Here is a 72,089-nt window from a genome sequence, read left to right on the forward strand (position 1 = left end):
TCTTGAAAGCTACGGATCAATACAATCAGGTGGATGCAGTATTTCTTAACTTTTGCAAACCTTTTGACTCAGTAACACAACAACATTTGTTAACAAAAATACTATCATATGGGGGATGAAATAAAATTTGTGGCTTGCATTAGGATTTCTTGGAAGGGAGAACACTGAGCCCCATCTTGGAAAAAGAGTCACTGACATACGTAGTACTAACTTGAGGGATTTCCCAGAGAAGAGTGTTTAAACACTAGTTGTTTGTGTTTTATATAATGACTTGATAGACAATATTAATAGTAACTTTAACTTTTTGGAGATGATGCAGCTATCTATAATGAAATATATTACAGAAAAATACAAAAATTATCCAGTCAAATCTTGATAAGATTTCAAAGTGGTACAAATATTGGTAACTTGTTTTAAATGTTTATAAATGTAAAATTGTGTACTTCACAAAATGCAGATACTATGATATCAATGAGTCACAATAGAAATTAGTCGCCTAATAAAAATACCTAGGTGCTCCAATTTGTGAGAATACTGGAATGATCACATACGCTCAGTTGTAGGTAAAGTAGGTAGTATTTTGTGGTTCAGTTGTAGGATACTAGGAAAATGCAACTAGTCTACAAAGGAGGTTGCTTAAAAAGCTCTGTGTGACATTATTCAGGCAGGACTAACTAATGCCAAATAGGACTAATGGGAGATATTGAATGTATAGACAGAAAGGCAGCACAAGCGGCCACAGCTTTTTATTCATGGAGAAGTCTCACCAAAATGCAGAAAAACTAGAACTGGTTGTTGCTTCAACATAGATAACAATTATCATGTTGCATTTTCAAGGCAGTACTTCCGTTCACCACAGAATCTTGTACTATTCGCTGTAGAGAAAGATGTGGACCAGGAATATCTGCACTTATAAAGCCTCTAATACGTCTTCCGATTTGTTTCTTACAATTTTGGCTGGCTTGCACTTTGCTACTATTTCGAATCCGTGCCTCGAGTCGGCGAAAACATATCGTTACTGGCGTGAACAATCTTGGTTTCACTATGCATGAATACACTCTGCTCGTATATAATTCTGGCGACATTCCCTGAGTACAATAAGTATATCCAGCATCTCTTAATTGGAATAATCCATTACTGAACGAATAACATAAACAAACTGAAGATTAGCAGAGTAACCTTTACCAATGGATAACCAAAACCACTCTTGTTAGATGCGAGTAATGATCCAAGCAATGAGTAGGCTACATGCAAGTTACTCTTCCTAGCGTCATAAGTTTAGGTTCACTATGACTGAATAGCTTGACGTGGAGTGTTGCCAGGAAGAGATTTTTTAATATCATCGAAGCGACGAAAAATACAATATAAAAAAAAATTTGTTAAAAATGTTCAGTTCTGAAAGCTTTTTTCAACTGCTCTAGCTTTCTACCAATGTACCATTTGGAATTCTGAAGTAAAGATTGTTTTCTCCCCCTCCAGCAGCTTCCAGGTAATATAAATTTCACCATTCTATTCAACCTTATCGGAATGCCTAGGACGCATTTCAACCGAAAAAGACCGGATGTGCCGTTTCCAAGGAAAAGGTTCTTGACGCAGGTCTGAGGCAGCCTACACACAAAAACATGAACAATAAGGGTCCAAACACTCTGTCTTCAGATACACCTCAAGTTACCATACGTCTACATTTGTTCTTGACTCTCCATCCACAAGAACATGTGTCCTCACTGCTAACAAATCCTCAGTCCAGTCACAAATGTCGTTTAATACCTCGTGTGATCATTCGTTGACAAGCGTCGTTGTGGTACTGAATCTAATGGTTTTTGGAAGTCAAGAAACGATACATCCACCTGTGTGCTTTGATCCATGACTATCAGGATGTCGTATGAGAAGAAAGGCTTTCCCATGACTAACGTTTCAATAAGCCAGTCCAGTTAAAATAGAAGAGGTCATTCTGTATGAGATGCCTCATTATGTTTGAGCTTAGCATATGTTCAAAAATCTATAGCAAGTATTGGACGATAGTTTTTGTGGATCACATCCACTGCCAATCTTGAAGATAGGGTGTGAATCTGTGCTTACTTCCAACCACTGAACACATATTTTTGTTTTTGTTTTTGAGTGATTTGTGGTATATTATGGTTAAGAGTTGGGCTAATTTAGTCGCAGAACCTGTACAAAATCTGGTAGGGATTCCATTCAGTCCTGGATCCTTGAAAAATTTTAATGATTTCAACCATTTCTCAATGCTACTGATACCAACATCCTTATCACTCATCACTGCTAGATTTAAACTGAGACAGCAATTCTGGATCTTTCTTTGTAAAGGAATATTTGAAAACGGAGATCATCATTGCTGTTTTTGCTTTGCTACCCTCAATTTCGGTTACTGTGTCATCCACAAGTGTTTGGATACTAACTGTAGTGCCACTGACAGCCTTATGATGTGACAAGAATTTCTTTGGCAGTTGTGAAAGGTTTTTCGATAAGATTCTTCTATGGTAGTCGTCGAAGGCTTCACTCGTTGCTCTCTTGACAGCCAAACACGTTTCATTTAGCAGTGCTCTACCAACTTGCTTTGTTTTGCACCTGTTGTGCAGTAGTCACTCTGTCCTTAGAAGTTTCTTCGCAAAGACTGTGTACCATGTGAACAGTCTCTCCCATCATGAACGCTTCTAGATAAATATATGTCCAGTGCTTGTCACTGATGTTGTAAGGATGTGTGTCAGACAATTTTTGTTCCCACGCTTCGCCTGATATAAAGGCTGTGACAGCTGATTCTTGAACCATCTTCCAGGCACTGTCTTCTGTTTCCCGACGGATTGGAAAATAGATGTGGTTCAGTTCCCAGGACCATTATCTGATGAGGTTCTTTCGCCACCAGATGCGAAGAGGCCCAACGTTGCTCAGTGTGAATAAACGTAAGACAAGAGTGGAAAGTGTTGCACCAGATATAATTCTCAATATATGGCGCAGATGCATGTGAACTACTGGAGTGTGCACGTTATTCAGATATGCAGCAGATCTTTTTCACAGTGCTAAATCAGTTCTTCATACTCTCATTGCATCTACTTCCCATGATGTTCTTATGGCTTTTAAGTTAATTAGCTAATTTCTGAAGATAGCACTGGTAGGTTAAAAATCTGTATACTATAATTTGTGACTTCTCAAACTGAATATTGTCTGTAATTTGCCTTCCTACTATTGGGATAGGACGTAGCAAGGTGGTGCAGTGGTGGACTCATATTCGGGAAAATGAGTTCATATCCCCGTCTAGTCATTCAGATCTAGGTTTTCCGTGAGTTTCGTGGATCACCTAATGCAAATGCTGGGATGGCCTCAGAAAAGGGCATGACCGATTTCCTTCTCCATCTTCTCCAATACGAGCGAGTACTCCATCTCTAATGACCTAATCGTCGAGAGAACTCTACAGTCTAATCTTCCTTTTTTTTATGGAGATGGATTGTAATTATTTCTATCTTTAGTTCACTAGGTTGCATGGTCCATTTTATTTAGTAATTGCCCATCCTCTGGAGATCTTTGCACAGTACATTTCCTGTGTTACTGAAATTTCTTCATAGTATCCTGAAACTGATGTTGACAGCATCAGTAAATTTGCAGAAGGGGATGTCTGGGAGGCCAAGAATGTGCAAGTTGAATGTCATATGAAATACAAATAATGACGAAGATAAAGTAATTCTCAGTCAGTTAGTGCGATATTTGGAATGAAACACATGAGGCGAGACTCTACATGAGTATTTTATTTAATTTTTACGTTAGAACGGTACCGAATACCTACACGTGACTGATATCCCAGACTGTCTATGTATTAGGTTAGCCCACAAGTCCTGGCGTTCGTTTAATGAAAATTTTGCGTGAGAATTAAAATGTTTTGGCAAATCGTTTTATATTATTCTATGGATAGTTATATGCTCTCTATAATAATGTGTTTAGTTTTCTATGCAGATATACTTTCTGTTGTATTCAGGTCATTAATAGGAGTGTCAAGTCGACACAAAAGAGCATTTTGGTCACCTTCTGCAGTTTGCTTTTAATCGGGGTGCCAAAGGCATAGGAGTTGCTTGAGACATTTGTAAACAGTATGGCGAACAAGCGATGCCTCTTATGACAGCTCAAAATTCGTTTACTCAATTCAAAGACGGTAATTCATGCCTCAAAGACATGTAAAACCATCGAATCCAAGCAGTGAATGCGAAACTTTATGTCCACCAAATGCAAAGACTCAACAACGCTGTCCAACAAAAACGAACTCTCCCTTGGCATGGCTTTCTTCTGCAACACAACAGTGCCTTCATATCACCAAGGAAGCCATTCAGACGCTTGGCTGAGACTTGTTGTCACATCCTGCGTAATCTCCCGACTTGGAGCCTTGGGATTTCCAACTGTTCCGATCCCTCTCGAATTCATTACGTGGCGTTTCGCTTAATAATGACGTAGACTGAAGGCTTGGCTGGAGCATTTCTTCGAGTGAAAACCAGGAGATTTCTACCGTCGACGCACTGAACAGCTTGTTGAACGTTGGAACGAAGTTGTAAACAACGACTGAGAATATATTATTGATTATTTACCTGTCCGTTTCCTGTTTATTTTTGTTAAAATCGTTAAAAAAAGCCAATCCTTATGGGCCATTGCAATAGTTGCATACAAAATAGAATAGCATACAAAATCAACAAACAAATTAATTCACATATCTTTTACTACATACTAAAATATTATTGTAGAAATCGTAACAACAATGAACCGATTTGTATATTTGAAAGTAAAAACAGACAAAAAGCTAACCTAAACAACAGGATGAATGAGACAAATTTTATTTTTACCTCGTGAAATTAACGAAATTATTTAGTAATCATTTCGTTCTATTTATACTGAATCAAATAGAAAGAATGGTTATCAGTTTCACTTACAACGCAAACTACGCAAGTGCTGATGACGCCGCCTTTTCTTTTGTTTCTGATAACCGCCACGTAAGGCGCTGGTTGTTTTTCAGAGGTTCCATTGGGGTGTAGGAGTCGACAATTTGTTTGCATCTATGCATGTTTCGACTTTTTGTGCTGCCATTAAGCCATTTTAGAGGCAACTGAGTTCTGCACATTAGACGCGTTACTTTGTGATACCGAAATAATGTCTGACAAGAAAGGTAAGCAAAGAAAACTGAATATTTCAATGAGAATTAGAGATAATTCCGTTATATAACTTTATTGAGGAAATTGCAGATTTCATTATTAGGGAGTGTTACTTCTTACGTCTTACGATTATAATGTTATTAGTTCAGATCAATACTCATTGTAAGCGATTCAGACGGTAATCGATGTATATGCTGTAAGTTTGATTATTGTAATGAAATAAGAATTGCGTGTTTCACTGTATGAGATAATCAATACTTTGGGATAAACAAAATGGCCCCTAGGGTTATCCTGTCAAAAGATTAATTGTGTGTTCACTCCATTAATTATTGAGTCTTTTTATACTTTTCAGTGAGAGTTATCATATGTACTAATTATGTAATTTGTAAAAAGTCTTTCTAAGAGAAATCTTAACTCTTCAAATGAAATTAACAAAGCCTATTTGAAAGTGGCTTTTAGTGTTTCTTTTTCTTAAGCTCAACTTTACCATATTATTTCTGTTAGTGCTGCTTTTTGTTGTCTTTTTATTTCAGAGAGCTACTCTCGTGCACTAGGCGTATAAGTGCAGTTCATCAAATAGCCTACATGGCAAATTTGAACATGATCCCCGTGGGCTATCAACTTGAACAAAGAAAGAGATAATTATGCATTTTAAAAACAAAACTTTGTCCAGGGTAAACATTGTATAATTATTCCTTGCAGCTTTCCTGTTGTGGATGTTTCTTGGCGGGGATAATCTCGTTGGCCTGTTCTAGAAAAGTGGCAGCGTATTTAAACACAAAACGTATTCTTCTTCTACGTGTTATTCCGAACTGGCTGGCTGCTTGTCTTTATCATTCTCCTTCACTAGATCTCCTTAGTGTAGCAAATTGGAGTGCAAACGTCTGTTATATTTATTTTTCTTGTCAATATGTGAGACATTTTTGCATGGGTGGAATGCAGGAATAGACTAATGTCAGCATTTGAAGTCGTAAACTGCAGCAAGACTTTCGTTAATCTATACACTACTTTTCCATGGCTTCCATAATGAAGGTTGTGGTGAACAGTATGGCAACTGCAACTCGTGCTGCAGTATTTTGTGTTGAAGAAATATTTAAATATAAGTAGCAGTGATTTATTGAGCATTGCTGAACCTTGTGCTATTTCTGTTATCAGTGCCTAATATATTAGGTATTGGATAGCAAAGAGCACACAATTCTGGTAAAAGTTCAGAAACGTTTCAAGGCAAAATATTAGTGTAAAATTTTGGTAATCTTTATAGTACTTGATAAAGAACATAACAATGTAGTTGTACTGAACAAAACTATCATCTGTAAGATAAGTTCATCTTAAGTGTTGGTAGTCATTTTACATTCCTGTTGACCTTTTAAGCTTGAACAGAAAAACTCTTATTTTGTTGCAACTTTTTTAGATGCAATTTTACCTCCACAGTAATCCCTGGAGCCAGATAATGTAACTTTTCACAAATAAGTCACATTTCTATGTGAGATAATGTAGATTACAGAGCAATTAATCTAAAAGTTCTTTTTGTTGCCACCAACAGTCTTTATTAATGCTGGTAAGACAGATGGTTGTCCCTTACCAACGAAGCCACGTCTGTAATTTTTCCACCCCCGCTTCCCTTTCTACACTGCCACATCTTCTCATGGGTATGCTGATGTGGTTCATATGATCACAGTACAGTGACAACTATTGTTAGTGCTTTATAAGTAGTAAGATACCCATTTTCCTTTCATAGCTTATTCGTTGTCTTACAGATTTCATATATTTAATTTTGGATTGTGCAGCCACTTGAATTACTGTTTCAATCCTGTTGTTTCAGGCTTACTAAAATTAAGGCACATCTCTCAGCCAACTACACTTTGATTTGGTTAGGAATAATGAAATTATGTACAGGTTTCTCTCAAACTATCTGATGGTTGCTGCTGCCTTAAGTCTTGCATAACCACAGTGGGTATGATCACAACCTTTGCAGACGTGATTCCCATTTGTAAAATGAGTGTGCAATCCTTGTGTGGATTTTGTTACTGTAACAGCATACATGACTTTAAAATATGCCGTGTGTGTTTGTTATGGATTTTATGGTATATACTGGCACAGTGACAACCCATGTGATGATGATTGCTCTTCTTAAATCTTGTACATGGACTAACCTGTAATACATGTATGTGCCTACTATGGTTGTGTGAAACTTGTTATGGATGCCACCATCACATGTGCTTTTCACCACACTTGTCTGGAATAGATCAAGCTGTTTGTATAATTTCTATTATGTAGCTTAATATGCAAGGGGGTTGAATTATCCAATTGCTGGACAAAGATAGTGTTTAAATTCAAGACATCTCTATGGAAAAGACCTACTTTAAGAAATTTACAGTAGCTGTGGATCCATCCATAAAGGCTTTTGAAATTTTTCCACCTTTATCATTGAACTTAATTTCACATTTATTCCTCTGGGTCAAAACATTTACTTTTGCAGGCTGGTTTTTTACAATAGTAAGTCAGATGTAATTTTAAACATAAAATATTAGTTTGAGAGGGTAAATGTAGAAGTTATTGTGGATATAGTAAATGCTGTAGTACTGCCATTCTGCTTGGACCAATTAGGGAATTGGGACTTAGGCTGTGACATCTATTGATGTTCATTTTGATAACCTCTATTTCCTCGTTTTGGTTTGATATTAGGTAATGACAAAATGTCCCTGTCCAAATTTCATGTCATATATATGGGAGCAGCAAACAAAATTTAATAGATTGATGCTTTCTTTTTAGGGAAGATAGTGTGTTCTAGGATGTTGTCAGGTGTAGAAGTAACTTTGTGTGCTGAAGGGAAGAGTGTGAGGACTTACTGTTCATGTTTTACAGGGTGCTTCATATGTATCACATGCATACCTTCATAGTTAAAAAAACTCTAAATTGTTTGGTGTAATCGGCCAAGTAGTTACATAGTGCTGACAGAGTTGCATTGTTAAGTGCGACTCTGGTCAAAGCTGAGTTGCACTGTTCAGTCACTGGTCATCGTGACCATTTATATTCTTTCACTCTCGCTAATGAATTATCTTTAAAATGGGAACCATCACAAATTGATTTTTTAGTGCTAAGTAATGAGAAGTGCAAAAAATGTCTTGCTCTAGTTTCCATTTCCACACAGTGTGTGGCCACAAATTCAATTTTTGTTGGTCCAAGCAGGACTGTCTGCTTTATTACTCTGTGCCCTACTGATTTGGTTGTCAGATTGAGATATGACTGATTAAATAGTTGAAGAATGAGGAGAAACAAAGTTGCCACTGGGTGAGAGTAGAAATTTTAAGCCTGTTGTCAACCTTGGCATAGTTGAGGTAGAACACAAGTTTTAAAAAATTCTTTTAAAGAGGTGTTCACATTATTCTCCCTCTCTCAACATCCTAATTTAGGATTTGACTACTTCAGTGTAGAGATATAATTTTAAAGTTAAAAATTGCTAGAGATAGTATATCTCAGCTTTACTTAGTCAAGAGCTAACTTATTGGGGCAGTTCTGTATAGCTACATAACATGGAAGAAGCCACTTTGAAGAAATACGTAATTTGGCACTTCTGGTTACATCACAAAGAATGTGGAACCTTTTATGTGGTCAAAAAACTGTGCTGTTTGGTTTAGAATAATAGTGGGGAAAATGCTTGAAACATAATTCAGTTTTTACTAGTTCATTTGTAATTTTCAAAATGTGATAAAGCAAGTAGTGTCCACAAATGAGTAGTCTAAAGATTTATATTGCACCTCAGAACATAATTTTTTTTTGTTTTGGAAAGAACCTTTGCTACTTGTTTGTTTACAGATAAGTCTGCTGTTTTGTTCACTTTGAAATCCTGCCACAGTATGGTAACATGACACGAGAAGAGACAAAATAAAATAGTGCAGCCTATTGATAAAGTGGAGTATTGCAACGTAATTTGTGGTGGCAGTGGAACAATCCAGTTAACTCCATCAACAGTCTGGATTGGCCTGACATGGTTGCCAACAACTAATTACTGTTTGATACTCCACTTTCAGTTGGCTGTGCAATTTTTCTTTGGCTCCTCTTGCGGAGTTCTGTAGTACTGTGGTGCAGCAATTTAGATTTGTTCCAGTGTCCTTACAATATTTCTTGTTGCTCATGTAGGAAATAGCATGCCATTGCCATAAATTTTTTTCTGAAAAAATTTAAGACGGTTGTGACCTGAATTTAACAGCTATTGTGATTATATATTCACTTCAAATTGCTAGTCTTTTTGAGATTGTTCTAGAAGATGAGATGTAAATTTAGGCAATTTGATAAGTTGGGTATGCTCAAAAATACTATGTAGGACTTGATTGTCTGCACATCTCCCATCAGTGTTAAAATTATCAGGTTATGAACTATGGGATGCTGTCTGAGAACGATCTAGTTTGGAAATCATGGAAAAATAGTAATATATAACAGTTGGTTAATTTGCAAATGCATAACTATTTCCTTTTAAAAGTCATCGCAGGTTTCATCATTTTGATTTGTACATGAAGTGGCAGAGTATCAATAATGCTATTGTTATTGATACTTCTTAAGAGCATATGCCAAATCTTTGTTCTCAGGTGGTCCATTGTTGGAACAAAAATGGTGCTGTTAATGGATTTTGTTTCATTCAGTCCCTGAAATGAAGACTCAAAATTTTGAAATTTGTGTTCTGCAATGCACACAACTGTTAGCAGTGACTGAACATCCTAAAGTTGTGTACATTTTAGTGAGGATTAATTGGGCAGGAGGGGTGTTTGCTTGCACTATACTAAAGACATTGTCAGTGTTACTTGTATAGATATTGTGGAAAAAAAAATCTTTACAAGATCCATCACATGAGTAATCCTGATAAGCATGGGTAATGTTGATGCTATATTGCTTCTGGGAATTTCAGGATGTGAAAAATTGTAGTTGGGGAAATAAAAAAGGCATGGTATAATGACTCGTCTTATTCCCTGGGTATGGCTGTCTGTGCAGGTGTTGTATAATAAAATATGTGCCATGCATCTTGCTGCAGTTTACTTGACCTCAAAACTGCAATATTTATAAACACTGGATTTTTTGAGTATTGGCTTTTTTGCCATCACTCATCACATTGGTAGTATGTAGGATTTCATTTGTAGCACTGTCATTCCTGCATTCTGCAATGGATTTTGCTGTACAGTAGTTTTATGGGTTAATAAAGGAAGTGTCACAGTGGTGTTCTTTGGCACTTAAATTAAGGGTACATCCATTGGCAGAAACTTCAGAACTGATAAAAATGTTCATGCTATGCTTGCGAAATCCTTGAGAAACAAAATTCCCATATCCTTAACATTTCAAATCTTCCTTCAAGACTACCTATATTCATTGTTTCTCAGATTCCTTTTCAGAGACTCATGAAAACATTTTGCATTTATTTTTTTTAACTTTATTGTTCCTTATTTTTGCAGTTCGGTAAATGGTGGATTATCTGTCATAAGCAGTTGAGGTCATATAAATCTCAGTAGTCCTTGCACCAAGAGGTGACCATCTTTGTTAAGAATATTTGAGCAAATACATGATCTAACAAACCTGCATAGTAGTTGTTAGATTTGGTATGAGTTTCAAGGGAACAACAGTAAAAAAGTTCTGTACGCTACTTACTGTTGAACTGCTGCACTTGTCATGAAAATGTCCCACAGCATACAAGTTTGTGATAAATTATTGCATTCACATTACATGCATGCAGTGCTTGATAACATTGTTTGACTTTTTTAATATGGAACAGAAAATCCAGGGATGCTTGGGCACTTACTGTTGGTGGTAACTAGCTTGTAAATATATTTTACAAAATATCTTAACAGTTGATGGAAATTTCCAGCAATTTTCTGGTGATTATAGTTCTTTAATTTCTTTATTGTGCAGATCTGATGTTTTACATGTGAAAACAACTCTTGGTGATCTGCATGGCAGAAATGAAACATTTTTAAATATAATTTGCATTAGCAGCTAACAGATTTTTGTGTGAAATAATTTCACTGTTGTGCATTAATATTGCTTTAGGTAATTAGTTTGGCAGCTATATGAAATAGGTAGCAAGTTATTTTACCATAACAAACTTACTTGATGGCAGTTACAGCACTCCTTACTGGGGTGAAGTGGCCTGTGTCCTTTAGGCAATCTTTTGTTTTAGCACCGAACTTTTCCTTTGGCAAAGCAGTTATAATATTTTTGATTTCTCATTTTTTGCCAAAGATTCTTCACAGGAACTAAGCCCAATTTTTTGTGGGGAGGATGAGGGTGTTGAAAGAGCTGTAACTACTTAAGTGATGGTTTATTTGTGGATCTGTTCCTGGAAATTACACTATTAAGCCAATTTCTAGCTTGTTCTCTTATGCTTTTTATGAGCATATTGGAAAAATGAAGGCTTTGTTTCAGCTAGTGTAAAACAAATAACCCAACCATGAGGCCTTAATATTAACTCACTTCTGTATGAACAGATATCTGTGATGTTAGTAATGCGCATACTGTTGTGTGGTCAAGTGGTTGCCATCAAAGTGTAATTGTAATTCGCAGTAATGAAAGCATCATACGAATAATTGAAAAACTATCATTTTTGCCGAAATAGATTAAATTAGAACTAATTACAAGAAACTTTCTGCATATTTGAGGACAGGCCCTTTCGGTCAATTTAACATGATGGTACTAGATGTCAGTTTTGATTTGTAGTGATGTAATTTTGTTGATCATATGCATGCTAACAGAGATAAAACACTTTTTTGCCTCTGTATGGCATGACCATGATTACTGGTGATAAAACTGATCTGTAACATAGTCTAATATCTAGGTTAGGTTGAAAGGTGATAATTCAGTTGCTGTTAAAGCTAATGAATGAGACAAAGTATAACTGTAATAGTAGTTGGGCACACTTTATGCCAACTGGATGGCAGTGATTGTGTGTGCAAGTTTGATGTCATGGGCCAAAGAAGCTGGATGGTATTAGCAGATTGTATTTTTCTGCATTTTGTAAGTTTCATTGTTCATATAAACTGCATCCAATTGTATCTGATAGATCAGCTTTGTGATGAGCTGGTGCATGGTTCAACGATCTGAATTGTGATAGGTTGGTGCCACACAGTGGGAAAAGGGGCCCTTATCCCCAAAATACCTGTAGTGAAAAAAATTACTGCATTCTACAAGTGTGCCCAATGTTACTTAAATTTTACATCTATAAAGTGCATAGCCTATAGTTGAGTTAACTCATATTTTATCATCAGTTGAAGCTGAGGTTAGTGTCCAGTTTCATTCCCCTTATGGAAGTGGGTCCCTCTAATTTTTAGCTATGTCATTGTTTTTGTTATGAAGGTCCTGTTTAAATATACTTGGGTGTAAAAAAAAAAAGTAAGACTGAAAGTTACTTTCACATGTCACTGCCAAGTAACATAGTAACTTGGCCCATATGTAGAAAGAACTGCTACAGTGTAGCACAGGAGAGAGGGAATACACCATCAGATAAACAGAAATGACCTTTATTCAGACTAATTACACTGAAGTGGCTAAAATTCATGATGGTCTCTTGAACATTAAAAAAGGTAGAGCATGGTTCTTAATAGGATGTATGATTTGTGATCACCATGAATGGCAGTGTGTGCTCTGCAACTTTCTTCCATGCTGGCCACAAGAGAAGATTAGTAAGGAGTTCTTACAATAGGATGTTCTCAACCAGTGCAGTCAATTGTTGGAAATGCTGCATGTGGAAGTTATGGAATGTCTCCCCAACACATCAAATACATGGTCAAAGTCACTAAATTTTGAACAGGGGTTGAAGACTTCACCCTGGTAAAAGCATTTGCCAAATGTATTCTCATGAAAAGAACTGCTCCACCTGTGCTGTTTGATGTGGCCTTGCATTGTCATTCATAAAAATGAAGTCGGGCTGATTGCATTGCTGAGTGTGTGCATGGGAAAGGAGTACAGTGTCACAGTAACATTGAATGGTGATTGTACTATTGTCTCACATCATAACACGTGGATGATGAAAATGATTGTTTGACAATAATGGATTCTCTCATATGGTGAGAGGTGGGAACATGTAATGCACCTAGGAACCTTGTTGAACGTGTTTGTTTTGGTGGTCCAGGTGTCACTGTGTGGAGGCATAATGTTGCCTGGAAATACCAATGTCCAAATCTTTGAACATGGTACACTCACCTGTCAATGTTATTGTGACACTGTACTCTTTCACAATGTGCATCTTTTTAGGGCATATTTGACCCAGACTTCATTTTTATGGATGAAAATGAACAGTGCAGGTGTAACAGCTCTTGAAGCAAGAACATGGTAAACAAATGGACTGGCCTGTCTGTTCCCCTGAATCAGATCCTGTCAAGCATGTGTGGGATGTGATGGGGAGGTGTACTGCAGCATATCCACATTCGCCAATGGCCAACTGTGTTAGTAGAGAAATGGTACTCTGTTCCACAAAAACTCCTCACCAACCTCATTGCAAGCATGGGAGCACATTGCTGAGCATCCAGTGCCATCTTTTGTGATCATGCAAGCCCTTAAAACAATGTCCCACTTTCTGTAGTGTCTAGGGAACCATCATAAATTGTGGGGACTTCTGTATAATTGCTGTCTTTGAATAAAAGTTACTGCTGTTCATCTCATTGTGTATTCATTGTTTTCTGTACCATATTGCAGTTCTTTATATGTACGGTCCAAGTTCCATAGATTTGTTATGTGACAGTAATGCATTGTGTGAAAGTTACATTAAAGTTTTGCACACCAGTGTATCTCCAGTCCCTCGTAAGTATCTTGTCCTAATATGTAATTGGGTGCCAAGAGTAATAGACAACACAATTACATGAGCAAAAGTGAAAGCTTTTTAGATTTCTCACTTTTTGAAGCTTTAATTTGAACTCACTTATTTTTCTTTGGACATTAGAATTGCATCCTTTTTTACTTAAATATAAATCTGAACAGTTGTACTACCTCACATCTGCAGCTTTGTCATCAAATATGTTGCTCAGTGTTACCTTTACCTATGTGAGATCACAGTTGACTACCTAGGTGAGTGATGGCCGAAGAAGTTTTCCGCTTGGTGTTTTAAGCATATAAATTTCCATTATTCCTGGATTTTTGTGTGGATAGTATTGTGACTTCACTGGTTGTGGTGTGATGTAAATTTGAATAGCTGTTTGGTTGCTGGTGGCATAGTTTCATGGTAGTTAAGTCGTGCACTGTCTGTAACTGCAATATAAATATACTTGCTTATCAAGTTGTTCATAAGAGCATATTCAGAGGCATGCTGCATTTAAACTAATATGTGTATTGGAGAGCAGGGTTAGAAGTCAGGCAGTAATGAATGTGTAATTTAATTCTTAAAAATGGTTTGTCTTGAATGCTATCAGAAGTAAATTCCATACCTTCTATGTGGACATTAATTTGGTTGTGCACAAGCAGTGTTTCACAGCTGATTATTTAGACTTGCCATTTGTATTAAAATTGATTAGATGTCACAAATTTTTACTTCTAGCAAATAGTTATTTGGCCATTAGTGTGTGTGTGTGTGTGTGTGTGTGTGTGTGTGTGGTACATCTAATCAAAACTATACAAATGTTCACTTGAACTGCATAGTGTATTTACTTTGCTAATCCTGGTATACCCCATTCTCAAACTCCTCTTCCTGCCAAGAAATTTTTGATTCTCAGATAAGCTTGTGTTAGGGATATTGTGCCAAATTAAATAGGTTGAATAATCTCTTACATATTCTGTAGCCACACATTTGTTAATTTTGTTGTGGTTTTACTGGCCCAATTCACTAAATGTCAGATCTAATTTTGTTAGTTTCTAATTTCTACGTTATGGTGTAGTGGTAATCTCGTCCATCTTCATTCGGTGAATTGTGAAACTGCATATGTAATCTGTCATTAATGCCGATACAGTTAATTTTCATGAACCTTTGATCCTTTCTGTCCTTTCCAACTATCGCAAGCTGTTGAGATCTTCCAGGAACAATTAATTCCTTAAGCTGTAATTTCAAGATGTCATATCAATTTTCTGTTCTTTCTGCCAATATCACAATAAATGATTTTATTTAATTGCTAGGCAGTTTGCATAATTGCTGTTTCTGTGAACTAATATTGTTTGTCTATTTGGCCAGTTCACGGTACTAATGTCAGAGATGATCTCCAGTTTTTGTGTTATAAGTTAGTTGACGCATGTTGTCTCAGTGTGTTATAGTGCTTTTTTGCACTTGTTTTTAATGCTGTGAAAGATATAGCTAACTTGTAGCAAGAGGAATGAGTCCTGACAGTTTGGAATCTTCGTCTTTGATAAACTATAGCTGCTTATCTCATATAAAAAAGTTAAAAATTTAAGATGTATAGCAGGCTGTTTGAGTGAAGATTCCACATTGCAGCACTGTTCAGCTTAGCAGTTTTATGTAATAACCAGTACCTACACAGATTAAAGATTGAAATTGTCAGTGTATTTCTTGAACAGAATGTTAGTGAAAATGGGGTACCTGATTTTGAACTGAATGTTAGTGAAAACAGGGTAGCTGTGGAAGAAATTTTCTTTAATCTGCTGTGAAGGACTGGTTTGTAATGATGTATTAACTGTAATTTGCATGCTATAATGCTTGTTAAAATATCTCATTTGATTAATAGTTAGTGGTGGACAGTGCATAATATACTTGGATTGGCTTTCATTTTATCAGTATGGAATGTAACTTTTAGTCATGTAAGATTTACATGAAATATTTAAAGTTTTAAATTTATTAGACAAATTTCCAGTTGGTCTCCTCAAGAACTTTTTCTTATAACTTTTTCTTATAACTTTTTCTTGAACAATGTCGTGACTTAAGTCTGTATGGTGCTCACACACAGGAAGCATTGGAAATAATGTATTCCCAAATCACATTTGTGATAAATTCAAAGTGTCACAGGCAGTAAGTTTCTTTGTGCATAAATTGCCTTAAAATGTGAGAATTGTTTATTTTCTTGTTGCTAATGCTACTACATGGAGCCAAATATGATAGGACATATCTGAACATAATATACACATCTTACCTGCTATGGTGATCGCTAGTACCCCATGTTGTGGTACGGATTTCTGTACAGATGCTCAAGCTATTTTTTAGGGCCAAAACTTTTGTAATTCTGTAGGCAGATCATCATTTGAAGAGTCAGTTGAATAGTTAGTATTATATATTGGTCGGTTTCTGAGATGAATTTTGATGCATCTAGCTGCTTTAAATGTTTTTCTTTAGGATGGTATGTGGTCTCATTGCACAGGTAATACTATTTTCCAGCTGTGTAATGTTCATGACAGAATCTTTGAGGGCTATATCGTTTCATAAGAAGAGCAGTTTCCAGGTTTTGAAATGAAATGGGGAAACATTTTCTTTTTAAAACACTCAAAGCCAAAACTTTTTCATTGAGTGGAATTCAACTGGTGGGTATGTATGTTGACATAGACTTTCATCTTGAATCATCATCCCAGGTGTAATTTGTGATGCCAAAAAGAAGGCAGAGGGAGAGAGAAACTGCTCAGTTTGATGTCCCATATGTTATTCCTTTACATCCTGCTTTGGTACTATACACTTGATAGGCACAAAACTTGGACTTGTGCAGTCTTTTTTATTGCAGATTGTGGTCAGTGTTAACTTAACCTGTTGTATCTGAGTAACTTAAATTTGAGTAATAGCTAAAATTGTTCTTCAGTAAGCATGGCATGAGGAGGAAAATAATACATTTCTTTCAAAGAACAGTTTTTATTGAGAAAAGTGTTGTAATTCTCAGACATTGATACCAAGGCATAATTTTTACATATGAAGTATAGCATTTCATGTGTGCTGCTAGATATGAAACCTCTTGAAGCAGTTGTTGGGGTTGTTGAAACAGTTACTCAAATTCTCACACATGGTGTGTGCATAACCTGTACATTAAAGGAATTTGCAACTAATCCACCTTTTAATCCATATTGGCTGATGACCAACTTGGTCCTGGTGTACAGGTTTTTGGTGGCAAACACTGTAAGCATGTTTGTTTCTTTACTTGAACATCCTCTGAATCCCCTTGATTTTCAGCATCCAGGTGGTGTTATGTTTGTATTGCACAATACTTGTGCCAGATAAAGTGGGAATTCTTCTGAATTCGTTGTTTCCTCAGAAAACTTAATCTTCTCCTATGCACATTTGTATAGTAACCAGAAATTTCCTAGTCATGTAAGGGAAGTAGTGGAACATATGTACATGCCATCTTTTGCTCCTAGGAATATCTTCCCATAATACTGTTGATCAGATACGCCCCACCTGTGTCAATTATATTCACCAACAATCTATGGCCTGTCAGTGGAAATATTTTTCGTAGTTTGTCATAGCATTGCACTTGTGATATAGGTGTTTCCTCTGCAAATGTTGATGCTAGACTTTTGCTATCTAACCCTCCAACCAACCATAGAAACATTTACTCCACAGATTGTGGATGTCGGCTGGACACTTAACCAAATATATATGTTCCTTTAAACTATAATTGAGGAAGCTACTATATTTGGTTCTCTCTGAAATTCTCTTTGCCTGTTTAACTTCAAACTTGTAAGCAAACCCAAATGCACTGCTGAGCTTAAAGCTCCTTTTATAACACCACTTAAGTGGTTGTTTGTGTAGCATGTAATGTTTTTTGCTGTCGATTTTGTGAAAAGCATTTGTTCTTGTTAAACAGTCAGATACTTGTCAAGATTCATGTTACCAAATGCTTCATTGAGTTTGCCACAGGCTTAGTCTGAACAATCCCACATCAGTCTGTAGCATGAAGATGTTATTTGCACAGTGGTGCATTTCTAAAACATAGAAATAACTTCACTTATATACATAAAACAGTATCATTTTCCAGATGTATCTATCAGAATGTATAAAATAGGACACTAGTTAAATATAGTGTCAGTTAAGTCTTGCACAACACTTCTTTTAGATATTTTGCATGTAAAAAAACCTGACGCCAGATAACTTGTATCCATGGAAAACAGTTTACGAATACTTGCAGCAGATATATTTGATGTAGTCTCTGAGAATGTTGGAACACTGCAAATTTTATGGTATAAGATGAGAAAAAATTATGTATGGTGATTAAATGGTATGTTGCAGAAATGCATTGTGGTGATACAAAGGGTTAAGTGTCCTGTTTGCTAGGCCCACAGCAGGTTCAGTTCCTACTGTCACTTATGATGTGCTGTGATAAGAATATAACTGTAGACAGAGCGTAAGTGTTGAAGTATGCATAAGGTGCATGGTGGGGTAGTGCACAGTAGCAAATACTAGCCTACCATGTGACAAACCAACCAATATCATTTTACTGTACCTGTCTGGAATGTGCTTCAGGTAGTGGGTTGAACATTAAGCACTGATTTTTTTGTTGGTGTATAAGGTTATAGCTATTTGGCCATTGCAGTGTTTATGACTGACACAAAGGAAAAAGACAAAGTATTGTGCTAGTAACTATATAACAGTGATTTAATTTGAACAAGTTTTTTGAAAGAATGTCTGATTCAGTTACCAGTGAGAACATTTGAAGAGTGTAGTGTGGAAGAGAAAGCAGTACATTGGCACTGCCATCAAATATTGTGCATTTGCTGCCTTGAGTGCACGTTGTCTTAGTGGATCATCTTGCCTTGGTCTTTGAATACTTTCTGTTGGTAAGGTCATCTGTAGCTGTTAAAGTGCTCCAATTTGAGACAATGCTAGAATAGGTGGTGTAGTTAAGGACATCCTAATTGATAAAAGCAGAAACCATTACTACCTAGCTGTAAATAGACTGCAGCATTCTCACTAGATTGTCAGAATCTGTGTGTGTGTGTGTGTGTGTGTGTGTGTGTGTGTGTGTGTGTGGTATTTATAAATGTGAAAAATTTATATTCCTAACAGGTTCCATAAGCCATCACTAATCAGTATTACATTAGCAAATTGAGTGTAATGCAGATAGCTTATTCGGAACTCAAAAAGTATTATCTAATGGAAAAATTTGTTTGTGCAGACCTTCAGTCAGGACAAAATCTCTGAAAGCTTCTTTGATGTACTGCAACAAGTAAACACAATAGAGAAGGCATTAGCTCATCTGTAATTGATTCATACATGGTGGTACACGCAAATCAGTACAGAGAATTTATTGTGTGTGTGTGTGTGTGTGTGTGTGTGTGTGTGTGTGTGTGTGTGTGTGTGTTGGGGGGTGGGGGTTTCTACACTGATAAAAGTATATGGCCACACATCAACCAACCACAGGGTGAGTTTAATTTCCTATTTCTTTAATTACCTGCAGGTGTAAATTATAATTAATGGAAACTATAAAACAGTATCTCAAAAGTTTAAAATTTCAGGTGTTTTATTGGAGCTTTTAGTGATGTAAGGTGTTAGATTTAGGCTAGGTGTCTGTGTGATCTATCATCAAATTATTGTACTAGATTTCCTGTAAAAATGTGCTGTTCTTTTTGAAGTGCTGCACTGTCGATGTAGGTACTAAGTGTTGCATTATTCATCAAATTTGTCATTCATTGCCATGTAGAGAATAAACTTCCAAAGAAGGACAGGACCATATGAACTCTCAGCAGATTCCATTGTTGGTACAAATCAGCTTATTATACTTTATTCACTATACAGTCTTATAAACCTACTCTTCGGCTATACCATGCCAAAATGGTTAAATTTAGGAAAAAGTTCCTGCAGGATCATTACAGATTTTAATGAAATTTTGTGTGAACATTCGCACATGTACCCAATAAACATTGCTAAAGTTCTACTTTTGCCAATTTAATACTTGCAGAGATAGTCATTTGTTTGACCTCATAGCACAGTTATCAGCAGTGCAGCCATGAGTTTTCGGCAAATGTCAGACATCGCTGGCAAGATTTTCTTGAGAGAAATAAAATTAGGCCATCTTATTAAATTTTTTGCACTCTTAAGTGAATAATAAAAAAATTCGTGAGAGATTTGCATATGGATAATTTAAAGCAAAGTATGCTGAAAAGTATGACTGCGAAGTCTTTCTCGACAAGGAGGTTGTACCAAAAAAGTGGAAGCCTCACCGGTCCACGACAGTCAGTTTTACCCCTGACGAAGATGATTGACAGCTCGGGATTTGATCCAAATTTAACACGGCAGGTAAACTGAGAACTATTTCTGCTATGCCGAAAAGAATAGATGATTAGAAAAATGTGAAGTTTTTTATATCTCTGGAAGTAATTGTGGGATACTTTGCATGAGATAGCTCACCGATACAAGATCTTAGAATATAAATTTTCCTATTGCTTTCCAGTAGTGTACAATGTGAGGGCAGGAAAATAAATTTTTGTAAAAAATGCTGAAAAGGGCTTTTGGCCCCCATTTACAAAAAATCTTATGCAAACTTTCTAAAACCATTTTCATCGGAAAGACCATGTTCTAAATCACCTAAGACTATTTGGTTTTGTAATGGAAACATCTAATGCCCAAACCCATAACAAGGTGGAGGTGCATTGAAAATGGGCCTTTATCCCACTGGTACTTGAATTACATCTGACATATTTCATTATAATCTATAATTGTTTAGTACTCTGTGAAAGTATCAAAAAGACCACTTGGCATGGAATGACCCTCTTAAGTCTTAGTGCAGTGTGCAGTCTGACATTAAGCAGAAATTGACACTCGGAAGTGTAGCAGATGGCTTACGGACAGCATCCAGGCCATTAATACAGTAAACACTTGCTGTACAGTCATTGCATTACAAATGGGTGCTAATGTTGCATTATTTGTTGAGAAGGCCTAGAAGATTACTTTTATCAGATTAACTTACTCAGTTTTTGACAGTCTTTTAGTAATCAGTGCACTTAATGTAGTAAGTTGTGGATGTCAACATTTCATTAATTTTCATGTCAATGTGAAATAGGTAATGAGATGTCAGGAATTAAATTTACTGTACATGTTACTCCTGAACGCTTTGACTGTGTGGGAACTCTGCAAGTCGACCCATACTTGTTTTTCAGTTACTGCAGATGCTGTTGGTGTAATATGTGCAGTGTTACACATCATTGTCTACACTGTGTGTTAAGGTTTTCTGTAAGCTGATACTTCTCCTTCCTGCCCCCCCCCCCCCCTCTCTCTCTCTCTCTCTCTCTCTCTCTCTCTCTCTCTCCTCTCTCTCTCTCTCTCTCTCTCTCTCTCTCTGCCTGCTCCCCCCCCCCCCCCTCTCTCTCTCTCTCTCTCTCTCTCTCTCTCTTCTCTCTCTCTCTCTATATCTCTCTCTCTCTCTCTCTCTCTCTCTCTCTCTCTCTCTCTCCTCTCTCTCTCTCTCTCTCTCTCTGCCCCCTCTCCCCGTTGAATTTGTCCTTTGCATTTTGTGTATCACTTGACGCAACCCTTCAAGGTGTTAACTTTGTTGCTTTAAGTTGTGTTGACCTTGGTGTAAGTGGAACAAGATATACTTCATTGGGAAGTTGACGCTGTCTATTTCAGGCAGTGTGTTACATTGCCCTTACATCATTTTTGCTTTCACCATCTTGGCTGGTATTTTGGTTCTGTTACCTCAGTTTTTACATAAATTCTCAGTTTACTGGGACAGCAGTAGTGTAACACTTCATTTTTTCTTATTTTTTCCTTTCTGTGTACTTCAATTATTCTACTTACCTCTAGTTTTCTTTTCACTATGTTTCTCCACTAGAGCATGTGATAGCAAGATGTTCTGCCAAAAGTATTTTTCCTTATGCTACCCTTGTCTTTCTCCTGGCTGCTACACCTGGACTGCTATGTCTCTACCTTCGTGATTTAATTTCTAAGTGATATGTGTAGAATTTTTCTATGCATTCAATGTTCTTGACCAAATAGAAGTTTCTCCATTGCCTTTCTCATAGTTTTGAAGATTTCCACATTATCACTTGCTCATCCAAAAATTTCTTTGTTAGATTACTATCATGTTCATTGTTTTCTTAAATGTCTGTTGTCCATTTCTGCATTAGGTTCCTGAAACCTATAAGGATGACTGTTAACTTCCTGTATTCCAAAGTCCATATTCTCCAGTATTACTGCAATGCTCAAATGAGTTACAGTGTGTTGAAAGAATAATAGAAATATATTGTTGGGCAACATGGGTTAGGTTGTAGATTGCTTTCTTTCATGGTGGTATCTGAAGAGTTTTCAGTGCTATGAAAGCAGGAATAGTTAAAATTACTGCCATTGTGGAAGACAAAAGCAGGTTTTTCAGTGATAACTTTAGACTTGATTGAATTCCCCTGGTATTTTGAAATGGTTCTGGTCTTTCTGAATATTAGGACAAAATGGTTTGCAATTGAACCTGTTTTTGTGAAGAGAAACATGGATGTTTGTCTTAAAATTTAACACTGCTGTAAACTAGTGCAAAACAGTATCTGCTTCAGTAGTCATTGTGGGTTATAGTTAATAAAGTTGAAGCCATACCTGAGTGACAAGTATTGCATGTTTCAATGGTATCTTTGCCATTATATGCGGTGGTTAGTTTCAAGAAACTCTGAGAACAGTGTGAGCAAAAGTTTCTGCAAAGAAAGAAGGCAATTGTTAAAATGGTGCTGTATGAAACTATTCTGGATTAAAAGTATTTTAAATGGTGCATGTTTATTATGAGCTTAACTGCAGGATTTATTTTATATGTAATACATTCCATGTGAATGTGTTGCACTCCTGCAGTTCTGTGTCTGATGTTGGTATTACATTATGTAAAACACCATGTTGAACACATACATATTTACAACATTTGGGTGATTTTTATCAAGTTAGAATGTTTGTCATATGTATAAAAATGTTTTGTGCTCTCTCTCTCTCTCTCTCTCTCTCTCTCTCTCTCTCTCTCTCTCTCTCTCTCTCTTCCCCCCCCCCCTCTCTCTCTCTCTCTCTTCCCCCCCCCCCCTCTCTCTCTCTCTCTCTCTCTTCCCCCCCCTCTCTCTCTCTTCCCCCCCTCTCTCTCTCTTCCCCCCCCTCTCTCTCTCTTCCCCCCCCCCTCTCTCTCTCTCTCTCTCTTCCCCCCCCCCCCCTCTCTCTCTCTCTCTCTCTCTCTTCCCCCCCCTCTCTCTCTCTCTCTCTCTCTCTTCCCCCCCTCTCTCTCTCTCTCCCCCCCCCCCTCTCTCTCTCTCTCTCTCTCTCTCTCTCTCTCTCTCTCTCTCTCTCTCTCTCCCTCCCTCCCTCCCTCCCTCCCTCTCTCTCTCCCTCTCTCTCCCTCTCCCGTCTTCAGTTGCCATTAAGAAGCTAATACTGCTGTGCACTATTGACGAAAGATGATTTCAACTAGTTCACTGTGTCATGTTTACAGACACTAGTTGACTAGTAATTAAAACCCACATTATTAATAAATCTTCAAAATTCTGACTTGTAAAGAGACCTCTGGAATTTTCTAAATCTGTTACTAGACATAATAAATGCACCTTAATATTTCATGTAATGCTTGGAATTTGAAACTTTTCAGACATTTGGTTTGCAATTGTATTATATAATTGGTATATTTGTTTTCTTTGTAAATATTTTATAGTCTATAAGTTAATGCAAGTATGCATGCACTTGCATGTGTAAATGCGCAGGTACAGACACACACACACACACACACACACACACACACACACACACACACAGAGACAGACAGACAGAGCGCGAGCATGTATCCCAGTGTTCATATACAAATATAGATATAACATGCATGTTCAAAACTTGCTTTGCATCAATGTGTTTCTGTGTTGCTATTGGTTAGGTGTACTCTTGCAGTGCATAGCATGTTAGTTTAGTTGCATGACAAGCATTTTATTTTGAATTTTAAGACTTAAAGTTGTGGAAGTTTAAAAAGCATGCTTTTTGGGATGAGCTTTGTTTTTTTTGTGTGGGGTCCATCTAGTTTGTGTACATTTTTAATTTTGGTGTGGGCTGTAGAAATTGACCTTTAATTTTTGAAAGTTGATTAATTTTTGTGTAATTGAACAAAGCAATGTGAGTTGTATTCTGCACCTAGATGTTTCATGTATACTATTTCTGTTTTGAACATGTTTATGTAATATTAAGATTTTATTTTATCTTTGATATCCCCTTTTCATCAGTTTTCAGTGTTAAACATAATTTTCCATATTAGCATTGTAAAGAACAATTTTGAACTCTTGAAATGTCCTGGTAAGATTCTTGAATATTCTGGCAGCAGAATTAAGCTTAATGTTTTAATTTCCTTTTTTTGTCATATAATGTTAGTACAATGCTGGAAAGAACTTTGTGGTAGAATGTTCTATGTAATTTTTCCTGTCAGATTGTAACCAGGAGTCACTAACTGAAAACTTCTTTGGAAAAGAGAAGTAGGCCACTATTTACAGTAGATTGACAAGGCTGACAAATTGGTAATATGATGACTGCCTTTGCAAATTTGGTCAGGTATAGATAAATGTGTAATTTTTGAGAATAGTGAGCTGCTTATTTTTCATGCCACTTTGTTTTGCAAGTTGATGTGAAAACACACGGAGCTACTTCGAAACATATTGACAGCCTTGTTGAAACTGTTTGTCTGGTGAGGGCCTGTTTCTCTTCTCCTGTTACTACTTACTAAGGTGACAATAGGAATACTTTTTAAAGATAAAATACTGCCAGAAATTAGTGTCAGTTAGATTGGTGAGAAATTATCAGCTTTTGTTTAAAATTACCAGGACATTGTTTCCAAAATTTAGGCAAAGCATTACTTGTATAAGACGACTTAGATTTGAAACTTTCAAAATTTTGCAAAGTGATAGTGTTAGGTGTCCATAATTACTTTCCCTCACCATGTCTGACAAAACTGGAAGTAGTTGTGTAACAAAGCGTTATTATTGCTTTGGTCAGCTACTTACATACTATAAATGTGTATTTCAATAAGGACTGGTTTGTGTTGCAGCTTACCCTGTTGCAGGACAGCCACCAGCAGGTTATGTACCAGCACCTCCACCTGGTACTTATGGAGGTAAGAAAAGCTAACATGTGGTGCTTGGGGAAGGGGGGGGGAGGAGGAGGAGGAGGGGGGGATGCATATTACATATTTGGAGATGTCTGGTCTAGTTTATGGAACTTAGGGATTCCATATAGCAGTCCCTTAACCACACACATCAAAATAATTTACCATACTGTATATCTGCTGTGTAAGAGTGCTGATGTTGAAAAACTAAAACAGTAATTGTTGTATGGTAAAACTACTATTCAAACAGTAGAGTGCAGTTACCAAAATAAATTCTCTTGAAGTTGAGTGAAGACCATAGTTAAAACTGAACTCTTATTTGAGGAATGGAATTAAAATACCCACCTGTGTACAATCATTTGATTTTCCCTAAATCACTGAAGGCAAATCCTGTTAGTTCCGAAAGGCTGTAGCTGACTTGCTTCAGCATGTTAGTCTGGACTTATGCTTAGTTGTTTCAGTTGAGATATTAAAAACTGTATCCTTCCTTTATATATTATACTGAACTTCAGCAGCTACCTGTTAAAAATTCAGTGCACGTAATAGAACTGATTATTGGTAGTTACCGGTGTTCTATGGGGGTTGTCGTTACTTCAGACAGTGAGATAACTGTTGAATGATAAGAATTTATTGTAAACATTGGTGAAGTTGTGCAGTACACAGAAAGATGACATCTTTCAGGTTTCTTTATTGCCCATTCATAATATGGAAAATTTGGAATCAAAATTTTAATATTAAGTGATAAACATTCAGATTTATATCAGTGCAACAAATGTCTGGTCAAGCAGACAATAGTCTTATGATACTAGTTTAATTAACCCTTCACTGCTGTGGATGTGTATTTACATCCTGCTGCGCATTTCCCCGGATGCTGTGGACTTCGGTAGGTGTGCTGCTTGTGTTACCCTACAGTTCTATGGATTAAGTCACCAACGTCTTATTGCTCCAGACGAGTTACTTCCGTATTGCGTTGAATGAAGAAGTTGAGAGTATTTATCGTACAACATATGCACCTCACTTTGTATTAAATGTTTGCAAAAAACCTCATTTCAACTCTTGAATAGTTTGAGATGACAATTATGACCACATGATTCATGATGCGCGAGGGCGTGAATAAGTGTCGTGTGTGTCAGTCATATATAAAATGCAGAATGAAATGAGGTTTCATTGTACGCTCAATTTTAAATAAATCTCATGTCAACCATACGCAAAGTTGACTGAATGCATTTTTATCTCTGCAGACTCTTCAAAATTTTGTGCAATGTTTTATTTCGATGCAATTAAGTATGACGTATAACAAGACAGTTCTTTGAGTGAAGATATTGAGCTGTAAGATGAGCAAAAATAAAATTGTTTTTCACCTAATTGTTTCTGAAAAATCGGATTATAAGTATTTGTTATTGGCTGGAATGCTTTCTATTAGCGAGGAATGCTGAGAGCATGTATGTAGCAGTGAAAGTGTTAGTATTATGTTCTGTCTTGAGAGACAACTGTCAGACTGATAGTATGTCATAGAAGTGCACTTGTAAGATGTTTGCTTATTATAAAATTTGGCAATATCGAGGTTTATTGCACGTTAATCTTAACTGTTAACGTTTCATCATTGTCTGTGGAAAATTACATAGTGTATGCAGAAACATAACTTTGTGAGTTCTGCGACCACTGTGAATGACTTGTCTGATTTGCTTTCAAATTTGTGCAGCTAACAACTTTATTGCAAAGTATTTCATTAACTTAAGCAAAGTGATTGTCTACAGAACTGGATTTTATGAAACTTGACAGTTGGTGTCTTATTTTGATCCAGAATTTATTAAGCTAGTTAACCTTACCAGTTAAGTTAGTAAAATAAGTGGTCAGTAAAAACTTGTTGATGACATTGAGAAAATGGAGGGGGCTTTCTTCTATATAATTTGCCAGAAAAGTGACTTAAAATAAAATAACATCAGGGAAGGATGTTTAAATGGTAAACTCTAGTTCTGTAATTTGGAGATCAGGGGTCAACATGTTTGCCTTCATCATGAATCATCTTCACTTAATTATCATTCTTCATGGCATTGTTAATCTAAATGTTGTTTACAGGGTGATTTGATCACTAAATTGGTAGAAAGAACCAAATGACAGTACTAAGTACTTCAGTTACTATCATGTGATTTATCATTTATATTATCTGTAGATCATTGATTGTGGTTGCATCCCATTATAATGATGCTCAGTGAACATAGTCAGAAGGTAGTATTGAAGTCCAATGAAAGTTAATTGTTACCTTGTTATTGAATGAGACTAATTATTTTATTATAATTTCTGTTGAAGTGCCTGGAGCAGCTCCCTATGGTGTTTTTCCATCACAAGCCCATTTGTATGCTGCAGCAGCAGCTGCACAAGGGCCACCACCCACATATGACCAGTCTTTGGCACACCCTGCAGCAGTTAATCAGCAGGTAACATTGCTGTTAATCTCGGTTAATGTTTATGGATTTGTAATAAGCCGTTTGTTAGTGTTTTGTGGGTGCCATGTCGAATTGTAGTTTATAAAGTAGTATATCATAAAGTAACATATTGAAACAACTAATACATTTGCTCTAAATTATTGGTGGGTTTGTAGTGTTTTACGTCAAATTTGCTATATGAACAAAATTTTCTTCAAGAAAGTCTGGACTCGTCTTTCAAAATGACTGATGTGTATCATAGGAAACAGTGTTGTATACTGTGATGGTTGGTAAGGGCTACACAAACTGCTTATTGGACATAGACTGATTCCATAAAAGTCTTGTAACATAAAGTTGCAAGCCTTTATGTAAATGAACTTGCAAAAGTAAATTAAAATCTTTCCTGCACAATTAATGTGATAATTCTGTTGGTCCCATGTTGCCATCACATGAGATGTGTTATTTAATGAAGTGGGTATCGTTTACAGTGTGGTTGGTGGCTGTTCAGAAACGATCACAAGGTACATGCTTGCATATTTAATCTGTGACCGTAGCACTCTCCAGTGTCAGATATTGACTAGTTGTCATACTGACTTCTCTCCAAAATGAAATACTTGCATTTACTTAATGGTAATTTACTATCCTGGAATACAGAACATCATTTACATTAGTTTTGGCTCCATGAAGTTATTTTCCTAACAAAGGCAACTAAGGATAATGTTGAATTCTTGCAAGTTTATATGGATGTCAGATCTTCATGAAGATCATTTTATACAGCATACAAGCTCACTGTAAATATTTTAAGCCCATTTCCTGTTCATTGTTGCTGGAGCACTATTTTATTAATTACAGATGTATGCACAGAGTGCTGCAGCTGCACAGATGTATGCTCAAGGGTATCCTGGCTACTTAGGGTATCCGGCATATAGTCCCATGCAGGCATACTACCCATCTCTTGCTGCATATTCATATCCAGGAATGCAGCCAGCTCAGTTAAGGCCAACAATAATGGTGCCGGTAAGTCTAATAAATGTAAGGTGCATTACAATAAAAATGTTGCAATTTGTGGTCCTGTCTAAGAACAGGTGAGACCAGTTCAGTGTTTGTGGTGATACAGGTGAAAGGGTTTCATAGTGATGTTCCTAAAACTGTGCTTAGTGTTGTGGATACAAACATGAAGTTAATGTGACATACTGATATGTGATTGGCAGTAATTTTACAATTTAAATACACTGTGTGAATGTGTTCATATAAAAGAAAGGACTATAAATGTTTATTACATCAACTGTACTTTATGGCGACATTTGTCAGGTTAATATAACTAAAGCCTCCAACTGTTATTGCTCAATATGTAATATTTTGTAAGAGATAAGGGTACAGTGAATTCATTCTGGAAACAGTTCTCCAGGCTGTGGGAAAGTTATCTTTCTGCAGTACTCTTTCTTCTAAGGATTCTAATCCCACAAGGTATGCAGAACTGCTGCGAAGTTCGAAAGGTAGGAGATGAAGTAGTGATGGATGTAAAGCAGTGGGGGCAGATTGTGAGCTCTGCTCGTATAACTGTCCATAGAATACTTTATCCAGCTAAAGCCAAGGTCCCAGGTTATAGTCCCAGTCTGTCAGAGTTATCTGCCAAGACCTATCAAATCGGTGCACACTCCGCTCCAGAGTTAAAATTCATTCTGGATACAGTCATTTTGCTTTGCATATTTTCCAGATATGCCCATAGTTATTGAAGATACATTCATCCAAATTTTTGTGTATGGCCATAGAACTTTTTTCTGCATTCTACACAGTGCCCTACAAGAAAAAATTGCATGCCACTGCATTAACAATCTGCTGCTCTGTACTGTTTTTTTTTTTTTTTAGTACAGCCTCTGCTGTTGCTGAGGAAGACGAATTGATACTTCAGTTCTCTAACAAAAGTACCAGGAGAGGTGGTGCAGTGGTTAGCCTACTGGACTCGCATTTGTCAGGAAGACAGTTCAAATCCATGTCTGGCCACCTGGATTTAGGTTCTTCGTGACCTCCCTAAAATCGCTCCTGGCAATGCTGGGATGGTTCTCTTGAAAGGACATGGCCAATTTTCCTTCCCTCTATTCTCTGACTTCAATGTCAAGTGGTTGTTAAACCCAGTCTTCCTTACCTCCAACAGAAGTGTGTGAAATTGAATAAACTCAAATTTTTATGTACATTGTTCTTTCGTAATTCAAGGCTATGGTATTGTCTCATTTAGAGATAAAAGAAATCTGTCAAATCAGTTGCTGTTTGCATTTCACAGAAGATATATTTAGCTGTTTGAGCACCGAAACAAGGTCAAATAAATGAGGGGAGAGGTCTTTTACAAAATTCTATGACTGTAAATTTCCAAATATTATTGTTTTGGCGCAGGTTCAAATTCGTGCTGCACTTCAGTTTGAGGTGAACAAACAACTGAAGGCAGCATTCAAGCAGCACCAGAAGCATACATTCTTTGTGCATTATATCCAAAGCTTCTGAATAGGTGCATATTGCTTATTTAGCTTTGTCTGTTTGCTTTTTGTAGTTTAATCTAAAATATTGTGTGTTTGTATAGTATACTTCCCATAAATTGAGATTGTGAATGTTGTGTTAAGATGTGAGGTGAGATGGGAATTCATTAGCACACAGCTCCACATGTGCTGGTTTTGATCACACAGCTGGAGGCTGTAGTCAGTGGACATCATTGGATAGCCAGACTTCGAATCAGAGGGATATCCTGCATGTTCCATGTGACCCCCCCCCCCCTCCCTTGATCTGTTGCTACAGTTGGCCTGATTACTGTCTGTGTTGGAGGCTGACCCCTATCACAGGAGGTTGTTTAGAGGTATGGCAGACAGTGAAATACTTCGTGGGGTTGATCTAAATGCCTCCCTTGGTTGTCTGACTCAGGTTTCATGTTGTCTGTGGCTGAGGTTCTGAGCCAGCTGCAGTTCTTTTTGTTTAAGAGGACCCTTCAAGGGTCCAGACATTCAGACAGTGGAATTATTGGTGGTTGGGAGTTCTAGTGTTTAACTCATGAAGGAGCCCCATAGAAATGTGTTCCATGGAGGGAAGGAAATAAATTGTCTATACTTGTGTGCATATTGGAGTCCAGATGTGGAATGGTTTCTTCTGGGTACCATGTAGAGCTCACTCAGGCTGTAGCCAACTTGTAGGTGATGGCTTATTTAAGTGTGAACAATATGGGTCACTTTGGATCAGAACAGATTCTCTAGTTTCCTGCTGCTATATGTGGTATAAGGACTGCCAGTCTTGCTTGCAAGATAAAGGCAGAGCTCAGCATAGACAGGACTGATAATGGACCTTCAGCATAGAGCTGAATTAACTCAAAACCTCAGTTTTGTGGTTAACGTATCAGGATCTACTTTCAATTGGGGATCCATTGCACACAGTAGGTGGCTATACAGGTAATAAGGATTGTGTGGAGTGTACTGGATGGTTTTCGAAGCTAGATGATCTAAGAAAACTAAAAATCTCTGCCTCTAGAGATGTAGGTCAAGCATAGGGTGAGGGTAGATGTAGGAAACATTGGCATTATAATTCTAAATTCTGATACGTATGTTCAGAAAGAAACGGATCACTAAGTGCTTGTAGAAAACACTGGAACAGGAAGTTACAGGTATTGAATGCTGTCTTAAGCCAAAGTGTGGCTGAAGTTTTTACCAAGGATCTAACAGTGTTGAGAAAGGACAGATTAAATTCAGTTAGACGTGAATTAAAAGAACTGACTGGAATGACAGGAAAACAGAAAAGATGATTGTAAAATCAGTAGAGAACTACTGAAAGTTTCAGGCTAGTACAAAGGAAGGCTCATTTAAGGCAGAAAACAAGGGGATGACAGAACATTGTATTAAAAGTGAAACTTGATATTCTTGTGTGGAGTTGAAGACTGCTGTCAGAAAGGAAGCTGTGATTGTATATTGTGTTCATCACAAGAATAAACATGTAAACATTACACCACATATTCTTGCGGGTTTGCTGGAATCTCATTGAATTATGCTTCACATAAAGCTGAAGCCAAGCTGTGTAAGTACAAGAATAGAGATGTTCTATGCTGTGCATTTTGTGCACATTGACAGTGATATGGGACAGCTTTACAAGCATATTTAATTTGGACAGCACATGCCAGCCAGCTGGTCCAACTAAACTGCAATGATGTGAATAGTTGCAGTTAAGATATAAAAAGAGAGGAGCAGAGAAACAATGACATTTAACATAATTCAGCAAAGCTCTAGCAATACTGCAAGATTCTTAAGGGACCAGGTTTGAAGCATAATATGCTCTCGTTCTTGTCAGTATCGTAATTTAAAAAGACTGATTATAATTCCTGACTTAAATACAGATTAATTTTTCTGCCTTAGCTGTGTGTGATGTAAAAGCATATTTGAGATATTGACATATAGTAAAATATTCAAGCCACTTTTTAACTGCATTCACTCATGTTTTTTTAATAGGGACCAGGAAGCAGCATTGGCCATTTTTCACACTACATACACACATCAAAAACAGTTTTGCATCACCCAGAACTCCTAAAGATAGTCGTTGACTGTGGATATTGTATCACAGACAGTCCCTTTCTCTGTTCAGAGATGACACTAAACCTAACCTATGCAAAGATGTAAACAATGCATGAGCAGCACCTATTAGACATTGGTGGTCAGACAGCCCATCACTTCATTCCAGCAGGAAGGAGGTACACGGCTCGTGTTGTCTGTAGTTCAACCATGCCTAGACGGTCAGTACTGCAGTTTGATAGCATCCGCATTGTTACTTGGTGCGAGGAATGGCTCTCAACAAGGGAAGTGTCCAGGTGTCTCGGAAGGAAGCAAAGTGATGTTGTTTGGACATGGAGGAGATACATAGACAGGAACTGTCGATGACACGCCTTGCTCAGGTTGCCCAAGGGCCACTACTGCTGTGGGTGACTTTTACCTACAGATTATGGCTCGGGAAACCCTGACAGCAATGCCACCATATTGAATAATACTTATCGTGCAGCTACAGGATGTTGTGTTAGGACTCAAACTGTGCGCAGTAGGCTGCATGATGCTCAACTTCACTCCTGACGTCCATGGCGAGGTCTGTCTTTGCAACACCACCATGCAGCATGGTACAAATGGGTCCAACAACGTGCTGTATGGACTGCTCAGGATTAGCATCACATTCTTTCCACCGATGAGTGTAGCATAGGACTTCAACCAGACAATTGTCGGAGACGTGTTTGGAGGCAACCTGGTCAGGTTGAATGCTTTAGACACACTGTCCATTGAGTGCAGCAAGGTGGAGGTTCCATGCTCTTTTTTTTGGTAACATTATGTGGGGCTGACGTAAATCACTGGTGGTCATGGAAGGTGCCGTGACAGCTGTAAGATATGTGAATGCCAGCCTCCTACTGATAGTGCAACCATATTGCCAGCATATTGGCGAGGCATTAGTCTTCATGGATGACAATTTGTGCACATCTTGTGAATGGCTTCCTTCAGAATGACATCGCTCAACTACTGGCCAGCATGTTCTCCAGACATGAACCCTATCGAACATGCCTGGGATAGATTGAAAAGGGCTGTGTATGGACAATGTGACCCACCAACCACTCTGGGGGACCTACACTGAATCGCTGTTGAGGAGTAGGACAATTTGGACCAAAAGTGCTTTGATGAATTTGTAGATAGTATGCCACGACTAATACAGGCATGCATCAGTGCAAGAGGATGTGCTATTGGGTGTTAGAGGTACCGGTGTGTACAGCAATCTGGACCACCACCTCTGAAGGTCTCACTGTACGGTTGTACAACATGCAATGTATGGTTTTCATAAGCAATAAAAGGGTGAAAATTGTGTTCATATTGATCTCTCTTCCAATTTTCTGTCCAGGTTCTGGAACTCTCGGAACTGAGGTGATGCCAAACTTTTTTTTTGATGTGTGTATTAAACAGCATGACAGTAATAGCACTACAGTACAGAAATGAGACTACACAAATTCCGAAATAAACTACAGAGGCAAAGTAAATAAACTACAGAGGCAAAGTAAATAAACTACAGAGGCAAAGTATGATGAAGGAAAAATGACTGTTAAAACATTAGACTATTTTGGTTTCAGCCGGCTGAAGTGACGTAGCGGTTCTAGGCGCTACAGTCTGGAACTCTGCGACCGCTACGGTCGCAGGTTCGAATCCTGCCTGGGCATGGATGTGTGTGATGTCCTTAGGTTAGTTAGGTTTAAGTAGTTCTAGGGGACTGATGACCACAGATGTTAAGTCCCATAGTGCTCAGCCATTTGTGCCATTTTTATTTTGGTTTCATTTCTTGTAACATAGTTACAAGATATCTAATGTGTAAATAGGACCTATGGCCAAGAGCATAACACCAGTGTACATATGCTACAGCTGCTGACCAGTCACCCCATTTGTTTGTTTGCACAGTTTATTCTTATGATCAAAATTTAGACACAACGCTTAGTGTTCTGGATGGAGGATGGGGAAGGGATCATTTCAAATAGGAAGGTGACTCGTACAATTGCAGTTGATGGCCACTTAAATTCACCTTTGATATGTTGGTAAAATACATGTTTAAAGTCAGTGCAAGCATCAAACATCAGCTGAAGCTATACTAAATGCTTTCTCTGAAAATTATTTTGAACAATTAATTTAGGAGCTCGTATGAAGTATAAATGTTTGGGGTAACACTAGATCTCATAGTGACAGTCATGAGCAAATAGGAAGTGTTGACGGATAGAGGGATTAGTGACCACAAGTGTGGTCTAGTGACATTGAATATTGTAAGGTCAGAATCACCAAAATAAATGCCAGATATGTGTTTAAAACAGCAGATTAAAATTCTGATGATCTCAACCAAAGACAATCACCTTTACATCCAGACCACATAAGCAACAACTAGATGTAGCTTCAGTTCAAAGGTTTGTCAATTGTAATTGATATTCATACCAAGTAAATTGAGTACACAAAACAGGTCAGGATTCTGTTGCAGGGGTAGTGAAAGCAGTATGCCAATTCAAAGAACGCATTATCTCAGATTTGCAGTGCTTTACAGAAGCTCAAAACTTATCATGGACTTAGATGCAAAAATGCTTTTAATAGTTTTCACAAAGAAATGCTGTGTGGAAGTCTGTGAGAAAATCAAGATTTTTCTGGTCCTAAATAAAGTACACCAGTGGCAAAACTCAGTAAATACCTTCACTGTATGGTAGAAATAGTAATGTTACCAAAAATAGTTTCACTAAAGCAGAGTTAATAAATCTGGTTTTCCAAATTACTTTCATGAAAGATGTTGCTGTAAATAATAAAGAATTTGAACAGAGAACAGTTGCCATCATGAGTAGTAGATACCCTTGGGGTTGTGAAACAAATAACTTCGAAATGCAAGTATTTGGGGCCATGCTTCATCCTAGTTGGGTGCAACATAGGTTACCTGTGCCATCTGATTAATCTAAGAGCTGAAAAAGTTGCTGAAATATTAACATGTAGAGTGGATGAGATGCTTGTTGATACATTTTATTTCTTTGAGCAGTGTGTCAGAAGAAACCACTACCGTCGGAAACCTCGGAACTTGCACAATAAAGAAACATAAAATTCTGAAGCATGTATGTATTAGGTGCTTATCTTCAGGCAGATGTTTGGCTAGAATTCTTAACCAGTGGGGTCTACTTCTTTCCTTTTTTCAATTAAGTATTATTATATACTCAAAAAAGAATACCTAGAGTTGATCAGAAGGGATCCAGAGTAAGAGAAGAGAATTCTTGATTCGCTACTACACGTTTCCCTAAGAGAGACCATGTGCTTCCAAATGTAACAAACTGACCCTGAAAAGAAAGACTTCTGCTGCATGTGAGGAAAAATTGTTTGTTCCTGTCCTCAAACTTGAACAAGGCCTTTTGCACTTTCCTTCATGTGACTTGCTGTATTTGAAAAATTGAATGTTGCTCTTAAGACTACTTTGCCACAAGTTCACTTTATTTATTTATTGTTCTGTGGGACCAAATTAAGAAGTCTCCATGGTCATGGAACTAGTCAATACATAAAATTATAACATACTAGAAACAGATAAAATTAAATATAAAAAACATATTCAGGTGATAAGTCTTAAGTTTAAATAAAGAAAATCAACAATGTAACACTGGAATTTGCTTAATTTTTTAGCTCTTCCAGGAGCTCCTCGACAGAATAGGAGGAGTGAGCCACTCTTCAGTTTAGACTTAAGAGTTTGAGCTACTGCTAAGATTTTTGAGTTCTTGTGGTAGCTTATTGAAAATGGATGCAGCAGAATACTGCACTCCTTTCTGCACAAGAGTCAAGGAAGTGCATTCCACATGCAGATTTGATTTCTGCCTAGTATTAACTGAGTGAAAGCTGCTAACTCTTGGGAATAGGCTAATATTGCTAACAACAAACGACATGAAACAAAATATATATTGTGAGGGCAATGTCAGAATTCCCAGGCTGTTGAATAGGCGCCAACAAGAGGTTCTCGAACTTACACCACATATAGCTCGAACAGCCTGTTTTTGAGCCAAAAATACCCTTTCTGAATCAGAAGAATTACCCCAAAAAATAATACCATAAGACATAAGTGTATGAAAATATGCAAAGTAGACTACTTTTCGTGTTGAAGTCACTTATTTCAGATACTTTTCTAATGGTAAATAGAGCAGCATTTAGTTTCTGAACAAGATCCTGGACATGGGCTTTCCACAACAGCTTACTATCTATCCGAACGCCTAGGAACTTGAACTGTCGCATCTCACTTATAATATGCCCATTCTGTCTGATCAAAATATCAGTTCTTGTTGAACTGTGAGCTAGAAACTGTAAAAACTGAGTCTTACTGTGATTTAGCATCAAATTATTTTCCACAAGCCACATACTTATTTCATGAACTACATTGTTTCATACTGTTTCAATATTATACACAAGATCCTTCACTACCAAGCTGGTGTCGTCAGCAAACGGAAATATTTTTGATTCACCTGTAATACTGGAAGGCATATCATTTATATAAATAAGAAACAGCAGTGGCCCCAGCACTGACCCTTGGGGAACGCCCCACTTAAGTGACCCATTGGAACTGAACATCACTACCACTCTCAATATTGTGGAGAATTACCTTCTGCTTTCTGTTCTTAAAGTAAGAGGCGAACAAATTGTAAGCTACTCCCCTTACTCCATAATGGTCCAACTTCTGCAGTAATATTTTGTGGTCAACACAGTCAAAAGCCTTCGTTAAATCAAAGAAAACACCTAGCGTTCGCAACCTTTTATTTAATCCGTCCAAAACCTCACAGATAAAATAGAATATAGCATTTTCAGTTGTTAAACCATTTCTAAAACCAAACTGAACATTTGACAGCAAATTATGTGAATTTAAATGCTCCAGTAACCTTGTATATACAACCCTCTCGATAACTTTAGCAAACACCGATGGCATAGAAATAGGTCTAAAATTGTCAACATTATCCCTGTCTCCCTTTTTATAAAGTGGCTTCACTACCGAGTACTTTAATCGGTCAGGAAACCGACCACTCCTAAAGGAAAAGTTACAGATATGGCTAAGTACTGGGCTAACATACATAGAACAATACTTCAGTATTCAGCTAGATACCCCGTCATATCCATGAGAGTTCTTGGTCTTTAGTGATTTAATTATTAACTCAATCTCCCTCTTGTCCGTATCATGGAGGAGCATTTCAGGTAACAGTCTCGGAACACTTTTTTTCTAAGAGTGCTATATGATTCCCTGTTGGGACTAGGTTGCTATTTAGTTCACCTGCTATATTCAGAAAGTGATTATTAAGTACTGTACATATATGCGACTTACCAGTAACACGGACATCCCCCACTACGCACTGATTCTATATTCTCGACCTGTCTCTGCAGACCAGCCACTTCCTTTACGACTGACCATATGGTTTTAATTTTATCCTGAGACTTATTCTATCTGCATACCACATACTTTTTGCCTTCCTAATAACATTTTTAAGCACCTTACAATACTGTTTGTAATGGGCTGCTGCATTTAGATTTTGACTGTTTCTAACGTTTTGGTATAATTGCCTTTTTGTTCTACAAGATATTCTTATCCCTCTAGTCAGCCACCCAGGCTGCCTGTTTGTGCTAGTACCCTGTTTTGAACATTCTAATGGAAAGCGACTTTCAAAGAGCACGAGAAAAGTTTTGAGGAAAGCATTATATTTATCGTCTACTGTATTAGCGCTATAAACATCTTGCCACTCTTGTTCCTTGATAAGGTTTACAAAGGTCTCTACAGCAACTGGATCAGCTTTCCTAAACAGTCAACTATATTTAACATGTGTTGCAGTGCAAAAATCTTTTAGAGTTAAAATTTGTGCATCATGACCTGAAAGGCAATTCACCTTTTTGCTAACAGAATGCCCTTCTAGTAATGAGGAATGAACAAAAATGTTGTGTATGGTTGTTCTACTGTTCCCTTGTACACTCGTTGGAAAGAATACGGTTTGCATAAGATTATATGAATTAAGGTGGTCTACCAGCATCGTCTTCCTTGCACAATCATTTATACAATTAATATTGAAGTTACTTTTTATTGGAACTTCTAATGGATTTGCAAAAACAGTTCTTCGCCAAGTTTAAGCCAAAAATTGTCCAAAGCTCATCATTGCTTGAAGTTGAGTAAAACTTGATTCAAAATCAAAGAAGTGATGATACGTTAGTTATTAGCATTCAGACTTCGAACATAATGGATGATATCCAGGATACAGATAAATTCCTCTTTTCGTCAGTGAGAAACTACTTTTGCACTGTTCGTCAGTACATAATTAAGTTTCCACTCAAGGATGATGTGTTACAGTGTACTCAAATTGCTAGGTTAGACAAAATTGAAGATGCACAGTTTTCTTCCATTAGTTTTTCTGCAAAGTTTCCTATCATGTTATGCAAGGAAGAGAATGAAACAAATGTGGTGGTGGGCTTCAGAGGCAGTTCACAGCTCTTCAGGGTAGAGGACACTTTGGCTGCAAATAAAGATGCTGCAAGTGATTCCAGTTAGGCACAAACATCAAGAATTTTTATATATATATATATATATATATATATATATATATATATATATATATATATATATATATATATATATATATATATATATATATATATATATATAACCTTGTGAAGGAAAATAGAAGTGTGTTCAGATCATCCATGTCCAATGAATCAGTGGTGTCTACTTCGAAGACCATGAGTTCCCCTGTTATGACAAAACTTTCTCAAGACTTTCTGCAGGAAGCTAAAAAGGCCCTAACTTCGACTTCAGTCGAACGAGCATGTGTTTCGCAGTGTGTATTATATTATTTCTTGCCTGTGTTACATTAAACAAGTTTTATTGTGTAAAGCCTTTTTCAATTATCACATATATACTTCATGTATCAAGGAAGTCCTGTTATGTATGCTCCAAACAAATAGTCACCAAACCAGCTGTTCTAACAGACAGAATAGTTAATAATTTTTGTAGAGCTAATGTACGAATGTGGCTCCACATAAACAAAGTAGCGACAATAATCACACACAACCCACAAAAGAACACTTACATGATCAGGGATCTGTAAAATCAAATGTGTTGAATTGGAAAATTTGTGTGGGGGACAGATTGAGCATGCAAGAAAATAGTGAAAACTGTAAATCTTCATTTAATGCACATCTATGAAACAATAAAACCAGCAGCATTGAGAAATCGTTAAACGTACTACACAAGGTAGAGAAAGGCAGATTAATGGATGCTCTAGAAGGGATTCAAATATAAGCACCTTCAAAGAACCACAATTCTTACTCACTGAACAAATGGACCACAGAAACAAAAATTTTCGTGACTGTTTTTGAAATTTTACTCTAATGTATTGGAAGTACACACTTGTAGTTGTGTGTTATATACAATCCACTCAAAATTGCAGTGCATAAAATGGAATATTGACTAGTATTGCTGACTAGTTGCTCTTTGTACAATTGTACATATTACATTCTCTACTTAAGTCAAAATCTTGAAAGTACAATATATGAATCTCAATCTACAAACTGGTTGTGCCAGCTGTTCATCCCTCTGTAAATTGATTTCTTTACGTTTTAATATGTTTTGTAGATGCTTGACAATGGCTTGATGCCAAAACTGCAACTGCAATTGCAAAACAAAATTCTAACAGCTGAAAGTAAGATGGAGTCCTTTCAAAAAAAAAAAATTGTGGAATCTGGGGAACCATACTAAAAGAAAATGTTGTCACACTGCTTGCAATGCTGTATGATGCTCATATATGATGGAAAGGTGTACAGTTCAGAACAAAAGTTTCATGAATGTTAAGTTTTGAATAGGAATAAGCCAGTGTTCAAATTTTATTGGACAGATAACTTACTCATACATTTATTGAATTGAAACACAGATAAATTTCTGCCATCTAACATTTTATGCAGAAATCTTACTGTAAGCACCTGCATTGGTTTTGAAAGTACTTACATACTCCACAAGCCACCGTAAGGCGCTTAATGAACGGTACCTGAGGGTGTCCTGTTCCACTTGCAAAGAGAACAATGGAAAAAGGACTATCTATATGCCTCCACATGAGAACTAATTTCTCATATCCTTGTGGTCCTTATGCAAACCTATGTTGACAATTGAATTGTTTTGCTGTCAGCTTCAGATGCTGCTTATCTAAATTTTCTCAGTGATATTACTCTGAAAGAACATTGCCTTGCCTGCAGGTATTCCCATATGCATTCCTGAAGCATCCTGTATTACTTAGTGTTGTTCGAACCTACTGGTAGCAAATGTAGGAGCCCACTTTCGAATTGCTTCAGTGTCTTCCTTCAGTTCTTCCCAGTGGTCTGTAAAATTCAGTGTAGGTCATCTTGCCATTCTACATCTAAATACATACTCCGCAATCCACCATACAGTGTGTGGCGGAGGGTACCTCGTACCACAACTAGCATCTTCTGTCCCTGTTCCACTCCCAAACACAAGAAGGAAAAAATAACTGCCTGTATGCCTCTGTATGAGCCCTAATCTCTCTTATGTTATCTTTGTGGTCTTTCCGTGAAATATAAGTTGGCGGCAGTAAAGTTGTACTGCAGTCAGCCTCAAATGCTGGTTCTCTAAATTTCCTCAGTAGTGATTCATGAAAAGAACGCCTCCTTTCCTCTAGAGACTCTCACCCGAGTTCCTGAAGCATCTCCGTAACACTCGCGTGATGATCAAACCTACCAGTAACAAATCTAGCAGCCTGCCTCTGAACCGCTTGTATGTCCTCCCTCAATCTGACTTGATAGGGATCCCAAACGCTCAAGCAGTACTCAAGAATAGGTCGTGTTAGTGTTTTATAAGCGATCTCCTTTACAGATGAACCACATCTTCCCAAAATTCTACCAATGAACCGAAGACGACTATCCGCCTTCCCCACAACTGCCATTACATGCTTGTTCCATTTCATATCGCTCTGCAATGTTACACCCAAATATTTAATCAACGTGACTGTGTCAAGCGCTACACTACTAATGGATTATTCAAACATTACAGGAGTCTTTTTCCTATTCATGTGCATTAATTTACATTTATCTATATTTAGAGTTAGCTGCCATTCTTTACACTAATCACAAATCCTGTCTGTATCCTCTTACAGTCACTCAATGACACCTTCCTGTACACCACAGCATCATCAGCAAACAGCTGCACATTGCTATCCACCCTATCCAAAAGATCATTTATGTAGATAGAAAACAGTGGACCTACCACACTTCCCTGGGGCACTCCAGATGATACCCTCACATCCGATGAACACTCACCATCAAGGACAATGTACTGGCCTCTATTACTTAGTCTTAGAGCCACTCACATATTTGGGAACCAATCCCATATGCTCGTACCTTAGTTAGGAGTCTGCAGTGGGGCACAGAGTCACACTTTCCGGAAGTCAAGGAATATGGCATCCGTCTGATACCCTTCATCCATGGTTCGCAAGATATCATGTGAATTAAGGGCGAGTTGCGTTTCGCAGGAGTGATGCTTTCTAAAGCCGTGCTGATGCATGGGCAGCAACTTCCCTGTCTCAAGGAAATTCATTATATTTGAACTGGGAATATGTTCGAGAATCCTGCAACAAAACGATGTTAAGAATATTGGTCTGTAATTTCGAGGATCTGTCCTCCTTATATACAGGCATCACCTGTACTTTTCCAGTCGCTCGGGACTTTACGTTGGGCAAGAGATTCATGATAAATGCAAGCTAAGTAAGGAGCCAATGCAGTAGAGTACTCTCTGTAAAACCGAATTGGAATTCCATCAGGACCTGATGATTTATTTATTTTCAACCCATTCAGCTGCTTCACAACCCCAGGGATGTCTATCACTATGTCCTCCATACGGGAATCTGTACGAGACTCACAGTGTTATGTTTGTACAATCCTCCTGCGTGAAAGATTTCTCAAATGCTAAATTTAAAATTTCAGCTTTCATTTTGCTGTCTTCCATTGCTAGGCCAGACTGATCAGTGAGTGACTGGATGGAAGCCTTCGACCTGCTTACCGATTTTACATAAGACCAGAATTTCCTTGGGTTTTCAGCAGGATCTTTTGCTAAGGTATGACGGTGGTAGTGGTTGAATGGTTCGCGCATCGCCCTTTTTACAGCAGCACGAGTCTATAACTTTTGCCTGTCGTCATTCTCCTGATCTTTCTTGTATCACGAGTGCAACTGTCTTTGCTTCCTGAGCATTCTCCGAATTGCACTGTTCAACCACGGTTGGTGTTTTCCGTCCGTAACCCACTTTTTCGGCACATACTTCTCCAATGCGTGATTTACAATGTGTTTAAACTTTGCCCATAATTTTTCCACGTCCATCGTACCAAAAGTAAATGAAGTCGATTCATTTACTTAGTGGGATGCTAACAACTGCTTATCTGCTCTCCTAGCCTTCTTGACAGACTTTCTAACTTTTGTAACCATAGTCGTAATGTCAACATCGTGATCACTAATCCCTGTCTCAATACTGATGCTGTCGATGAGGTCTGGTCTGTTCGTGGTTACCAGATCTAAAATATTTCCATAATGGGTTGGCTGTCGATTTAGCTACTCAAGACAGTTTTCGGATATTGTGTTCAAAAGTAATTCACACGATGGCTTGTCTGCACCACCTGTAATGAATCCATAGACATCCCAGTCTATACTAGGTAGGTTGAAGTCGCCTCCGACTAATATAGCATGATCTGGGTACTTCTGCGATACAGTGTAGACTCCCTTTGAATGATTCTAGAACTGTTGCAGTGGAACCTGGTGGCCGGTAATAACACCAACAATTAACTTTATTTCTCCTAGCCCTGTTAAATGTGTCCAGATAACTTCACAATCACACTCTACTTCGACTTCAGTAGACACAATATTTTTGTCAACTGCAATGAAGACACCACCTCCTACGGTGTCTAATCTGTCTTTCTGATAAAAGTTCCAACCCTCACTAAATATTTCAGAACTTCCTATCTCAGGGTTCAGCCAGGTCTCAGTTCCGAGAATAATTTGCATGCCACATGCTTCCTGGAGGGCAGTAAATTCAGGAACTTTATTCCGAACACTCTGAAAATTTACTGTTAATATGTTGATAGCTGAAGTGTCTTTACACTGAGTGCGTCCTGATTTCCCTGCCTGCACGTCGACTGGTGAGTGTTCATCAGGACACCTCGAACTACTGCCTAGCCTAAAAAAACCCCATGTGCGCGCCACAAGTACTCTCCTACCAGAGTAGCCGCTTCCTTTGTGTAGTGCATTGACTGTTCAGGGTCTGACACTGAGAGCATGCTCAGTTCTGTTCAGATTCACACTTTTCAGGACCAGCAGAAGTTAATTGAGCATGAAAAACATGCACACCCATTTCTCTGGGTCTGTTAAAATGGTTGAAATTATCAAACTCCATTGACTGTGTGTTTTTGTAAAGACCACACACATTAGAGAAGAAAACTTCAATTTGTAATAGTGGAATGACTCCTTCCTACACTCGTAGACTTCTTATGGTTGTATTTTTTAGCAGCTGTAAATATTATGATTTAGTTGTGATGAGCACTGTGGGTTGATTGAAAATAAGCTTGTGAAGATACAGTTCATCTTGTAGTTTTGATTTCATGTTTCAGTATGGGTTTTACTAGTCAGTTGTCAGTGCTTGTGTAACAGATTAGATTGAATTTCTTCGCTTTATTACTGAGCCTGTGGTTTGGACTAAATTATATTGGATTAGCACTAGTTGGAGAGAGAATCCAACGGAATAAGTTACCCACAGATGAACGCAAAATGGAAAAGTTGTCATTGTTATCTACTGTAAATGAAAACTGTTTTGTATAGTACACTAATTGATACGTGTGTTTTATTAATTGTTCTCTTTCTCAGAATGGATTTGATGCTGGTGCTCGTTTTGATGGCATAGCTCAGCCTGTACTACCTCCCGCACCACCTGGTGTGCCTGCTAATGCTGCTCAACTTGCTGCCATGGCTGGTCACAATGTTGCCCTTTCTCAAAAGAAAGGCTCATTTCTAGCTGGTGGAAGTGAAGGAGGTTATACTTTTTGGTAGGACTAGCAACACAGAGCAGGTAGGCAAAAACAAAAAAAAAGAAATGGAGAGAGGGAATGAAAAAGTAAACATTTCAAAATGTGCAGGTGGAGAACCTTTGTTTCACACCAGCATTAATTAGTAAACATTTTGCTGTCAAAACTTTCATTTCAGTTGCACAGTAGTTTTGCCTGTCAAATGAAGTCTATGATAAATTTTTATTTAAATATTTGCTGACTTCTGATTTCTGTCTGATGATAAAAGTTGCTGAATGAGATATGGGTGACAGTAGTGTGCTTGATTACTGGAAATAATGTAAAAAATGAAAAGGTTTTCCATGTATGTACCTAAGCCAGAGGACAAAAAGAAATTCTGACAAATGGATGATTGAAATTCTTAGATTTAATAATCATTCATACCATTTTTGAAATGTTTTAAGTTCATTTGTAGTTTATGCAGTCTAATTTTTGCAAATTGGAGGTTGGCCTGGCACATACTTGCAAAAAGGAATTTGACAGTGTGGATTGTTAGTTGTGGTGATATGTAAGTTTGTAGGTCATTTCTCTTGGTATAAATCACATTAATAAAGTGAACAAAAAATGTAAGCCCACAGTAGGAACATGAAAAGGTGACTGATAAGGAGTGATGCTGTTCATTAGTGTAAATTTTTTGTGATGTATACTAAGATACATTGAGGCCTACAGTGTGTCAGTTACAAACATTTAGCTAAGTCAACAAATTTCATATTTGGAAGGTGTGTGTGTGTGTGTGTGTGTGTGTGTGTGTGTGTGTGTGTGTGTGTGTGTGTGTGTGTAGGGGGAGAGAGAGAGAGAGAGAGAGAGAGAGAGAGAGAGAGAGAGAGAGAATTTTATTTCTGCAAGTTAACACAGTGTTCAGTTAAGACTGTACAACTTCTTTGCTTAATTAAACAGGTTGTTTATAAATGTGCATTACAGTGCCCAAGACTAAGCCCCAAATTAATGTGCTTTGTATATGTAAAAGAATTGTTGTATTTAGCCAGAATGTTGCTATGCTATTTAGTATATACTACATCTTAATTGTAGTCTATACTAGAATTCAGCACCAAATTTTTATTTTCATTTTTATGCTGTTTGGTTTATATTAGTGTCTTCATTGGATATGGTCACCCAAACAGCATTTGCAACTTTGTCCAAAGTGTTTTAATGTTTGGTGCTAAGTAATCCTTTGTGTGTAAAATTGAATTTGCTGGGAGACATTCATGTGAGGAAGTCACATAAATGAATTTAAGTATTGAAAGTTATCCTTTTAACATTTATGTATCCATTATGTCAAGTATTGTACCTATACAGCTTTAATGATTTTTACAGAAGTTTTTGGACTCCCCCCTCAGGAAAAAAATGAGTGTTGCTGTTAGATGATGCTTCAGCCCATTATTGCAAGTGTTTAACCCCATAGACACTCACAGAATCAGGTTTCTGTGGTAGGTGGTGTGATGAGGATTGCTCTTACATTGTAACCTGATGTTTACAGCAGAAAGTGATGTGCCCAGGACCAGTTTCATTTGTAACTACTATGGGTGGAATTAAAGTGGGCTACTGACAAAACCACTACAATAAATTCTTTTATTGAATGACCACAGTTTTATAGTTCAGTATATCTTGAAGGATAACTTATTTCCCAGTGTTAAGACTTGTGTTCAACACAATTTGATCCTTGTATACAGAACAGTAGTTGCCATCATTCTCATCTTTCCACAAAAGTTAAATGTACCTTAATGTTTCATATGAATTGTAAATTTCTAGTTTCTACAGTTCACTTAGTTCCCCTTTTGTGACCTGATGTGTTAATTACAAAAACATTGAAGCATTGATAAGAGTATAAACAGTAATTTTTAAAATGGCACTGTTAATTGCGGTATATTTGGTGCTGAGTAATTCACATTTTGTAAATTTTTGAAAACGGTTATAATGTTCAAAATTTTGTTGGTTATCATAAAGTATGAATTTTATCCAGAAAAAGTTAAGCACCTGTGACAAACGTAAGAAAATTGCTTTTTGCTTCCAAATTTGTGTAATTCTTCATTTTGTGTTAAAGTTCAAACAGAAATTAATCACATATACTGTGCTCAGAATTTGCATGTGTAACAAACTCAACTGATCCTCATAGGTACTCTCAAATATGGGTTTAGTACTTGAAACTGTGTAAAACATATATTCTGCAATATTTTTAAAAATGTGGAAATTTTACTTCTTAACTTTGTTGTTAAATATCATGTGTTGGGTGATCGTAGTGTGCATAATTGCAGGCTTTGAAGCACTTGTTTATTGTTGAGAACTACCTGAACTGTTCTGATTGTTAAAGTCCTCACTGTGTGCTAAAAATGAGAAACTGTGATATTACAATTTTTGGCTTTAAAAACCTGTTACTGTTAAATAATTGGTCATAATTTGGGGCATAGCAACAGCATGAATGTGCAGTTATGAACATTTGTATCAAACTGATAAAAATTTGCATTGTGGAAAGAGCTAAAGTTTTGTTTTTGAGGCTTTAGTAATATGTTGACTGTTGAAAGTAAGTTTCTTGTGTTTTAAAGGAAAAGTCCAAATTACTGTATGAACTAATTTTTGTTGAAAAGTGTAACTTCTTTCTTTGGAAACATTTGCAGTTTTTGTCAATGATAGAATAATTGTTTAGTGAGTGATTCATACAGTGTAACAATTATTTTGTAGAACAATGCTTGAATATTATGAAGCATTCCATTGTACATGCAGATTTATTAAATCTGGAATATGCAGCAATTAACACAAAGTTAGTACAAGTATTTACTTTTTGTACATTGTTTATGCTTATGACTTTTTATTTAATATGAATTACTGATTCCTGAATATTATCGTGGAAAATACAAATGTGTGTTTGTAATTGCTACTTGCAGCTTCATGGGGTACAAAATTTAATAGACTTAATAGCAGGTTTGACTAAAATATTAATACTTGCATTCAGTGAGTTCAAAAATTTTGAATCTATTGGTAGAGAGCCAGTATTAGATCAGAACAAGAGATTTTATTTCAGAATGAAAATTTTTGTTTTTTCACAAACTAAGTGGGTATTGTGTGAAAAAATAAGTGGTACGATCACTTGTGGTGACTGAAGTGTTTCAAAGGAATGGGAGAAATGTGGCTCTTGACATAACTGTGTTCTGTGTTTTATTCCACCTTCTGGAGTATAATTGGGCTGCCCACGTGTTATGAAGTTTGTGAAACAATCAAGGCAGCTAATACATCTAAATTCAATGTTAGTGCTGTGATATTTTGAAATTTTTGTAGACACTTGTTTTTAACACTAAAGTGTTATTTTCAATCTGGATAAAGTTATTCAACAAAATTTTAGACTTTCGTAGTTCATTCAAAGCTATGAATCAGCAGTTGATATAAGAACTTAATTGGTGTAACAATGCGGGCGCGCGCGCGCGCATGCGGGCGCGCGCGCGCACACACACACACACACACACACACACACACACACACACACACACACACACACACACACACAGACTCTCTCTCTTTCAGGTAATACGGTCAACTGTGATCTTTTTATAGTGATGTGCTGATAGAAATGAAACAAACTACTGTAATTCAAGGACTTATTCTTTATTATGAAAAATGGAAACTGGTTTGGAAGTTATTCATGCTATGGAAAATAAGTCATTCACTGTTTTTTCATATTCACAAGTTAACTGCTTATCCTCACAAAGGGCTTTGTCTGCTTCAAAATAAGTCTTGTGACTTTAATAAGATTCTGAAATGGAATATGAGTAACTTTGATGCACAGATTTGCAGTTCTGAAAATACATTTAATATATTAATAGGTATTGATGAGCTGGCGTTAAATTCTTGTTATCCTTTGACTGGATGTTATATAAATCAAGAAAATTCAGTTAAAAATTTTGTATCTTAATGAGAGTATCATCAGCTTTAACTACTTCAGTCTTAAATTCTATTTTATTGAACTTTGCAAGAATCTTTTCAATTTTAATGTTGAGTACTGCAGAACAAATAAAATATATTTGTTTGGCATTTCTAAATGTGGCTGATGCAGGAAAAATAACTCAAGGAAATTGCAAAATCTGAAAGATGTTTGTTTCGTTATAAATGTGAGTTTGGCAGATCAGTTGCTGTATATGCATGAGTCCTGGATGTGACTTGTCTTGCTGGATTATCTTTGTCTCCTTGTAACATTTTTGTCTACCACATTCCAAAGCAAACGACTCTGTCAGGTCCAGTTTGTTGCTATTACTGTTACCATTGATATTACTTCATATGACATTGTTTGTAAATAAATCCATATTAAAAATATCTTCAGTATTTCAATATTACATTTCATTTAAGCTTTTAAAGCTTATTTATTTTGAAATTATACAGTCAGCCCATTGAAGTTTTTAACTCAGGCTATTAACCTCCAAGATTTTTCCAAGTGTTGCAAAGTTTTAAATGGCCATGTATATTTTACTTGCACAGAAAAGGTGGATTTTTGTTTTTAAGTAATTTAAAAGGTGATCGGATGGAAAGTATACTGTTAATGTACAAATTTATTGGCGTTATTGAACTCGAGTGCCAAGCTGACACTGTTACATTACTACTGAAATAAAAGTACCTGGATTGCTACAAAAGTTGTGTGTAGTTACAAGCCAGTGTTGTACAGAGTTCAGGAGTCATTTATTCTTAATAATCTGGCTTATCACACTCTATGGAGCACACCTGTGTGTGCGCCATCTCCTTTTGCGCACACATATTAAATATATAATAATTAAGACATTTTGCTAAGTAATTTTGAAATATACATGTGGTTACTCGTGTATGTAAGAAATATTTCTACCTCGAACTGACCTGCACTGGCTGTAAATGAAGAGGAATAATTTCCAGTTAAGCAATAAATTTCTATGTAACAAATTTTGAGAAAGTTAATAATCCTTATTTCAGCATGGGTATAATATGTATTAGTATCTTTGTTACTGCTGTGATATACTCATTAAGTGTGGATGAACTCTTTTTAAAAAAGAAAGAAATGGTATTTAGAGTGATAAAATGAAATTTTATATCAAAGGTTACTTAAAAGTTTGGTCACCTTTTGATCAAGAGCTAGAATTCCTTTTGTAGATACAGAGGCTATCTATTCATTATTTTTTAAAATCCATAAATAAATGGACACCAGTAGTTTCAGTAAAAATCTATTGAATTAGAAGGGTGGGTGTATCTTTATCAAAACACAAGCCAGCCAGCCTCCACTTGTTACATAGTTGTTTTAATAATGGGTTGAATTTGGGATACCACAGTTTCATCTATACTTATTTCACAGGGTCATCATTACATAAAGCTGTCTTACAGCAAAGGATTGTATAATTTAATCAGAAAGACTTCCAGTAATAACTCTGCGATTGCATATTATCTTCAAACAAGAGTAGCATGTAGATAAAGGTAAGTAAGTCAGTGATGAAGGAAAACAGTTGAACTTGCAGATCTGTAATGTAGTTAGTGTACTATTAGTAAATTTTCTTTTGAGACCAGCATGCTGGCATACAGTGAAAAAAATTGTAACCTCTGGAAGTGTAGTTCACCACAGCTTATTTCTCAGTGGAGCCATGTTACTGTTTGGTATCCATTTGTTACAGTGTAAATTAGGTACAGATGTGCTTATTGGTTCAATTTCTTTACACTCTTAAGGCAACAGTTATATGAAAATGACAGGACACTTATTGTAAAATGCTGTAAGCACCACTGAATATAAGAAGTTACTTTGATTTTGAAGTTGGAGAAACAAGTGCCTAGAGAGAAGAGCCAGCCTATGGTGGTCTGGACAGTTTTTCATTACTTTAAGCATGTTAATATGTTGTCACAGAAGTGTGTATCATTATTGTGGGTGTTCTGCCAATAAAGTTGGTTCTCCACTGTAACTGAATGCATACACTGTGCTGACACACAAATCTCTCTCTCTCTCTCTCTCTCTCTCTCTCTCTCTCTTTCTTTTGTGTGTGTGTGTGTGTGTGTGTGTGTGTGTGTGTGTGTGTGTCCACCTTTCACCCCTGCACCATTGATGATCTGTGACAGCAAAGAGAGATTCTAAATGAAACTATGAATCATATTGGAAATGTAGCTTTAATAAATTATAGGGGTATTGTAATGTAATGACTTTATCAGTGTTAAAATTTGTAGACAATTCGTGAGCAAGTGTCAACTGCATTTTGTAAACTTACCAACTAAATTATTCCTGTTTTCATTTTTATTTTTATATTATCTTGTTACTAGTTTTGTTACACTGTTTAATTTAAGTAGTTAGTGATGTACAAACAATTGGCAATGCAACAAAGCTGTAAAGAATGGAATGGTAAACTCTAAAGCCAAAAATGTAACGGCATTAAATGGATATTACAACAGTTAATAAAGATAAAACATTTTTATTCTTTGAGTATTTAACTGGCATGTTTCTTCATGTTAACAGTTGTCTTGTATTTTCTTCCCATTCAAAAGGTAGTGTTTTAACTTCAGTGAAATGTTTCTAAGATAATTATTGTGTGGGTGCCCTAACTATGTGTAGTTCCTGTTGTGGGGGACTGCTGGAGGGTAATCTTAGAATATTATTGTGTAAAGACGTGATCTGTATTAAGACTGCCTTTAATATTTCAGTTGTGAGTCTGACTCTTCAGTCATATTCTGAAGTATCACAAATTCCACGCATTGCACCATGGCTTACCACATTGTGCCAGCAGATAGACAGATGAGTGTGCATAAGCTGGGGTCGGCAGTCTAATCAAGTGAGCATTCAGGCAGCTGGGTGTGTTAGGTGGGCAAATGCCTGGTGCTTGAGCAGTTGACACTCCGCATGCAATACCAGCTAGTGACTGAGGAATTAAAATTGTACTGCATGTTTTACAGAAAAATTCAGTTCAATGAATTTTTTTATAAAATTATTATATTAGGTCAGACACAGTGTTGCCAAAACACGTTCCAACGTATGCGAAATCTTGTGGGACTTAGCTGCTAAGGGCATCAGTCCCTAAGTGAATACACTACTTAACCTAAATTATCCTCACACACACACACACACACACACACACACACACACACACACACACACACACACACACACACGCCCGGAGGACAACTCGAACCTCCGCCGGGACCAGCCGCACAGTCCATGACTGCAGCGCCTTAGACAACTCGGCTAATCCCGCGCGGCTGTTGCCAAAAGATTGACATTTGTCAGTGTTGGATATCAGTGGTGGAACTTTCCATACTACTTATACTTTTCATGCTAGAAGAGTTATAATCTTTCAGATGTTTTACATTTAAATTTCTTGTAATATTAGTGAATGAAAATGTGTGCATGTGATTGACCAAGGAACAAAGCTTGAACTTAGAGAAGTAAAACCCCCTGGAAGGAAGGTAGGAAAGGGGGAGACAGCCTTCCTCCTGCATGTGTCTACCTGTGGGCTATGGTCTACTGTGCCCCATTGTGCAGTGTAGAAACAGCCTGCACTACGGTATAAGATATGGTGAGATCAATTATTGCATACAGGGAGGTATTTTGCTCAATTTTTACGGTATTGTTGAAAATTAACAAGTACTACTTTTGAGTGATATAGTAAACTTAAGCAGTTTGCTCTTTCAAATTTGTCTCTTTAAGTGGCAGTTGATCTGTTTGAGGTTTGCTTTGTATCAGTACTGTTAATGCCACATAGGAGCTTAAAAGCTATTGTCTCAGTGTCAGGACTTTGTCTTGAAAATTAAATCCCTGGCTTGTATACTTCCACATAGAAAAAACTATAATATATGAAGCCCCATTTATTTTTGCTAAAACAATACATCCCCTCTTTAATGGTGATGACAAATATTTAATTGCAAATGAGGTGCTGTCCCCCAACCCTCAAATTCTGACACTTAAACTTGTCAACTGCCATATGGTCACCATGGGCCACAGACCTGAAAGCCTGATGCCATGCGGCTGGCAGTGATCACAAGAGATACTTACTTGTATTTCTTGAGTTGATGCAGGTCTGCAGGAAATGGGGTGCAGCATCTTGTCCAACATTTTGATTTTTTGGGCATTTTACACACCATCCAAAGATACACTATACTAAACAGTGGAGGCTGTGGTCACACGGTGTCAGGCATAAACCTCCGCTGTCTGACAGTGGCCTTGTGGCAGTCAACATGTTAAATGACAGTCTCAGATAACTTACTTTCCTTCTCGTCATGTAGCTTGGTACAATACAGCAATATTAGTTTGTGACTAGGGAAACATTTACACAGTCCAAAGGTGTTAAGATTTAATCATATTTTGTGGTCATTAAATCTATGTTGGTACTGTTAATGTTGTCAGCCAAACTGATTATTATTAATCATCCAGTTTCATAATCGCACAATTGACTATTTGATGCCCCAATGACAAATCTATGTATGAAAGGACATATAACAAATTTTACATAATGAACAGACACTATAACATTATGGAATTTTAGTGTCACTTGAATTGAAATAATACTTAAAATATATTGGAAGTTTGTAGAGTTGATGATCTCTACTAAAAATTTTTATTTGAGAGATCTGTGTTGTGTAATTTTCATTACTCTGGCAGCATAGAATGTGTAAATGTACTCTGGTAGCATATAAGCAGTAAAAGTTTTGTCTTGCACATCTGAATGTTTAGATTCAAGGCCGCACAGGGATGGAAAGCAAGCGTTATGAAACAAAAGACAACTTCGCTGAAAAATAAAACTAAAAAAGGCAATCTGTCCATAAGTGCACATTTGTAGCATAAAAATTTGCTGGTGGATAGCAGTCAATACTATTTTGTCTTGGACATTGTTATATGTGTTAGTCATCTTGAGCATGGTGTCCACAAGGTGATGCAAATATTGCTGCTAAAGCTGGTACTAATATTGAATGGCAGAACTGTTTGGATCATGTAGTGCAGGGGAGGGGTGTCACACTAGTCATTACATTATCCTCAATAGTGATGACAGGCTTCATTCATTCATGATACGAGCCCAAAACAGGTTTGACCCAACTCACTCATTTGGTGGAACTGCATGTATTAGTAGCTTCAATGATCAGGTTCAGACAAATCCTCCACCTGTCAGTGAAGGACACTAGACTACATTGAGCCCATTCCAGGTGTTCTTCCCTTGCCTACTTCAGTACACCATGGTGCTGGGTGTTTTAGTATTGTTTATAATGTATGCCTAGAGGTCAAATCGATTATGGGAGACAGCTGCATACTGTCTAGGTGGACACATTTGTTGCATTATCTTTAAGGTATCAACAAGCTACAACCTGAGTAGTGGTCATCAGTTGGTCTTGGCATTGAAAGAAATCTTAAATTTTTTGTCTTGTTATAGTGACTGAATGTTTTAATGCCATCACTGTGGAGTACGCCAAAACAGTGGGTATCTTGCTGTGCAGACAACCCTACTTGTAAAGTGACGATGCGTGCATGATCTAGTTCTTAAATTACTGTTAGAGGTGTGTTGATGTATTGATCAGTGTACACTAGCCACATTGTCTAGTTTGTGATCACACAAACGCCATACTTTGCTGACCTAAACTGAGAATGCAAGTATATTAGACAAGTGGTTGCATATAGCGACTTGGTGTTGCCAAGTGTGTTTGTAGAGAGGTTTCTGATTCAGACAGTAAAAACCATGAAAGTCAGAGTAGTAAATTTTTCAGCAGTTTTTTGTGTGTGTGTGTGTGTGTGTGTGTGTGTGTGTGTGTGTGTGTGTGTGTGTGTGTGTGTGTGTGCGTGCGCGCGCGCACCTAGAAATTAAATTAAAACTATAAGATGATTGTATCTGGGTCACAGAATGGAAGTAGCCCATGACTGATATTGGTCAAATGTAGTAACCAAATAAACAATGCTTAACTGCACAGGAAAAGGCCAACAGTGGTGTTTGGCAGTACTGTTTCCGACAGAAATATGGATATCCCAAATGTGCCTCAAATTAGTAGTGAGGTTTGACAGACTGATCCTTTCTGCAAGTGTTGATAAAGAGGGAAGTTAGTCTTGCATAAAATAGTATGCTTTATCAAGCACTTTGTTTATCGAGAAACCCCATCTGTATTTTTAATTTCTATAGTGACTATTTTGAAAATTAGTATTCACACATGCATTTTAGAAAAAGAAGTGATACAGTTTTGTAGAAAGAACAGCCTGTTTGTTGAACATCTTTTTGTATTTAGTACATTAAAGATAGAGAATAACAAGCAGTGTTTAAATTCTGTAATTTTCAACATTGCATTAGAGTATTCATAGTATGTAAACACTTAACATTTGTGAAAATTTTCACATAGGACACATGTGACTAATATAAACTTCACATCATATAATACACATCAATACACAAATTATTGAGATTATGGAGGTGTAACTGTTCTGACAAAATTTGCAATCATAGATACTGAAATGTTACAGCATAGGTATGCTACGGTGGGAATTTCCAAAGTTTCTATGTGAATCCACAAACGAGTCAGCAGTTGTTATGGGCCATTGACAAGTTAACTGATAATTTTGTAGACATAGTTAATGGCAACGTATCAGGTGAATATGTGGATTTGGGGTGTGGCACCTAACTTCATTTGAAGAAAGCTTGAGCATTTATTTAATGTTGTTAGCCATGTTTTTTTTTTAACTATGAGGATATGTTTGAAGGAGTCTGTATTTTGACTCTACCACATCACTGAGTAGTTACTGTTCATATTGCCTTTTTTATGTTAGAATCTCAAATCGCCTCACTGCATCTGTCCCTGTGCTGTGAAACAATATAGCTTGTCAATTTGTAGCCTCCACTAGAGCATATAGGACAGGCTGAAGTGGGACTCATCCCAAAACACTAAATATTGCCTCTAAGTAGTCACTATGTCGATTGCGGTGCAGACATGTTGGTTGAGCACTCTTGTTCTGCTGTGCTGACTGCATATAGTTGTAGACAGTGGTTACTTCTGTAGGTTGGTGAATAAGACCTATGAATTTTTTGGTGAAATAAGAATAGTGGTGAAACTTCCTAGCAGATTAGAACTGTGTGCCAGACTGAGACTTGAACTCAGGACCTTTGCCTTTCACAAGCAAGTGGTAGAGCACTTGCCCGCGAAAGGCAAAGGTCCCGAGTTCGAGTCTGTCCGGCACACAGTTTTAATCTGCCAGGAAGTTTCATATCAGCACACACTCTGCTGCAGAGTGAAAATCTCATTCTGGAAGAATAATGGCTTTTGTGGGCACCTCCACCAGAGTCCTCGTGCATGGAGTTAATGATCTAGGCAACAAGTACAGTGAATCAACTAGTGTTTGTACTTGAACAGCAATACTAAAGACATTATGGATCACTGAGAACATGCCCTCTACAGGGCATATCATACTGCAGATTTATCAGTGCGAGTCCCATCTAGGGAATCAACACAAAATTTTTAAGCTGTTCAGTGTCATCAGTATAGAGCTATAAAAATGAAAAATTTAACCTAGCCAGTAAATATTTCTTTCATTTCATTTTCTGCTCATGTGTTTCTAGTAAATACTCATACCTTCATTAAAACAATCATGTTAGTTTTTTTGTTCCTAGACTGTTGAATGATAATGTAATAAAATTGTAGGTACAGTAAATTTTACAATAATGTAATGACATATATAAAGCTGAGTACCATAAATAATGCAGAAAGTATGACTACTATCCACCACAAAAATGGAAAAAGCAGTTTTTGTTCTTTCTCAGAAAGATGTTAAAAATGCACTTGTTTTCTGAATGTCAAATGAATTCAGTATTTTGTGTAAAAAGTAATATGTAATAATTTGAGTTAAAACAACACTTGACAGAAATGCACACTTCTAACAGAGCCAGTGTCAGCCCGAAAGGAGGAAGGGAAATGTGTGTTTTGTCTAGGTTTGTGTCATGCACCTGTTTGATGACAAATTATAAATATTTCCACATCATGGACATGTGACACAAGACACCATACATATATTTTTGTAACTCCGAATTAATCCTGCCATTCTGAGTATTGCTACCAGCTTTCCTGTTGTGGAAGTGTTTTGTAAGGGGGGCCACCAGCATTTTGTGGGCAGCACAGAGTGAAGCTTACAGTTGTGGCCCATAGAAACAGCATGTCATCAGGCTTCTTCACTGGATACAGTACAAGCAGTTGTGTGGCCAATTGAGTGAAATTCTTTCAAACAGGTAAGTTTTGTTTGGATGGCAGAACTAGGTGTACACACACATCCTCCACAGTGCAGTGACCAACAATCCCAAATGCCATAGAGAGAAAATTTTGTGGCTTGATGTAAATGAGCTTACTGTAGAATGCAAAACGAGTAATTTCTCACAAAGTAGTTCCAGTACAGGAAATAAAAATACTTTGATATGTGATAGGGGGAAAGACAAATTAAACATAAGCATGTCAAGGCTATAATTAGAATTAGCAGAATCTGTTTTTTCCATGTGCAGACTTAAGATTTGAACCAGAGAGCACTACACTTACAAAGGCATGTCAATGTATTATGCAAGTTATGGTTACCAAAATCATGCCAAAAGCTCCCAAGCCTGGAAAAAAAACTGCCAAATTTCAGCAGCCTGCAATTCTCTGTATAAAGACAACCAACAAGTGAGTTACCTGAACTATCCATGAAATTCTAAGACTGCTTTACAAGAATCAGTTACAGATTTCATCTGTTGGGATCACAGCTAATTTGGTCATTATGGATACTGAATCAAGAAATGATTGCATAACTGCTGGGTGAGAAAAAAAATTAGCATTAAAAAAAACTACAAAATATGAACTAAATGGCTGGACAGAATGTACACACAATTTATCAGGTACTGGGCACATTTTATACTAAATTGTTGGAAAATAAAAACTATACCTGCCTGGTGTTCTTAGTTCAGAGGAAATTGAACAGTCATAAATATTTTTAATATTGGACTTATGTGATGAGCCAACCCTTATCCCTTAACAGAAGTGAGCCTTCAAATAAGGAATATTATGTAGCAGTTGTGATACATATATCTGTACAGACAAACACTACATGTGTATTGTTACTGTATTGTGTGAAATGTAGTGAGGAAAATGAAAGGTTTATCCTATCTAAAAAAAAATTGGCTGCTGGTCATGAAACTTGTAAGAGATTTATGTCAGAGAGGGATGATTGCTTTACAAACCTCAACTGTTGGGGCCGGAAAATTGCTCAGGTGGAATTTGATTATGGATGTATCCAACTGAAACTAATAACTGAGAGCTAGCAGAACACCCAGGGCTTAATTTCGTCATATCCCAGGGAATTTTTTTTTTTTTACTCGAATAAGCCAGCACGAGAGATTTAAAATAGTACACGGGTATTTAATCGCAACGTAACTGCTGCGCTGGCGGCAGTGAACGTGATAATCGGCCAACGTGAAGCGATGGGCAGGGGCGTGGGGCGAGTACTGTGTCACTAGAACATGGTAGTTAATGAAATATTTTAATCAGACCGTTACATTTCTAGAAAATTCATGTTGAGATTTTCGAAAACATGGGATCACAAGTGTACAAACAAAACTTCACCAGTCGGCTACAGTGCTATTTTTTGAACATTGCGGCTTGAAGCAACAGAACGGATATACGACAGTTGAAAACAGGTTGTGAAGATTCTGGACTTCCGCCATTATTTCATCGAACAGAACTAGGAGCAAAGTGACACTGCTACAGGGACAGATGGTAGCACCTGTTGTTTGTATTAAATCTGGTGGTTTCATTGTTTTGATTGACTGACGAGAAATTGCAGTCAATGGAAAGCAGTGGGTAGTGCCACGCTGTAAGTAGCCAGCGACGGCAGTACTTGTCAGGTCCCTCATCGGAGGACATGCACAGCGAATGCAGTAAGGTGACAAGTCATGGGATAGCTATATGCTCATAACACATGACGGCATTATCGTGTACACAAGGTATATAAGGGCAGTGCACTGGCGGGTCTGTCATATGAAGATTCATGTGAAAAGGCTTCCGACTTGATTATGACCGCACGGCGGGGATTAACGGACTTTGGACACAGAATAGTAGTTGGAGTTACGCTTATGGGACATTCCATGTCGGAAATCTTGAGGGAATTCAATATTCCGAGATACACAGTGCCAAGAGTGTGGCGAGAATACCAAATTTCAGGCATTACCACGGACAACGCAGTGGCCGACAGCTTTCACGTGATGACCAAGAGCAGCGGTGGTTGCGTTGTTAGTGCTAACAGACAAGCAACATTGCGTGAAATAACTGCAGAAATTAATGTGGGACATACGACGAACGTATCCGTTAATGAAGCGAAATTCTGGACAATTCAAGCGAATGATATGGCCGCCCAGATCGCCCGACATGAGTTCCTTCAAACATTTATGGGATATAATTGAGAGGTCAGTTCGTTCACAAAAGCTTGGACTGGCAACGCGTCCGCAATTGTGGACGGCTATAGAAGCAGAATAGCTCACTATTTCTTCAAGGGACTTCCAGTGACATGTTGAGTCCATGCCAAACCGAGCTGCAGCTCTGCGCTGGGCGAGAGGTCCGACACGATGTTAGGAGGTATCCAATCACTTTCGTCACATCAGTTTACATAGCCTCGGTCGGACTCCATATAATGTGGTAATAGGGAGTCATTGAGTACATTGCTGGGCGACTCACAAGCTCATGCTATAATGCTGGGCCATTTTCAAGACCCAGCTAATTTTATGAGGGTGGACTTAAAAGTAATGCATCCTGTATCATTAAACAGCGAAATGATAAGAGCTTGAACTGTCCTCCACCCAACACTACCGTTCAACATAGTCACCATGCATTTGTACACATTTGCGCCATCGTTGAACCCAGGCATCAAAACCAGTTTGGAAAAACACAGGTTTTCGCTTCTAGCCCCTTGATTTTAAAGCCTTTTTGTTATCATCCATGAAAAAAAGTGTATGGGGATGCTGTAATAGACATCAGCAATGTAATGCGGCGATGGTTGAAGAAGTTTACAACGGAGAAACCTACACTGCAAATAAATCACACTGCGGTGGCTGTCATCTGTTATAGATGCCAATCGAGAACATGACGCGGAGAGAGACGCGTTAAGAGGTTGCAATCAACAGCAAAACGTGGTTTTTAAAAATCCTGTGTCAAGAAGCAAAATCCTGTATTTTTGCAAACTGGTTCAACGATGGCGCAAGTGTGTATAAATGCATAGTGACTATGTTGAACGGTAGTGTTGTATAGACGACAGTTCAGGCAATGTTTTGTACGAATACCGGTATTATATGTTCACCATAAACAATTTTTATTGCACAGGAGGCTTTACTTTTGGATGCACCCTCTTAATGTTGAGAAACCAGAGTGTCAACTTGTTGATTTCAGCAACTAGACAGAATGAAAAGGGGGAAAACGTGAAGATCAGTGAAAATATTTTAACTCTCTCCCATCGGTATCCAGTTCACAAACATCTACAATTCATTACAATACAATGTTGGCAAACAAAGTAAAAGCGAACGAGGTCCAACAGATCTGAGCTAGGTTAATATACAGGGTGACAATTATTGAACTACATGAAATAAAATCGTTATAACTTCTGAATGGTTTGTGTTAGGATGTTCAACATGCATGATTAGCTGCAGTGCGTGATGGAAATTAGTATGCACTGTGTTGTTGTTGTTGTGGTCTTCAGTCCTGAGACTGGTTTGATGCAGCTCTCCATGCTACTCTATCCTGTGCAAGCTTCTTCATCTCCCAGTACCTACTGCAACCTACATCCTTCTGAATCTGCTTAGTGTATTCATCTCTTGGTCTCCCTCTACGATTTTTACCCTCCACGGTGCCCTCCAATGCTAAATTTGTGATCCCTTGATGCCTCAAAACGTCCTACCAACCGATCCCTTCTTCTGGTCAAGTTGTGCCACAAACTTCTCTTCTCCCCAATCCTATTCAATACCTCCTCATTAGTTACGTGATCTACCCACCTTATCTTCAGCATTCTTCTGCAGCACCACATTTCGAAAGCTTCTATTCTCTTCCTGTCCAAACTAGTTATCGTCCATGTTTCACTTCCATACATGCCTACACTCCATACAAATACTTTCAGAAACGACTTCCTGACACTTAAATCTATACTCGATGTTAACAAATTTCTCTTCTTGAGAAACGCTTTCCTTGCCATTGCCAGTCTACATTTTATATCCTCTCTACTTCGACCATGATCAGTTATTTTACTCCCTAAATAGCAAAACTCCTTTACTACTTTAAGTGTCTCATTTCCTAATCTAATTCCCTCAGCATCACCCGACTTAATTTGACTACATTCCATTATCCTCGTTTTGCTTTTGTTGATGTTCATCTTATATCCTCCTTTCAAGACACTGTCCATTCCATTCAACTGCTCTTCCAAATCCTTTGCTGTCTCTGAATTGCAATGTCATCGGCTAACCTCAAAGTTTTTACTTCTTCTCCGTGAATTTTAATACCTACTCCGAATTTTTCTTTTGTTTCCTTTAGTGCTTGCTCAATATACAGATTGAATAACATCGGGGAGAGGCTACAACCCTGTCTCACTCCTTTCCGAACCACTGCTTCCATTTCATGCCCCTCGACTCTTATAACTGCCATCGGGTTTCTGTACAAATTGTAAATAGCCTTTCGCTCCCTGTATTTTACCCCTGCCACCTTCAGAATTTGAAAGAGAGTATTCCACTTAACATTGTCAAAAGCTTTCTCTAAGTCTACAAATGTTAGAAACGTAGGTTTGCCTTTTCTTAATCTTTCTTCTAAGATAAGTCGTAAGGTCAGTATTGCCTCACGTGTTCCAACATTTCTACGGAATCCAAACTGATCTTCCCCAAGGTCGGCTTCTACCAGTTTTTCCATTCGTCTGTAAAGAATTCGCGTTAGTATTTTGCAGCTGTGACTTATTAAACTGATAGTTCGGTAATTTTCACATCTGTCAACACCTGCTTTCTTTGGGATTGGAATTATTATATTCTTCTTGAAGTCTGAGGGTATTTCGCCTGTCTCATACATCGTGCTCACCAGATGGTAGAGTTTTGTCATGACTGGCTCTCCCGAGGCCATCAGTAGTTCTAATGGAATGTTGTCTACTCCCGGGGCCTTGTTTCGACTCAGGTCTTTCAGTGCTCTGTCAAACTCTTCACGCAGTATCTTATCTCCCATTTCGTCTTCATCTACATCCTCTTCCATTTCCATAATATTGTCCTCAAGTACATCGCCCTTGTATAAACCCTCTATATACTCCTTCCACCTTTCTGCCTTCCCTTCTTTGCTTAGAACTGGGTTGCCATCTGAGCTCTTGATATTCATACAAGTGGTTCTCTTCTCTCCAAAGGTCTCTTTAATTTTCCTGTAGGCAATATCTATCTTACCCCTAGTGAGACAAGCCTCTACATCCTTACATTTGTCCTCTAGCCATCCCTGCTTAGCCATTTTGCACTTCCTGTCGATGTCATTTTTGAGACGTTTGTATTCCTATTTGCCTGCTTCATTTACTGCATTTTTATATTTTCTCCTTTCATCAGTTAAATTCAGTATTTCTTCTGTTACCCAAGGATTTCTATTAGCCCTCGTCTTTTTACCTACCTGATCGTCTGCTGCCTTCACTACTTCATCCCTCAGAGCTACCCATTCTTCTTCTACTGTATTTCTTTCCCCCATTCCTGTCAATTGTTCCCTTATGCTATCCCTGAAACTCTCTACAACCTCTGGTTCTTTCAGTTTATCCAGGTCCCATCTCCTTAAATTCCCACCTTTTTGCAGTTTCTTCAGTTTCAATCTGCAGCTCATAACCAATAGATTGTGGTCAGAATCCACATCTGCCCCAGTAAATGTCTTACAATTTAAAACCTGGTTCCTAAATCTCTGTCTTACCATTATATAATCTATCTGATACCTTTTAGTATCTCCAGGATTCTTCCAGGTATACAATCTTCTTTTATGATTCTTGAACCAAGTGTTAGCTATGATTAAGTTATGCTCTGTGCGAAATTCTACAAGGCGGCTTCCTGTTTCATTCCTTCCCCCCAATCCATATTCACTTACTATGTTTCCTTCTCTCCCTTTTCCTACTGACGAATTCCAGTCACCCATGACTATTAAATTTTCGTCTCCCTTCACTACCTGAATAATTTCTTGTATCTCGTCATACATTTCATCTACACTCCTGGAAATGGAAAAAAGAACACATTGACACCGGTGTGTCAGACCCACCATACTTGCTCCGGACACTGCGAGAGGGCTGTACAAGCAATGATCACACGCAAGGCACAGCGGACACACCAGGAACCGCGGTGTTGGCCGTCGAATGGCGCTAGCTGCGCAGCATTTGTGCACCGCCGCCGTCAGTGTCAGCCAGTTTGCCGTGGCATACGGAGCTCCATCGCAGTCTTTAACACTGGTAGCATGCCGCGACAGCGTGGACGTGAACCGTATGTGCAGTTGACGGACTTTGATCGAGGGCGTATAGTGGGCATGCGGGAGGCCGGGTGGACGTACCGCTGAATTGCTCAACACGTGGGGCGTGAGGTCTCCACAGTACATCGATGTTGTCGCCAGTGGTCGGCGGAAGGTGCACGTGCCCGTCGACCTGGGACCGGACCGCAGCGACGCACGGATGCACGCCAAGACCGTAGGATCCTACGCAGTGCCGTAGGGGACCGCACCGCCACTTCCCAGCAAATTAGGGACACTGTTGCTCCTGGGGTATCGGCGAGGACCATTCGCAACCGTCTCCATGAAGCTGGGCTACGGTCCCGCACACCGTTAGGCCGTCTTCCGCTCACGCCCCAACATCGTGCAGCCCGCCTCCAGTGGTGTCGCGACAGGCGTGAATGGAGGGACGAATGGAGACGTGTCGTCTTCAGCGATGAGAGTCGCTTATGCCTTGGTGCCAATGATGGTCGTATGCGTGTTTGGCGCCGTGCAGGTGAGCGCCACAATCAGGACTGCATACGACCGAGGCACACAGGGCCAACACCCGGCATCATGGTGTGGGGAGCGATCTCCTACACTGGCCGTACACCACTGGTGATCGTCGAGGGGACACTGAATAGTGCACGGTACATCCAAACCGTCATCGAACCCATCGTTCTACCATTCCTAGACCGGCAAGGGAACTTGCTGTTCCAACAGGACAATGCACGTCCGCATGTATCCCGTGCCACCCAACGTGCTCTAGAAGGTGTAAGTCAACTACCCTGGCCAGCAAGATCTCCGGATCTGTCCCCCATTGAGCATGTTTGGGACTGGATGAAGCGTCGTCTCACGCGGTCTGCACGTCCAGCACGAACGCTGGTGCAACTGAGGCGCCAGGTGGAAATGGCATGGCAAGCCGTTCCACAGGACTACATCCAGCATCTCTACGATCGTCTCCGTGGGAGAATAGCAGCCTGCATTGCTGCGAAAGGTGGATATACACTGTACTAGTGCCGACATTGTGCATGCTCTGTTGCCTGTGTCTATGTGCCTGTGGTTCTGTCAGTGTGATCATGTGATGTATCTGACCCCAGGAATGTGTCAATAAAGTTTCCCCTTCCTGGGACAATGAATTCACGGTGTTCTTATTTCAATTTCCAGGAGCGTATTTCTTCATCATCTGCAGAGCTAGTTGGCATATAAACTTGTACTACTGTAGTAGGCATGGGCTTTGTGTCTATCTTGGCCACAATAATGCGTTCACTATGCTGTTTGTAGTAGCTAACCCGCACTCCTATTTTTTTATTCATTGTTAAACCTACTCCTGCATTACCCCTATTTGATTTTGTATTTATAACCCTGTAATCACCTGACCAAAAGTCTTGTTCCTCCTGCCACCGAACTTCACTAATTCCCACTATATCTAACTTTAACCTATCCATTTCCCTTTTTAAATTTTCTAACCTACCTGCCCGATTAAGGGATCTGACATTCCACGCTCCGATCCGTAGAACGCAAGTTTTCTTTCTCCTGATAACGACGTCCTCCTGAGTAGTCCCCGCCCGGAGATCCGAATGGGGGACTATTTTACCTCCGAAATATTTTACCCAAGAGGACGCCATCATCATTTAATCATACAGTAAAGCTGCATGTCCTCGGGAAAAATTACGGCTGTAGTTTCCCCTTTCTTTCAGCCGTTCGCAGTACCAGCACAGCAAGGCCGTTTTGATTAATGTTACAAGGCCAGATCAGTCAATCATCCAGACTGTTGCCCCTGCAACTACTGAAAAGGCTGCTGCCCCTCTTCAGGAACCACACGTTTGTCTGGCCTCTCAACAGATACCCCTCCGTTGTGGTTGCACCTACGGTACGGCCATCTGTATCGCTGAGGCACGCAAGCCTCCCCACCAACGGCAAGGTCCATGGCTCATGGGGGGGGTGTGTGCAATATCCAGTCACTGAATAATCGGTGTGATATTCCTTGATGGCATGTTGACTGCTGAACGGTATGTGAAGGTTTTCGAAGATGATTTCATCCCCGTTATCCAAAGTGACCCTGACTTCGACAAGATGTGGTTCATGCAAGACAGAGCTCGACCCCATCGAAGCAGGAGAGTGATGTCCTGGAGGAGCACTGTGGGGACCGCATTCTAGCTCTGGGGTATGCAGAGGCCACTGGCACGGGCCTCGAATGGCCGCCTTTTTGTGGGGCTATATTAAAGACAAGGTGTTCAGCAATAACCCTAAACTATTGCTGAGCTGAAAACAGCCATTCAGGAAGTCATTGGCGTTATCGATGTTCCGACACTTCAGCAGTTCATACAGAATTTCACTATTCGTCTGCGAATAATTATCGCCAATGGTGGCAGGCATATCGAAGCGAATATCTGTAGTGGCGTTTACATATTTAATAAAGTGTGTGCATGCTGTAGACTGTAATTATTTTACGTTTTTTCCGTACAGTTCAATAATTGTCACCCTATAAGTAGTACACTAACTCATGTGTAAGCAGTAGCATAAGCTCTGGTTTCACATTGTAAGCAGAACAACTGCAAGCAAACACTAGGCAGGTCGTTAGTATCAAAGGAATAGATAATAGACACACATAACAGAGGCTTTAGTAATCAATAACATATTGTCCTTCACTATTTACAATGATCTGCCAACGCAGGGGTTACTTTTCGCTTCCGCGACTGTAGAAAATAAGTGGTTTTGAAGCGAAGAACTCGTCAAGCCATGGTCGGAGAGCATTTTCATTCGGAAAGTAAACTACTTGAAGGTTGTCTGAAGAGAGCGGAGTAGGTGAAAATCTGAGGGCGCAAGAATATGTGAAAAAGGTGGGTGCGGAATGACTTCCCAGCCCAGCTCCTGTATAGTGTTTTTTGTCACTAGCAGAATGCGGGCGGACGTTAACGTGGAGTAGCATCACTACACGCAGTCCTCTTGGTCGTTGTTCTTTATCTTTTGGGGATGCTGCTTTGTCTAGGCTTAACCATTCCTTTCTTTTCCTTATATTACCATAAAATACGCCATTGCTCGTCACCAGCAAGGACACAGGATACGAACAGTGTTATTCATGAGTCAACTGATGACGAGCAAGCAGAGATGTACCCAGTGATTTCGGCTCAGAATATGTGGTACCCATACACCCGATTTTTGAACGTTTCCCAATGCACGCAAATGTCACACGAAGGTGGAATGATCACATTTGCCAGTTTTCGAGTACACTGACATCGGTCATTGTGGATTACTGCTCTTAAACGATCTTCTTCAAACCCTGAAGGTCTTCCTGAACATGGAAGGTCACTAATGTCAAAAAGATCCTCCTTAAAACGAGAAAACCATTTTATTACCATGCTCTGTTCTATGGCATTATCCCCATACACGGCGCAAATGTTTCTGGCTGCCTCCACAGGTATCACCCCTCTACCGAACTCAAACAGAAGAATTGGTTAAGAAATGTTCCGATCTCTCCACGTGGCACTTAATTTTCATGCATCCACAGTTTCACTCACAGTCTCCAAATGACAGTGTGTAAACTGAAATAGCAATAGCGAAGTACAAATAAAAAATGACAATCGATAAATATACCCATAGCAAGCGGAATACCAACTTGCAAAACTAAAACGTTACGAACCATGCAAAAGCAAAACGCTACGAACTTATGCACCAACCTGATATTAATGGACAAGGACAATTTCCAGACAGTACAACTGGAGTCGTCCAGTTAAACGGAGATCTGTTTTCCAACAACAGGACAAACCACCAGACTGCTGCTACAGCCAGGAGCTACGTGATTTTTTTATCTTAAAGATCTTGATCACAAGATCTGTGTGGACTCCGTAAGGGCTCGTGACAGAACTCATCCACTCCCAACTTTTTTTCTGATTGCTATGTGTTTATCAGTGTCTCCTAACGTGCAACGCTTTCAGTTGAATGCTGTGAGGAGCATAATGGTGACTGCAGTGTGTGGACAAGTAAATGAGTTACAGGGAGACGATGCAGCGTCCCTACAGGAGTCCTATGGTCCGACTGACGTGGACACCATGTGATGCCAAAATTGTAACACCTCATCCCGATATCATGGTTGCTATTATCGTCCTAAATCCTGGTTGGATCGCACTCAAAGTGACAACGTGTTTATGATCGAGATTACGTATGGATACGAGTCATTTATAATATCTTTTTATATAAATCTGTTATTCCTATGCCACAGAGACATGCACAGATAACATAGGTCTAGACATCAGGAATTGTCTTACTCAAATCTCGAGAAAAATTAGTGAAATTCTTGAGAATCTTGTAAAGCATTCTGAGAAGTATTGACTTGTGCTGTTCTCTCTTGTCCAGAAATGAAAATCAATGTACTGTTGTAAGAACTAATCCGCAGGAGTGTGGGTATGTTTAGCTTAAAGTTCTTAATGCAGCTGTCGCGATCTCAAACGCGGTTGTAACGGACGCAAAATGAACTGTCTCCCGGCGTATCGATACGCATTTTTAAATGGGTGCCTTTTTGGCTGATCTACCGGACCATCTGTTTTAAGTTAATATAGACATAGCACTTTATTTACAACAAGAAATGACATAGAACCGAACCCAAAATCGATGTTGTTCAGTAACAAACTCATTTTATTGTTTCCCATTAAATGAAGGTGTACGAAATCGCATGAGAACAGAGTTTCTTCAGCTTTCAATAAAACCATTATTTTCTGTACAGAAGATGTTATTTAGTTCGCTGATTTCCCGTATTTTTTGACCGTGCACACACAAAGCTGCAGCCGAAACATGTACATTCCAGCCATAAAATACGAATATGAGTCGGTGGATGCTGGAGGGTGCAGAATAATTTGGGCAGAGATTTGAGGTTTGCTTTTCATTGACAGAATAATGGGAAACACGACGTATTGGTCACTGAAGGCAGACTTACAGGAATGCGAAAATATTGGGTTTGAACAGGAAACAGTGACACATGAAGTAACTACCGAGAGACGCTGTATGGTGGCTTGCTGAGTACAGATGTAGATGAAAACAATTATATCTTCTGTCAGAGTAGTGGCACAAACTCTACGCTGTAGTTCGTGTGCAACACTTGCCTCCTGATCTACATACACTATCTGATCAAAAGTAACCAGACACCTGGCTGAAAATGACTTACAAGTCCGTGGCGCCCTCCATCGATAATGCTGCATTTCAATATGGTTTTGGCCCACCCTTAGCCTTGATGACAGCTTCCACTCTCGCAGGCATACGTTCAATCATGTGCTGGAAAGTTTCTTGGGGGATGGCAGCCCATTCTTCACAGAGTGCTGCACTGAGGTGAGGTATCGATGTCGGTCGGTGAGACATGGCACGAAGTCGGCGTTCCAAAACATCTCAGAGGTATTCTATAGGATTGAGGCCAGGACTCTCGCAGGCCAGTCCATTACAGGGATGTTATTGTCGTGTAACCACTCCGCCACAGGTGTTCGATTGTGTTGAAAGGTGCTATCGCCATCGCCGAATTGCTCTTCAACAGTGAGAAGCAAAAAGGTGCTTAAAACATCAGTGTAGGCCTGTGCGGTGATAGCGCCACGCAAAAGAACAAGGGTGTAAGCCCCCTCCATGAAAAACACGACCACATCGTAACACCAGCGCCTCCGAATTTTACTGTTGGCACTAAACACGCTGGCAGATGACGTTCACCGGGCAGTGGCCATACCCACACCCTGCCATCGGATGGGCACATTGTGTACCGTGATTCGTCACTCCACACAACGTTTTTCCAGTGTTCAATCGTCCATTATTTACGCTCCTTACACCAAGCGAGGCATCGTTTGACATTTACTGTCGTGATGTGTGGCCTATGAGCAGCCGCTCCACCATGAAATCCAAGTATTCTCACCACCCGCCTAACTGTCATAGTACTTTCAATGGATCCAGATGCAGTTTGGAATTCTGCGTGGTGGTCTGGATAGATGTCTGCCTATTACACATTACGACCCTCTTCAACTGTCGGCGGTCTCTGTCAGTCAACAGACGAGGTCGGCCTGTACGCTTTTGTGCTTTACGTGTCCCATCACGTTTGCACTTTACTATCACATCGGAAACAGTGGACCTAGGGATGTTTAGGAGTGTGGAAATCTCGCATACAGACATATGACACAAGTGACACCCAATCACTTGACCACGTTCGAAGCCCGTGAGTTCCACGGAGCGCCCCATTCTGCTCTCTCATGTTGTCTAATGAGTACTGAGTCGTTGATAAGGAGTACCTGGCAGTGGGTGGCAGCACAATGCACCTAAAGTGAAAAACGTATGTTTTGGGGGTGTCCGGATAGACTATCTTAGGATCCTACATTAAAAGCAATCATATTACAAATAAAAGCGATTGGTTAAGACATTTCTAGAAGCTTGGGGCAAAATATCAGCAGTGGAAATGTCGAAACTTGATACACAGAAAAAAATGCCTCTACTTATGCTGGATCTTGATATGACACAATGTCTTTTTTTTAAGTTTTCGTTGCGTATATATAAGAAAATTTCGGTTTTTCAACTTTCTCTGCATGTTGACAATGTGGCAGTAAATCGATATTCGCACGAGAATGTCACTACAGGAAAGTATTTAGAGAAAGAAAACGGTGGGTGTCCGATACTTGCTCTTTTACAACAGGCGCTTGCTTTTAAGTTTTATTTAACTTGTCACAATATACCGTTTTCATATTTCTACTACTATATAGTGTGGTCAGACACAGTCTGGAAAGCATGTAAGGGTGTTGCACGGTATGCTCAAAAAAACTCCGTCCGAACAGGCCAAGTAGGCTCAACTGTACGGACCGGCCACCGTGTCGTCCTCAGCCCACAGACCCCCCTGGATGCATGGTAGGCTGTGCTGAGAAATAATTATGAAGAAAAAATTCCAACCGTTGTGCCGTTTCCGGCTTAATTAGCATTGAAGATAGCCATCAGGCCGTTGCGTTTGAAAATTCAGTCGGCGCGGCAGAGGTGCCACCAAACGTTTCCTTTGTTTGGTTTCCTAAAACCGAACAAGAGAGCAGTACAAAAACTGGGCATGGGATGGTAGTAAGGATCGAGCGCGAGCCAAAGTCTGAGCAGTCTCGTGCGTCTTTATCTACGGTATGAGAACAGCTGACACTAATTGTATCTGGCGAGCCGCTTGAATTTCCTCGCGGATCGACATGAGCGGTTAATTTCAATGCAAATTACTGCGAAACGGCGCAACGTATCGATTTTTTTTTCTTTTACGATTATTTCAAGCACAACCTATCGTGCAATACCCTCACAAGCTTTTCAGACTGTTTCTGAGCACCCAGAATAAAAACAAGTCGTTTTTAATATTGTTACCAATATTGTCGAAAAGTACTTGACCGATTTATTTTATATTTTTACACGATGCTCTAATAAACATTCGGACGGATATATTGTTAGCAAATTTATCCTTCAAAAGTTCTCGACCAATTTACTTCAATTTTTTACATGATATGTACTGAAATGCAGGCTATATATTTTTAGCTCAAAACTGTGTGCCAGGCCGAGACTCGAACTCGGGACCTTTACCTTTCGCGGGCAAGTGCTCCACCAACCGAGCCACCCAAGCACGACTCACGCCCCGTCCTCACAGCTTTACTTCCGCCAGTACTTGTACTGGCAGAAGTACTTGTACTGGCAGAAGTGAAGCTGTGAGGACGGGGCAGAAGTAAAGCTGTGAGGACGGGGCGTGAGTTGTGCTGGGGTGGCTCGGTTGGTGGAGCACTTGCCCGCGAAAGGCAAAGGTCCCGAGTTCGAGTCTCGGCCTGGCACACAGTTTTGATCTGCCAGGAAGTTTCATATCAGCGCACACTCCGCTGCAGAGTGGAAATCTCATTCTATATGTTTTTAAATATATGTGGTGTATAAATATATTAAATAAATAATTGAGACATGTTAGCAGAAATCTCGAAAAGCTCTTGACAGATTCATTTCATATTTTTCCATCATGCTCTATCAGACGGAGATAGGCTATATATTTTTCAGAACGACAATGTACAGGTTTGCCCTTAAAACAGCCCGTGAGAAAGAAAAGTCTGTGCTGAGCTGTGTTGTGAAAATAGGCGGTTTCGTTTTCCTTCTCGCAGTCAATTTTAACTAGTACAGCAGGGAATGTTGCGAACCATTAGAGAAATTGTTTGTCCCATGTATATTCTTTCCTCTGATATCAACTTTAAACAAAAATTGTATACACAACGTTTTGTTATCTTCATCGTCGTCGGTTTTAGTGAAGCAACAAAGTTGTATTTATGGCTTATCAGCTAATGATTAGAATACTACTACGGGTTCTGAATCGTCTGAAACATTGTAATCCTCCCTATTCGCTGATTTAAACTATGCGAAATACTTGCATTAAAGCTACTATCCTCACAGATACAGCAGTCCGGAGAGGTCTCTCTCATACTCCGTATCAAGTCACCCGTTTAGTTTAAGCGATTTCAGTTCCCTATAATGATTTCGTTTCCAATGAGAATAAGCAAGATTCAAAGTGAGAGATGAGGGAAAAGAGGAGATGGACAGAGGGATGGTGAGGAAACGGGCACAGAAAGGGGAAGGAGGAGAGAGAGAGAGAGAGAGAGAGAAGGGGACGAAGGAGTCAGACGGATATAGGGGTGAAGAGGTGATGAACAAAGAGGAAGAGAGGAATGGGGGGGGGGGGGGAGGGAGGAGGAGATGGAAGATGGACAGAGACAAGAGGGAAGGAGTTTAGAATGTATATCAAATTCTCATATATATTGAGCAATTGCGAAGAATTTCCAGGTTCGGTAGTGTAAGATAAATAATACATAATATGCTGTGACGCATATTCTTGTTTACACTGTGATTAGTCTCCTAAACATGTTGCAAAGCTGAAATATCCGGGAATCGGAATACATTTTACATTGGAGCAGAGGTAGGTAAGTAAGGATGTAACACACATAACTTCTACAAAGAAAAACGATGTAATGCACAGGTTTCGCGTTTATAGACAAAAGAATCAAAAAAGTTTGACTCCTAACGAACATACAAGAACAAACTTTCACCCCAGAAAATTAATAACATATTCTCGTTTTTTAGTTATAACTGCACTGGAAGTCTACAAATAAGAGCTACTTGTTGTTACCTTACTGCCTTGACATATTTCGTGGTTCTCCAAATGGCGAGTGTTGCCCCTTTTATATTGGCTGAGAATAAATACGACATTGATCTTTATATTGTGGAACTCGTGAAATATTCTCAGAACCATGATTTCCTCTTCACTGCCACCAATACACACTGCAAGTACAGAATTGAGCACACCTCTCTCCTATTCACGCCAAACGAGTGACACAGCTCAAATCGAATGACCCAATATTTCTCGTGTGTTGTTTGGCGTTGTAGGTCTACCAGATTGCACATGTGCTATTTAGTGTGAAGGGGTCACACCTCTGTTCACGATCCAGCCTGTTGGCCTATTCCACATCTGGAATGTATCTTTATGTGCCCAAGAGTCTCTATGAGGCATGCTTCAGAGAAATGCACGGAGACGTTCTTGTGTGTGTCGGGAGGTGCGCTCTCATTTCCCAAACTTACATAAAC

The 72,089-nt window shown here is 38.6% G+C and overlaps 1 protein-coding gene across 2 annotated transcripts; it reads left to right on the plus strand.

Moving 5' to 3' along the window:
• The first annotated feature begins 5,005 nt into the window (after positions 1–5,005).
• LOC124556615 (DAZ-associated protein 2-like) lies at positions 5,006–50,520 on the plus strand. 2 transcript variants are annotated; one of them, XM_047130581.1, is made up of 6 exons: positions 5,006–5,158; positions 25,010–25,075; positions 27,377–27,504; positions 28,345–28,509; positions 43,915–44,116; positions 49,411–50,520. In XM_047130581.1, exons 1-5 carry the CDS (start codon positions 5,143–5,145, stop codon positions 44,095–44,097), a joined length of 558 nt encoding a protein of 185 aa, XP_046986537.1. In that variant the 5' UTR covers positions 5,006–5,142; the 3' UTR covers positions 44,098–44,116; positions 49,411–50,520. The 2 variants fall into 2 exon arrangements, with proteins under 2 accessions (XP_046986537.1, XP_046986538.1); XM_047130582.1 differs by lacking the exon at positions 49,411–50,520 and adding an exon at positions 45,426–47,439.
• Positions 50,521–72,089: the final 21,569 nt, after the last annotated feature.

The sequence above is a fragment of the Schistocerca americana genome, chromosome X (genome assembly GCF_021461395.2).
Source record: "Schistocerca americana isolate TAMUIC-IGC-003095 chromosome X, iqSchAmer2.1, whole genome shotgun sequence".
Taxonomy (NCBI): Eukaryota; Metazoa; Arthropoda; class Insecta; order Orthoptera; family Acrididae; genus Schistocerca; species Schistocerca americana.

Excerpts from the sequence above, each read along its gene's own strand:
- LOC124556615 (XM_047130581.1), top strand. Across the intron at positions 25,076-27,376 it reads TCCACCTGGTACTTATGGAG|TGCCTGGAGCAGCTCCCTAT; the intron begins GTAAGAAAAGCT and ends TTTCTGTTGAAG. Across the intron at positions 27,505-28,344 it reads CTGCAGCAGTTAATCAGCAG|ATGTATGCACAGAGTGCTGC; the intron begins GTAACATTGCTG and ends TATTAATTACAG.